Here is a 70716-nt window from a genome sequence, read left to right as displayed (position 1 = left end):
GTGATTTGTTGTTGTCTACAGATTCGTGTTTTATACATCTCTTCCAGGGTATGGAGCTCGAACCCGACCCTTGCTCTGTTTGTGTGTATGGGGAGTGTCCATGTTATCTTCAAATCGTGCGGGTTTCCTCCCCATCTCCAAAAACACACCATTGGGGAGCCCTTTGAACTGCAATAATTGAACTACTGAAATAGTGTGTGTGTGTGTGAGTGTGAAAGCCTGCCCTGTGATGGACTGCCATCCCATCTGGTATGTCCCCTGCCTTAAGCCTTCCTATCACTGGTTCCAGGCGTGCCTGGACAGGATAAATGGCAAGAAGCTGGATGGATGGAGCTCGCAATGAAAAAAAAAAAAAGACAATGATTTTAACAGTGTTGTAATTTCAACACAAATTGAAATTCAGATCTGGACTCAGATCTGTGGTGATTCAGGCTCCAAGCACTAACAGGGATCCAAGCTGTTAAGGTGATGTTCTCCTCAACGTTTAATGCAAACAAAGACCATCACTCAGTGCAGCAGGATGTTTAGCACATGCTGAAGGCTTTGCTCAATGCAGCTGCCAGAATTTTCCTCAGCACTGAGCTGGACCTAAAAAATTTGCCGAGACCCAAACTTTGGTTATAAGAGCAAGCGGGAGAATTGTTAGCTTGCTGCTGCAGAAGAGTGGAATTATAAAGCTGTAAATATTCACCAACAAATAAAAATAAAAAACAGGTGTCTCTGCATCAGGATCAGTGTGTCACGTGGTTCATTGTTTTTCATTCATCCCAGTTTTGAATGAACTGCTGATTTTCTGTTTGCAGTGTGAATGCAGTGAGATTACAGTCCTTTGCAAAAAGTCTTAGGCAGTCAAAGGAAATGTTTAAAGCCGTTTGTCTGGGTAATAAGTGTACATGTGCTAATTTAACATTAGAACATATGCAAATTAAGAATAGCAATAAAAACTAACAGGATTTTCTTCTGCACTCCAAAAAGTTGCTGATATCTTGTTAGACAGCTTGAAGAACATCACTTCAGGTCCCAAACCTCTCCTCGGGGCCACTCCAGCCGATCCATGCATGAGTCACATTTCACCACCAGCTTAGTCGATTAATTAGCTTCATTAGTTAAATGACTCAATGAGGTGTTGATTAGCCATACAGGTCAAAAACATGCATGGGTCTATTGGACGGATGCTGCACATACTATGGCTACTTTAGGAGTGTCTTTGAAATAGCTATGCTTACACACTTTGACAGACATAAGATCATAGTTTTACACCAACATGAAAGTCATTTAAACATTATTTTCTTGGAGCACCTAGAACATTTGCATGGTACTGTGCACGTTAAATGTCTCCTGACTCCCGGTTAGAGGGTCAGACGCCCACTCATTTTAGACATCAAAAGGTTTGTGGGAGGTATGCCTCCTAAAAACAGGAAGTCTTTAAATTACACCTCGCCGAGTGGGCGTGCGGGGAAGGAGAGCGGCCCAAAGGGACACAGTAGATTATGTTCCTTCATTTATGTCTCTGCTTTATGAGTAGGGGATTACGTTTAATGTGCTGTGAGCCCTTTTCGGCCGTAAGTCCCTCAATCCATCACGCGTTGATGGTGTTTCTCCTTTGTGATTTATACGCCAGCCTGATTGGTCTGGGCCGAGTTAGGGGCAGTAGTGCAGGATACGTCACTGTCGGCCCGCGGCAATAGGATCCCCAGCCAGTCCGCACCGTGAATTAAAATGCCACAGCAGCTCAGACATCTGCTCCCAATCTGCGAGGAGGGCTTTTCGTGAAAGGCAGCAGGCTCGCATAAAGTTCGGTGACAGATTTAGCATTTTACTGTACACACACGTACAGCACTGTGTGTACGACACTGTATACTGTTATACCAGCTATGTTGTAAGCAAACATGCTCCGTATGCAAAAGCCACCCATCAGCAACAACATCTGCTTCAGTTAGAATCAGAATTTCATACTTTGGATCTGTATAAGCACTTCAAAGGAGAAAACTGTAAGCCTATTTCCAAAGGGATTTATATATATATATATATATATATATATATATATATATGTATATACTTCTGTAAAAATATATGTATACTCACTCAGAACTCACAGAAATCAACATCATCTCTTAATGATATTATGTATGATGATTAGAACAATCGTTTGAACCGTGTGTACATTCAGCAAACTTGAGGAAACGTGACTTTTGTGAAATGTGACACTAATATAATACTATCAAAAAAATAAAGCAATTAGTTACCATGGCAATGTTAGATTTTCAGGTCCAGGACAGACAACTTAATATTAAAATAATCTGGGTAATTGATGCTATCACCGATTGTAAATTAAAGGGACGTCGGTAGTGCAGAACAGATGTTATTGGTTTTGGAGTAAATCCCATCTAATTTTCAATATTAATTTTACATTTCCCATTTCTTCAGATTTCAGAAGTATATCTCATCCCCCTAACATTTAATGCTGCGACGCTCATCCCTTTAAGTACAGCTTAGCATCATGTTTGATCTTCACAGCGATTATGTTGTTTTCATTAGCAGCAGAAGACGAAGTAGCAATTAAGAACGGCAGAACACACCAAACACAGCGTAAGTAGAAACACGTGTGCGGAAAAAAAAAGTTACGACCTCAGAATGGTTTTAATCGGTTTCATCTTGTCATCATTAAATTGTTTTTTTTTTCTTTTCTTTTGTTTTTATCGACACCGTTCACGGCCGGTCCTGAGCTTCAGACAGATCCGCTTGGTTAGCTGGCTGCACGCGTGCTTCAGTCTCTCCTGGTTTCTGTCATGTCGGCTTCCTCAGTTCAGCCTATACATACAGTATGTGTGTTCTCCTGACCTATCGTGTCAGCTTCATTGTCCTGTGGATGAAAGACTCTGTGATAATTCATAGTTACTTAGTTCATATTTAGTTCATATTTAGCAAGCATATGTTCTTGGGGAAAAAAAAAATGTGCTTTTCAAAAATCAGCACCTTTTCGGCATAAAGGAATCTGTTATTTTATGTGTATTTGTTAAGTAAGAGGATGGAAGATGGATTCACTAATTGTTAGGTACTGGCATCCAGTCCACGGTGGACCCCAGCCTTGCGCTCTGTTTTGTCTGGAAGGGGCTCCAGGCCACCAGCGACCATGACCAGCATAAGCAGTTGGAAGATGGATGGACTGAGGAATGGTTAGGTACTTCTAGCCAAAGGGTCGCAGGTTCAAGTCCAAGGAGGAGTCCTGATTCAGTATCCCTGAGAATGTAATTAATCTGATGTGCTTCATTTCCACATAGAGATTTGTCATTGTAAAAGATTCTTGTGTTGAATAAAAATGTCCGCTTGGCACATGAAGTAATTCCTTATTTGTGTGTCAGGTTGCAGGGTGGATGTCTGGGCTGGATCAAGGTGCTTGACACCAGGGTCATCAAAATTAATTGCTCAAAGGCTAAGAGACAAACTGTGAATGAGGCCCAAGCAGAGGAAGGCCGAAAAAAGCAAAAACCAGTTGCTATTTAGATCCACCCTTTCCACCAAAACTGACTCTCTATCTAGAAGGACGCAGTAATGTATGTGGGACGTCTGGCGCTCAGGAAGTCTAGCTCTGATCCTGCAGGTTTTCCTGCTAATGTTCAACCGAAGCACCCTGGTTGTTTAAGAACTTTCATTCCTCAGATGGGGCCAAAATCGGCGGTGCGTGTCGTGCACCTTGGCAAAACACTGCTCTGATGATTCCGCTCATTCAAAATCAGTCACTCGGGATGATGTCCGCAGATGAGTAACTCTAAACTGGAGATGAGGGAGAGCTTCAGCCCACTGGCCTCATTTCCTGATACCTGACACTATAATTAATGCCTCCACAATGGTCAATGTTTACATGCGGGAAATCTTGTTAATATGATAATAAGTCGCCAGAAAGCCCTGGATTGCTGAGGTGGATCAGAGCAGACAGATGGTTTATTTTATCTCATTTGAAGGCTAAAAGCAGGAAATCAAAATTACATTTAACATCAAATCCCATGAAACATGGTACAAGTTTTCATATTTTCTTGTTTTGATCTGCTTTTGAAGATCCAGAGCCAATGAAGATGATTTAAAATGAAAAAGTATGAAATTCCAGTAAAAACTTCACATATGTATTACTGACAATACGATCATTGTACTGTGACGTTGTTATTTGCTTACTTTCAGTCTGTATCCAGATATATAGTTCTAATTTAACACAAATTCAACTAAATCCAAAATGCAGCTACAATGGTGAGTCATACTGAGTTTAATGCCTGCTAGCTACATTTGTTAGCTATAAAAGACTTCTGACAATCAGCACTTTGCTATGCAAATTTTCAAAGCAACATAAGCAGAATAATAGAGTCACAAAGAGGCAATAGATTCTGTGCCAGAACTGCAGGTGCATCGATCACAAAAAAAGCAAAATTAGTGTCAAGGGCAACAGGCCCAAAATGACAGTATTCCAAGGACTGAAGCCATTCTAAAGGCAAATTGTGCTTTTACTCATTATTGCTCTGTTTTGCTATTCTTTTGTCCAGATTGGATCTTCCGGTTCCAGAGTGTGCTCTTACATCTGAATCCAGATTTCTTTCTGACCAGAGCTCGTGATTCTATCAGAACGGCAGTCACATACTGTATAGAACGATGCGGTTTTGACAAAGGGGACAGATTTGTTTTTCTGAGCAGTAAAGCATCCTTTGTAACCACAGTAAGGCGCAGAAGAGGCACGTGTGCTTCAGCAGAGCAGCTTCTCCAGTGAATGGGCCTGGGACTTAATTCAGCCCTGAACCTCCCTTGTGCAGGCATGCAGGAGGGCACCTTTGGGTCCCTGGAACCTCAGCCAACAGTCTAAGGTGCAAAAAAGGAACAAGAGGCCAGAAATGTTACCCTCAGCTACGTCACAATGCCCCTCAACAAGGGCTGAGGCTGTTTCAAACCACATCTGGGCTTTACAATGTTCCCCAAGGCAAATATATATTTTTTATTATTCTTAAAATTGTTTTAATCTAATTTCCTTCTTTCCTGAAACTGATTTTTTTCCCACTTGCTTTTATAATGCTCTCTTTTATGAATTTGGTATAAATCAAATTTTGTCAGTATTTTAATAAAAGAAAGAAAATAGCACATTCAAAATAACAAAAATAGGTTTTTGGGGACCAGGCAGTTCTCCAAAGCATACTGGGCTATGAATAAGGCTTGCAGCGTGCTCTTCATTCACATGCAGAGGCAGTTTTTTAGATGCCAATATCTTGCCTGTTTTTATTTTTCAAAATATCTTCTTTTTTAAATACAAGTTTCTCATCCCTGACTCATGACCAAGATATTCTTCTTCTTTATCATAAGATCTGTGGGTCTTTTGTTGCTGTAAAACTGAACTAATGTAAGATAAGTAAAATAATACCACAAAGTTACCACAGAATTACGAATGTGTTATGTATATTTTCATTCTTTAGGCAGTATTACCACCGAACAATGACTTAGTTGATCTTCCATCCTCCGTTCAGGCATGAGCAGAGTTTATGTCCCTGCTTTTCTGAAAATCAAAAGCATTTTCCTTGAGGTTGCAGTCTTCCTCTAAGCTTACCTTAAACTCCAGCAGAAATAATATAACTGACAATAATCCACACTGGTATATACTATATATAGTATACCTGCATCCCTATTTAACTTAACATATACCCCATGAAACAACAGGGATGCTGGCTAATTGCAAGGTGTTGGATCAGTCATTTAATCTTTCCTGGTCCCTTTTCCCAGAACTCATTCCGTTCCTGTGTTGGGTCGTCCCTAAGAGGGCAGCTGAGTTTACAGTACGTTCAAAGGTTTGGGTATCAGCCCCCAGATGAAGGCAACGCTTTGAAGCACAGGATGGAAAAGAGAAAAGTGGCATAATTAAAGTAATTAAAATCATCATATCAGCAATCTGCTGTAAGAAGTTGGGTAATATTGTTTACCTTGGACCACTTCTGCTGTGACACACAGCGATCCTTGATGCAGACAGTCTCCGGTGCAATTCTCGAATAGAGGATGGTGCCGGTTGGCCAATTTCAAGGAACGATGAGCAGTTGATGGTTCAAGGCTGCTTGGTTTGGCTGCTGGTTTCTGTTTCTGGTCACGTCTCTCTTTCCTTATCACCATATCCGTGATCATGCCCCAGAGCAGCTCCGGGGACATTTCTACTTGTCGACAATCTGGTTATCGGGTAAACTGGGTGTGTAGAGGAAAAACTGCTCCTTGGTGTGTTGATGGCCAGATTGGCATTCACACCTGAACAGTCGCAAGCTCAAGAAGTCCTACTGGTGTGCTTGTATGTTACACCAATAGCCAATGAGTTCAAATGGTTCCTTTTAAATGAAGATATTTTAAACGCATTTGCTCGGTTATTTTGTTCTCACCCATGTACCTATAATCATATCCACCCAATTATTTGGAAATCTTTGGTCATTGCAGAGAGGGTCAATTTGGAGTGAATCTTGTTCTTTTGTTTAGTGGATGCCATTTTCCCAAAGTGACCTCCGGTTATGCACAAAGAAAAATTCAGTTCAGGTTGATACTTTATTCAGTGGCGTTACAATAGAGCCCTCCTGGTACCTGGGGTGTTCAGTCACTGAGCACCTTGAAGTATAGGGAAGATTGAGTAGTAACAGAGATCAAATTCAATACTCCAGAAATAGAGTTTTCATTTTGTTGATGTGTCCATCAAAATGGGGTGAGTCTTTGTCTCCTGGGGCTCACATATCCCAGAATTCCTGCAGTGTATGTGACGCTCCTCCCCAAGCCCCAAAAGAAGGAAATCGCATAATTTCTGATCTCCTTATTACTGGTGTGGAAGCGAGCTCCCGTCTTCAGCATTGCTGTGCAGTGGTGCTTGAGGAATGTGAAATTGTACATAATTACACCATGGATGCAGAATCAGGACCGTCTGACTACTGTCAGCAGAGCCCAGACAGGCCAACGGCCTGCGTGCCTGGGCACCTCAGCTGCCGCTCTCCCTGTCAAAACCACAGGAAAACCCAGAGAGAGAAGCTAAGAAATGTGTTTCGGGATGGAAAAAAAAACAGGCAGTGATGCATCATTTTGCATTCCTTTTTTTTTTTTTTTTGGTAAATATGAGTTATTCTTCGAACTCACTGCTTTTAATAGACACAAATGGTTTATGGCTGGGACGCTTCTTTAGAAGTGAAAACCACCCTTCTCTGGCCTGCAACTTGGGGCTTATTTTGGGGATTATTTTATCCGGACATGTCAGCCGACAAAGCAGGAAATTTGTGAAGACGATGTTAAAAGAAGCTAATCCGCAGCCAGCATCAACTTGCCCGTATTTAATTAAAGCTGAGAATGTGCGTATCGGCTGACTGCTTAATTTAAAATAATCTTCTAATACGAATGAGAAATATGCAAATATATTGGTTTGCAGAAAATGTTACTAGAACATCCTAGTGACAAGCCCAGCCTCAATCAAATTCATGTTTAGGTTGAGCTGGAAAGCAGAAATGGGTTAAAGCCAAGATGATTCTCTCCAGTGGCGAAGTGGAGTCATGTGAAAAAGGATCTTTATAGCAGACATCATGAGCAAGTCTTCTGTGATGCACTTAAGCTGTTGAGCTCCTACAGCCAACAGCAATTCAATATGCTATTAATTTCCACTCCTAATGACCGATAATCCGCTCCTCTGTGAACGTAAACCACGCTCATTTGTACAGCACTTGTCTCATCAATAATCTCATAATTATTCTTTGTTTTGTTTACCTAAATGCTTACATAACCAGGTTATCTTCGATGGCAGCACATCAAATGGTTCCTGGGAACTGAAATCTTCCAGCCGCTCAAGGCGTCATGGATGACCTGCGGATTGTGTGAACAAAGATGGTCCGAAGCTCTCCGCCTTTATATCTGAAGCCTCACACTCTGGAATTTTGGGAATTTTCTTCTCCATTCTCCTCTCTTTTTTTTGTCGTTTTGTGAAGATGTTATGTCGTAAATGATGCCCAATCCATCTGAGCCACCGAAAACACAAGGGGGTAAATGTCTGAGGCTCCATATCTTCTGGCCCCTGGCATTGTGCATTTCTCCATGGCGAAGATGCAAAAAGGTTCAGAAATAAACAACACTGCCGAGTGTGGAAGATCACGCAACAGTTAAGAGTCTTGATTTCCCCATTTATAGCTCACAAAGAATTTATTCATAGCACTAGCTGCATGACCTACGTAAGAAACATCGAGAAGCTTGGGACATTTCTGAGTTGAGGAGTGCATAAATCACACGGCTGATTTAAAGAGGGTGGGGCTTCCTAGGTAATGATGTGGACGTTTTTTTTCAACCTTTGATGTGGAAATGTCTGGAATGTGATCTTGGTGGTGGAAGTGTCTGCATGGGCAGGTGGAAGTAGATAATGAATCAGTATCATCTATATTATAATTTACTATGTATCTTCCAGAAGAAAAGTGTTTCTGGTTCTCTTTATACCCTATGCTCCTTCAGGTTCTTCTCTACAGAGCCTTCTTTCGGAGCAGACTATGTTCCTAAGGCTTCATTGGACCAAAGGGACTCTCCCACATGGCAAATAGTGACACTGGAGCAATACATGCATCTAGAGGGTCAACATTTTTCCAGTAACTTTTTTCATGTTGGGCTTCTTTTGGTTACAAATGGGGACTGTCAAATGGCATGCATCTTATAAACCAGCTGAACTCCAGGGTCCCTTCAAGCACCCACGTGAAACCAATGTCCACTACTCACAAATGTATGACAATAGCAAGGGTCTGATTAACATACTGTACCTCCAAAATTTTGTTAATTCAATTGAAACTCCTGCCTGGGACATAGGCGTAATATCTGGGTTTAGATCTATTATCAAGCTCTATTATCTATTTCCAATGTGTAATATTGTACCTCCACTGTATTTCTGTCTTTGCATATACAATACCTCATCTCCATGTGCAATATGGACTACAGTACAACTCCTCGCAACTGACATAGTTGCAGCATAATGCACTGTAGATGTATATGTATATTTATTTATTTGTTTGTTTTATATTGTACTAGAAATTCAGTTTTCTTAAGGGACTGCCCCCAGTTTCGTTGTACTTGTGCCAGGAAGATTCTGGGATCTGAATCTGAAATCTGAAAGTGGTCGTACCAGGCAGCGCTGGCTTGCCGGAGCACATGAGACAGGGATTAGGGCTTCATTAGGGACTGAACAGCGATGGCTGCTCTTCTGATAATGGCTCTGAGAACAGTACTAAGCACTTTTCCTATCACACTGTTAATGTGGCCGGGCTGCGGCTTGGCTGGTTACCCCAGATGATGCCAGATGCGGCTCTCTAACCAACAAAGACACGACCGGCATGATGTCACCCTGTATTCAAACTCCATTCCCAGCAAAACTGAAAACAAATGCCGTGAATATCCCCATATGCTGATTTTCATGAGAGAACAATATTTTGACAACATACTCTCAAGTGACATAAATTCCAATATAAATGGTTGTGGTACCGCATGATGGACTGGTATCCCATGCTGAACCCAGTCTCATCACGGAGGGATAGATGGGGGGTACCTTCCTCATCATTCTTTTACAACTTATCTTTAAATTTTAATTTTTAGCAATGCTGCTTAGTTAACATCTAAAGAACCTCCACCTTTCAAATTCTGGCCAGGGATCTAACATCTAGCAGTAGTGATTTGATATTGATAAAAAATACATGAAATATTTTAGTCATACTTAAAACTATGATTGATATATATATATATAATTTATTTATATACCTGTCTCCAGGTTCTACAACCATGCTAGTGTGAAAGATATGTTACAGGAATTCAGAAACTTCTAAAGGGTCATTCTCTCTAATGTTTTTGGCAAAGTTACTGAAAGTGTAAAAGTTTAAAATCAGCAGCATATGTCTGTGCAAAGGCCTGAGATGAATATCAAACTCAAATGATGCTCATGACAGATTTAGTCAGATTTCTTGCCAGGTCACTAAGGCAACATTAATTAAATCTTCAGTTACACCCCTTTCTTCAAAATGAGTTTATATCTCTTTGCTTGTAGTCTTTCATTTTTAAGCTCAAACATCTTGTTAATTTTAGTGTATATACTACTCTGGAGTTAGTTGCCAGTTTGAAAGTGTATGAGAAATCTATATATTAAACATAATCATGAGGATTTTTTTTTACACGTGGTGCCTTGTTCCTTAATGTGTGATGCAGCTTTTCTTAATCGTTATCTTTTACTGCTAAGCTTTCATTCACACCTAAGCGCATATGTTGATACCAGCCAAACTACCTGAAATTTCCAGCCAGATAACAGGACAGGGTCACGGTGATCCTGGGGACCTAACTAGGATGCAATTTCAGTCACTTGTAGGAGAAACACATGCACACACATATTTTCTATCTTATTTGAAACGGCATAGCTTGTAAGAATCTTTTTATCTTCAGGGAAGCTTGATTAACTACCTTTAAAGAAAGTGAATTGATTCTTAAAATGGCCTTATAAATTATTCTCTTATACTCTTACGGAGCAGAAAAACCTAAATAATTGATGAATCTAGACTCGGGAATGATAATAGCAGGTCTTACAAACTGTATCCTGCAACACCTTTGTCTGCAACTTTATTAAATATGCACAAGCACATATGTTGTGACCTATTTATTTTGAAGCACGATATTGTTAGGAATCCATTGTCATGTGCTACATAAAGTCACAATGTTCATCCAGACACCTTCTACCCACTTATCCTGCCCAGGGTTCGGAGGAGGGGAGCAGACCCTGCAAGGGATGCCAGTGCAGGGGACATACACACGCAAATGTGGGACTCGAACCCCTATCCCAGGTGGTGTGAGAAGGTGCCACCTACTGCGCCTCCATGCTACTCAGCCACTACAATGCGACCAAATCAATAACACAACGACAGATTGACCATTAGCTGTCACAATGCACCGTTAGCATTCTGCTACAAACACTGGGAAGTCTGCACCGCAGCGATGAGGCTGCAGCAACAAGGAAAGATCGAATTAAAAAGGAAGACAGGTGTGATGACCCATCGAGGGAAGGTGGGAGGTGCTCATCCGGAGAAGAGAAGAGTTCTTCACGTGCAGGGAGTCCCGCATCTGCTCCCTGACGCGAGGACTTTATATTTATGTACGGATTGCTTTTTTTCCCCGTCTACACTCGCTTCCTCATTAGCGTGCGGATGAACCGCTCCTTTCTCCTCACGCCCCTGCGCCTCATGCCACCCCGACGACGGCTGACAGCTCAGAAGATGCGGGGAGGGCGGGGTAAAGCCTGGATGGCAGGGATCTGGGACGCCTTTGGCGGGGAGACGGCTGCCTTCCCGGAGGAGCCCGTGCTCAGTAATTGGGGCTTGTTTAATTGCTGCCAAATATTATGAGAGACGTATCTTTTTTTTTCAGGCTAAGAAATGTACTCCCGCATTCTGATGAGGTGCAATTAGCCAAGACTGCGCTCCTCAGTATGGCTTCACTAAAACCTCAGAGAACCTAAGACAGCTGTGGGTAATGAGACAGCAAAATAAAACCGGTATAAAGACCCCCCCCCCCCTCCCTCCGCCAATGCAAACTCTATCCAAATGCTAATGGATTGAGAAAACCGAAGTAAATATTGTAACCGAATCCCCAAAAGGAAACGGTAGATGTGTTCTAACTTTCTCCTCGAATGTCTTATGCAATGACAGTCCTCCCAAAGTCAGTAGAGCAGGTTGATCCTTCTGGTGTTGGAGCAGTATGAGTCACCTCATCCTCAGTGTAGACAAGATAATAAATACAGATACATGCTATAAAACCAAACATGCATCTTGTCTCAACAGAAAAACCACGGCAAGTCCTTCTACCTCACCTCATTCCGTTGTTCATAATGCTGCTGTGATAATCACCCACGTGATGCTCTCAGTGTAGTGATCTTCTGCATATCCTGCATTTATAATCCTGTGTGATAATCAACAGTGTCAGGGCCGCAGTGTCGTAATCCTCCCCGCCTCCATATTTTACAGTCCCATGTGACAATGCACTGTGTGTCCTGATCTTACGGCCCTGTGTGATATTCATGCATATGATGGCCTCAGTGTGGTGGTCCTGTGTGTCCTGATTTGCAGCTCGGTGTGAGGGCACAGCTGGCTTCTTCTCTGTGGGCAACCCCTCTAATAATATCTGCGAACACGTCTTTGGCTTTTGTGGGGGGAATGGTCCAATGTGCAGCCCCGCATGAAATAATGAGGCCGCTTGTTAACTTCAGCTTCATCCTCGGAAGGTTTGATATGGGTGTTGACAGTGTGTTTACATTTCTCATACTCTTTTTAAGAAAGCTCATAAAAGCAGGTTGAGGTCTACAGGAAGATGAGATCAGATGAGGTCTTTGTTTCTCAACCAAACAAATGACCAAACGAGCATTGTTTGTGTCTGAAAACAATAAGCAAGATAAACAAACTAAATGGGATAGGTAGTAAAAAAAACAAATTAATTTGTGCTCGATCTGGGTATTTATATTGCTTATAAAAGCCATTTCTGTTTAGGTAATCTCTTTTGCTCACATTACACAAACATAACAAGCAATAGAGGTGAGTCAGACCCAGAATGAAAATTGACCCCAGAATCCATTGTTTTCCCAAAGCTCAGGCTTTTCTGTAGACTCAACATCTGGTCTGAATCAGCCTCCTTAGAGTCACCAAGATATTATCAAAATAATGTGTGTTACACACCTTGTTATATAGCTCAATGTTTCCTGCATGTTCATGTGAAGAATGTATCTGATTCCCAGAACCACTGCATTGCGCCAAATCGATGAGCGTGCTCATGACATCAGCTGGTTTCATCTGTTTGTCATTTCACACAAGGTTGCCATTCAGGTTATTTCATAGCCCTAAACTGGTAATTCATGTAAGTTAAGGATCTAAAAACGATGATGCCAATGACCTGTGCAGAAGGGTCATCATCTTCATGCGGGATGATAGGTATGCAGTTAGTAATGGACATATCTCCAGACTGTCCCACCGATGGTCTATTTCAGGGGCTCCCAACCTCTAGATGACTGCAAAGCAGCATATGCTGTGCATACACTTTACAGACAGGAAGATTATGCACGATTAATAGAAAAATATTGTTAACATCATTGCTTGTAAAAAAAAAATAAAAAATGACACTTCTCTTTGGAAATGAACCAAGCCCTCCTGTGAACTCCAGCGTTCTGCGGCCCTCTGGCTGTAGACCGTCAGTTGGGAACCCCTGTTCTACATTGGCTCTAAATTACAAGGCGGTGGCTGTGAGGGCTACAAAGGCGGGTTACAGTATGTCGTCCTTGCACTCCCTACACTGCTTGCTGTTGAGATGTGCCCTGCAGGTGAGACTGTTGTCTACATCCTTTCCAGGGAGTCAATCTCTACCTCATAACAGGATGCATCAAACCTGGGAAAATTATCCCCATTATTTTCTCATCTTAGCACTTCTAGGGTGTTCTGTTATCTCTCACTATACAGTATGTACAGAACCATTGGTGGTAGACTTGTAAGCATAGCTGACTTCCAAACAGCTGACCTCGGTTTGATTCTTGGCTAATGCAGCCTGACTCATTTATGGGGGGGCAATGTGGCTCATATCCTTTACATTATAAGAGGGGTCACATCTCCATAAGGTCCTTAACCCCCCTGAAAAATGCTCCATGGGTATGGTATTAATAGGTGACCCAGGTATCAGACCCTAGACTGTGTGATCAGACTGTGTATTTGTGTACGTCTTAAAAAAATAGAGAGCAAGATGGCAAACGTGAAAACTTCCAATATACAATGTACATTATTCGTTGTTTGCCATTATGATAGATTATGCGATGGTCTAGTTGCGGAATGATCTATATGACTGATGAATCATATGATTGATGAATCATATTCCAAAAATCAAAGCCGAAAAGATGGGCAGTGGGTCAGAAAAAGCCCAGGTCACCCTAAAAGAGGAAATCACTCAGCAGGCAGAATAGCTCACAGTATCTTAAAATGAGGGGATTTAAACGATTTTGGGGGGGAAACAAGTTACAGATGGCTTCAATGAGCAGTGGAAGATGATTGGTGAAAGACATCTGGCTGTTTGGAAGATCCAGGCTAGCTGACGGATCCCGGGTTCGGACACACGGCAGCTGCTGGATCTGAACGATGTGCTGGAACAGGTCTTGTGAATGATATACTCGAGGAATCAGGTCATGGGGTCCAAGCCTCCTGATTGTCTTTGATGTTTCTGATTCATATTGCTCTTCTGTTCCATCTTACACTGCAGGCTTCTTTTCTGTTTAGTTTTGTACTAGAGACTAATGTTTTTTTCCCTTGGTTTCTTAATGCAGATTTATAACTGCAAACAAATCTTGTTAAATATAACTACCATACTTATTCTTGCGTCCCCTATGCTTTGTGACAGAACAATCACAACTGATAGTGAGGAATACACATCACAAAGAGGAAGACTACAAATGAGTAACTCAGCACTGTGATAACCTCAATAGATTCCCAGAAATGCACTGGAACCCGCTCCAGTTGGTTCTGTGTGTTCCCTCAGGAAGAATAGTGGGTTTGTGACATGGAAATAGCATGTTTCCCTCTCGGAAGGGGATCGGCTCTTTGATATGATGTTAAATAAAAGGCAGAGTCTAGTTACGGAGACAAAGGCGTCCAGCTGTTTCCCAGAGTGTTAATTGTCCTCTCGGGCTGGGTGTGTGATTATTTGCTACAATCGTCTTATCGTGCGGCTCAGATAGGAAATCGGCCGCGATGAAAAAATGAGCCCCCCCTTCAGCACTCCCACAGAACGGCAGCTGTCATGCCGCTCCTGAAGAACTACGACAGAAGTTCATATTACAACTTACGGTACACTGCTACACTTAGGAAAAAAAGCATTATTACCCTATAAATTTTGATCTGACCCATTATGAAGCAGCTATTGATACTAGTAGTAATGGAAAGTCTGTTTTCCAGAGGGACATTGTAAAACATTAACATTTTACAGCATTTAATATTACCAGTATAAAAAAAATGTTACATTCAGAATAAACAAATATGTATAACAGATTTTGCAGCAAAAACAAGAGAAGACAGGCTTTGCTGTTAAAACAACCAGAGTTCCACCAAGAGTAATATACTCAGATTTTCAGTTGACGGATTTCGATGGCAATCAGTGTTGCAAATACCTGTGGTTTTTTTCCCCTCCTCGGTCTGGAAAAAATCCAGAGAAGTTTCCGCTCCATCTCTGCCTGTCAGTCATTCTTCTGTTGGCCAACTCGCAGTGGCTGAAAGTAGAGTTCTCAGAAACCGGGCTGTATCTAGGCAGAAATGTGGACTGCTTACGTATGGGGGGGGGGGGCATTATCTCCAACATGGTGCGCTGCATAAATATGATGGCACTGAAGTACCTCGAGTATATGCCGGCATGGATGCCAGCCAAAATAGCAGATCTCTGCCAGATGACTCGTCGTTACACCAGCTACCTAGTTTTCAGATCGTTTGGCATGAGTGCAAATTGAACTTCTAGATTTCCTAAATTTTACAGAAACAGAAGGGGAACCCTGTTATATACCAGCGCAGTGACTAAATGTAAGCTGACCCCCCATCGTCGATCCAGTTGAGGGCCCCTGCTAGGGAGTCAACCCATCAGGCCTGGCACTAAACCATGGAAGAGGATCTCACAACATACGAGTCCCCACGAGGACAACATGATCCTGGGCATCCTGGAATATTCATTAAAAAGAGGCAGATTTGCACCCATCATTGCCAAGCGAGACCATTCATGTGGGATCCCACTCTTGCAGAGTAATAGCCTCAGTGTTTCATGGAACCGACCGGAACATGGCAGGATAGCAATTTTAATCTCCATGTAAAATATGTTCTTGTCAGAATCACAGATGCCTCTTCCTTCCATTGCAGTTCTGTTCAGTGATCGGGGTAAAAAAATATAGTGAATGCTTTATATACAGCATGTCTATCGCTTTACACCTTAAGCTGTTTTCTGTTTTTTTTTTTAAACTTTCATTTTAGCCTTAAAAGCATTTTAGCCTTAAAATAATCTACAAACAGGTTTCAAAAACTTTTAGCACCACTGAATTAAAACTTTACATGCTGAGTTTAGAAAGAATTTAACAGCTGAAGAACAATATGAATTAAGAATCATTGGCGAAAGGTTTGTAACATCATATTTACCTAGACAGAAAAGAGTTTTATAAAGGACTAGGTATGCTAAAGGAAAACGACACTGTGCAGTCCTGCAGTGCCCTCCAAAGAATAACTGCTCTGGAATAAATGCCCCCTCTTCTAGTAGGTTGGCACATCTAGGGTAGTCCTACATCTAGGGTAGTCCTACATCTAGGGTAGTCCTACATCTAGGGTAGTCCTACATCTAGGGTAGTCCTACATCTACTGTTACCTCTTTTGTTCAGGGCAGTTTAATTTTACCTAAATTATATGATTTCCTGTATAATTCACTGGGATATTTTCCAGGCTGAAAATCAGCTTTAATGCAAACCATATTTCTACAATATATCTTTTTAATTTGCAAAGGGAAACTTTTTTGTGTTTGAGGTCGGTGGGAGGTGGGGGGGGTCGGAAGGTTAGCTCACCACTTGGCTATTTGCTGTGTCCCAAATACGCAAATATATTATGAAAATAAACAAGTTGTAACAGTGCTTTGGGGTATAGTTAGTATGTATACATGTATTCAGGATATTGCTGAAATGTTTATGTCCTACAATGGTAAGTGCAATAGGTTAAGCTTTATATTTATCTACAGACATAAATCAGTCATGCTGCCTACGGCTATCTAAGTGCTCTGACTGCTTTTTCTTCTTGAAAGACCTGCTGAACTGGTCATAGTGAAGAGGAACAACCTTAAGATATCATGATGTGTTTATTTGTTTCTTGGAATCGATTTGCTTACTTACTTGATTTGACTGGGAAACACAGTCGAAATTAAACCCTTAGAATCTACTATTCAAAGCTTCCTTGATACCTTCAAGCAGTGTAGAGTCCAGCAGACCAGTAAACCAGTGGGCCAGTATCTGTAAATTCATTAGATGACCCAATGAGTGAACTCAAATGTACTGGATTGCCTGGAAAATGAGACAAAACCTTCATAAAAGTTCGTCATGAAGACATTTCCATACTAGTAAAATTCCAGGACTATGCTAGTGAGAGTTTTATATAGTAAGAAATCAGTAAGAAAGCAAGTTCTGAAGTATTCTACATAAGGTAACAGTGAACAGCCAATGGGACAGTAGGAGGGTACATTAACCTACATAAGGTAACAGTGAACAGCCACGGGTACAGTAGGGGGGTACATTAACCTACATAAGGTAACAGTGAACAGCCACGGGTACAGTAGGGGGGTACATTAACCTACATAAGGTAACAGTGAACAGCCACGGGTACAGTAGGGGGGTACATTAACCTACATAAGGTAACAGTGAACAGCCATTTTGAATCCCTCAGGTGTGCTCAAACACACAGGCACTAGCTGGACACAAACTGGAGAATACAATGATTCCTGCACATAACAGAGCACTTTGACAAAGAGGCTCCCTTTGCAGTTTGATATACTTCAGGTCTTTGTTCTTGCATGTGTTCACCTGACAGACATGGATCAATTGCTTACGCCCAGACAGAACAACACAGGCAAAACTTTGTTCTTTTTGCAAGCAGAAAACAGACTCTGACATCATCCCGACATCACCACAACGAGACCAACACACACACTCAAACCTTCATCCCCTTCTACTTAACAGGAATGCGTATGCACAAAATCTGTCTTTTCACTGTGACCAAACCCAACATATACACATATATGTAGACAGATCTCCCAAGCCGACGAGCACCACGTTGTCTTAATGTGAGCTTGCATACTGATTCGGAGGCTCCGAAGGTGTGGACAGGCCAACCAGTTAAATTTAATGACAAGAAGTGTTTTTCTTAAGGCAGAGATCTACAACTGGATCCTAGACGTGGGTGAGAATGTTTTTCTCTGGGGAACGTCTGGTGGAAGTGTGGAGGAAAGTGCATCTGAAGAAGGTGAAAAGACAGTGGGTGATGATTACGATCATTGATATTACTCATACTGTGTACCTTAGCATAGGTCAGAGGATGCTCTTCATAGCGTTTTTCAGAGTTGGATTTTGGCTTGGGGCATCTACTATCTACCCTATCTAAGTCAGCCTATTTTTGCCCTGGCAGATCTACTATGGTTCTCTTGGAGATTGGAAGACTAGTGAAAGAGAAGAAGAAGAAGAAGAAGAAGAAGAAGAAGAAACTGCAGATGGACAAGTTGGCGAGGAAGCTGGGGAGGAGGCAGAGGTTTAGATGGGCTTCTTGGGAAGGAAGAGGGCCTGCATGCATTTACAAAAGCCTGTAGATCTATACCAGAGGTTTAACATGCCAATGGATAGTGGCTGGAAAATGCTATGAATGTCAGCATCTGTGCATACCATGTCTGTCATGTTCCAGTTTGGCCAGCAGATGTCACTGGCCATCCCATTTCATTCCCTATTCCCAGTCCCAATCTGTGGGTAATTGGCTCAATTTTCTCACCTGTCCCACATGCAACCCTCATTGACAAAGTATATAAGTGCTTAGTTTCCAGTTGTGATGTATTTGTTTCCCCCATTAGTCTGTTTATATCAGCTGTGCTCCTTTGTGTTTCCCTTCCCTACTTACCCTTCTGTTTTGACTCCACGTGGTCCAATCCTTTCTCGTATTTCCTGTGTGAAACAAAGTTTCCCTCTTGTTGTGAAGCTGGTTGGAATCCCCTAGTCCCTTCATGCCATTCTTCCCACTTGCAATTGAAAGATTGCTGGTTGGAATCCCCGACCAGCAAGGCACCACTGAGGTACCCTGAGCAAGGTACCGCCCCCAAGCCCCTGGGCACAGAATTTTTTTTTTACTTACATTTCTATTTAGTAATTTAATAATTTATCATTCCATTCTGGGGAACTGAAATATAATTGCATTATTTAAGAGTGCTTCACTGATGATAATTCCACTTGTGCAATTAACTGATTAATGTTTAGAGAGACTCACTGTGCAGTTCAGGGGTCGGACCGTAGCCTCACACCCCCAGGGTTTTGGGCTAAAATCCCTGTTTAGTGCATTTCTTTCAGGTGCAACAGCTTCCTCCCGTAGCCCAAAGGCATGCACTTCGGCTGACTGGTGCCCATAGAGTATTTGCATGCTTGTGTGTATACAGTATGTGCTGTGATGGACTCGAACCCCATTCAGGTTGTATCCCAGCCATGTGTAATATCCAACCTCCCTGCCCCGTGAAGCAGGAAAAGTGGTTTGAAAATGGATTCATGGATTTTTCAGTTCAACTCCACCCCCAAAAAAGTCTAGATAATTTAGTCAATAGCTCAATTAGCCCATAATAACTAGGATGGCTGTAACCAAAGACAGTGGAATGGAAAGTGGATATGAATCCCATGGGAATGGCCATGCAGATGCAGCAGAGTCTCGTGGATCTGGCTGACTTTTCCTGTAATACCCTTTACGCTGTATTGTCTGCAGAATACATAATTTTTGCTGTGCCTGGATCAAGCTACAGAGCAAGAGTTTCTTAGTTCCTTTGACTGCTTGTCTCCCCCTCTTTAATTTCACAGTCAGGATGAAAGTATCATTACAGCTGGACTCACTTAGTTATGATCTTTTATCCCATTTTTAGGTGATACAATCCTTCGATATATTATTACTGGTTTATGCTGCTGGAAAAAGTATTTCTTGGGACAAAGGAAATGGCTGTTTCCTTTATTGAACTGCAGGTAGCACTAATGCGTCGTCATGGAGAGATCCCTCGCTAAAACCAATTGTTTCTGACCAATTGGTGCTGCTGCTTTTAGGAAGGTGTACAGCAGCACAGCTATATTACTGGTTGAGTTTCAGGATCAGATGTGTTTCGCTCTGCTCTCCCACAATCTAGCTTTCAGCACAAACCCCTTTTTAAAAAAAAAAACAAACAAAAAAAAAAAATGGACATTCACGTTCACGGGAAGTTTAACATCTTAATATCAGTGTTGATGGACTGGGAGAGGAAGGGGTTTGTTCTTAATGCACCCGGCTTATCTCAAGGTGAATGACAGCTGAAAAATGAGAGCAGATCTGGCTGGCGGGACTTAAATATCAAAAGCTGAGTGAATGCCGCTGCCATCAAACGTAACGACGGTGAAATAGCTTTCCGTCATCTGCGCTTGATGACAGCTGCTGAATCTCACCCGGCACAGATTTCCCTCATCAAAAGTAACCTTGCTGTTTAGCTGTATGTAAGAGATATCAAAATACCAGCCTCTCTTGCTTGTTTCCAGTATTTAATGACTTTTGTTAAGTATTTTATCTAATACTGACACAAATCAATATAAAGGTTGTGTCTCAGACCATACTAGGAAACACATTACAGATCCACAGTACCCATCATACAAAAAAATATCAGGTATAAACTGACCCCCAGCTGCTTCTCATATGGGGTCTAATCGTTACGGAGCTGAAAGTAGCCCTCAGTGTTATTCCTGTGGATTTTATTCATTGGATTATGTCCCCCTTACAGCTGAATTTTGCTTGAGGCTAAAACGATTTAGCGCTTCTAACTTGTTCTTGTTTGGCAGAGTCGGAATCTTTCCCTCTTGTGTAGTGACATTGTTTTTGAAGTTAGGCGTCTCAGCGATTGTTAACTGCACAGCAAATGGTCTCCTAGTGGTGTGGCCTTGTACCATTTGTTTTTCATTGCTCTTTATCTTTGGCTGCAATGGTTATTGTTTTTCAGTAATTAATTATTGTATTTGTTGTGTTGCATTTATCTGTCATGACGGTGTGCTGGAATATGGTAAGTAAACATTTCTTTGTACATTGTACACATGACAATAAGATACCTTGAGTCTTGTACCAGGTCTTACAAGCACTGATATGAATGTTATAACATTTGATAACATCTTCAAGAAAACATGATGAAGAACCTGAGGACATCTGGTCTCAGAAGAATCCCTGGTAATATATATTGCAGATCTTAGAGAATGTTGCAGCCAAAACACTCAGAATTGATTAATTGAATCTGTTTTGTTTGATATTTATTATTTAGTGACTGCTGTTCACTGTCTTCATTTTACTTTGGCAGAGTTCAAATAATCTTGCCAGAAGATGTTAGACCTTCGTATTTGTATGTGTATGTATTTTATTAACCAACTGGAGAGTGAATCACAGAATTGGTGACAGATGTGAATGCCAGGTCCGAGACCTTCACAGAAAGGCATGGGGGGAGTGCATCCAAACAGTAGTTTGGGGGGTGGGGGCACACTCAACAAAGCTTCAAAGTTAAATATTCATGATGTTTTTATTCATTTGAATTACGATTCAAAAAATAAATTTTAAATCAAATTAAAAACAGTGTCCTTTGGTGAGTGGCATCTGGGGGTTTGGGGGAGGGGGGCATGATGACTCATTTAGGGGGGTGTGAGGCACCCCCCCCCCCCATGATGACATCTTTGGTGAGTAATAAATCTTTTTTTTTTTTAAATCTACATGTTCTACGTTCAAGGACATGTAATGCATGCAAGTTATTTGTTATTTCTCGCACACCTCGGCTGTGACACTTACTGTATGAGGAACTGACAGATTAACGCGATACTTTTGTGGTTGCAGAAAAAACAAACATAATATGGCATAGTTGATTTATGCATAGAACTTCTCAAGAAAAACTCATTCCCCTTAAGAAAATACGTTAATCATGCAAATGCTGCCACCTGTGGGTCATAAACTGACAGTGCAGTGTTATTCATAATATATGTTCAATACATACTGGATTACAATTGCATACTGGATTACAACTGGATTATAATTTTACAATGCAGACATGTTTTAGCATTGCAGTTAAATTATAAGTGTGGATTGCTTAAATATTCAATGTCATGATCAAAGAAACCAAATGGAGCTAGAATTTAGTGATTAATTGTCATTGTTGACACACCACAACAACGAAATGTATCCTCTGTATCCGGGATTCGAACCAGCAATCTTTCAATTACACTTCCCTAACCATTAAGCCACACTGTCCACAAACACCGTGTCTATTATAAGTATCTATGACAACTGTGCCTGCAACAAGCCAGAAACTTGTCATTCAAAACTGCAAAGCCAACAGGTATGGAACTAAATAAGGAGCAAAAGCCGCTTAGATCATTAATAATATCTATAACCAAAGCAGGGTGGTGAGGTGGCTCAGTGCCATGCATGGGGGTTGACTCCTCCCATGTAATGGGCATGATATCCCACCCAGAGTGTTTCCCTGTCTCTTACTATGCTGGAGGGGCTCCAGCCCCCCTGAAACCATTGGCAGAATAAGTAGTTGGAAGATAGATAGATAGATAGATGGATGGATGGATATGGACGAGGCATGTGTGTTTATTCTGTTGCTTAAGATGCAACATGACATTTGGAATATCTTACAGGCAGCCCTAAAACCAGGACTGGATCAGAATGACTTGACCTGAACTGAGCGAGGAAGGGCCTGTGTAGAAACAACATCAGAATTAACTGGGCGTAGCGTAAAAATCAAACACCATGTGACCATCCATTCTCCACGGGGCAGTAACAGGACTGGCCACTAGGTGGGGTATTAGATCACAAACATGAATATTCATAGCATTTAATACAAAAAATCTGAAGGTATTTCAAGCACTAAAAGCATGTTTTGCCGTCATTAAAAAGGTAGGAAAATATCACTGCACTGCTGCAAAAACATTGCGGCAGATCCTAGGTGAATATTAGCTTTCAGTCACGAAATACAGCTTCTGACTGTTTCAGTTATTCATTATGGGCCATGTTTCATTACGCCTTATGCACACTTAACCATTGACTTGTGTTAGGGGTTAATGTGCATTTAGGCCAGATGCGCACTTCGGCCTAAGAAAGACCTTTATATGGGTGTGACTCATGTAAATGACCGTTATTTGCATTCTGCCACTGACATAAGTGCTTTTAATTGCATTTTCACTACATGATCTGGGGGGCTGAATTAAGTCAAGTGCTTCTATCCAAAACACTTATGAATAATTCATATAACTGTACAAATATATTATCCTTAGGCTTAATTCGACACGTGACATCTGCTTTGCTTACATACCTATTAATGTCAGTCACCCTCTGCACACTTTCATAAACAACCAGAGGAGTTTGTTCAGCGACAGGTTGCTTCTCCCTAAGTCTAGGACCAATAGACTTAAAAACTCCTTCGTCCCACATGCCACCAAACTGTACAACTCCTCGCTGGGTGGGAAGGGGAGTGGAAACAGGAGGACAAAGGAATACGGGGAGAAACAGGAATAATAAAAACTTTGAGAACACCGGACCAGTATTTTAACTCAAACTGCAATAATGATCTGTGCAATAGCCCTGTTATTTGTTATTTATTATCTTCTGAACAATAACCTTTATGCCAAATATGTATATACTGCTTTTATATTATATATGTGTATTTTTATTGATTTTTTTTCCCCCCACCCCCCAAATTTTAATTCTTGTAACTGTAATGTGTCGATGTACTGCTGCTGGAACTAAATTTCCTGGAGGAACCTTCCCGAGGGATTAGTAAAGTACTATCTAATCTAATCTAATCTAATTAGGTTAGTGAATTAAGCTAAAAGACTGACCGATTAAAAAAAACACTGTAACCTCTTGCAGACCGAAGAATCACAACGGCGAAAAACACTTCTTGTAACCCTTAAACCCTGCCTGCTGTAGCATTCTATTAAGGATGTGCTGCTTCAAGTGACTTAAAAAATAAAGACTATTCCGGGTCAGAGGACCCAAGTCAAAAAAAGATCTTTGATACTGTATATAGCACTGGACCCCTGTAAATCCTTATGCATAATTAATATAAATTAAAAATTCAAATTTCAATTACAAGACTTATAGCCTGATCTCACACAAAGACATGAGTCATGGGCCCCAGGTGGTCAGCGTCTGGGAGAGGAGCATCTTCTGGGAGATCCAGCTTCTGTTCCCATGGGGCTTTTCCAAAGCATCAAGAGTCTATCCATCCCTGTTCCAACCAAAACTCCAACATCCACCACCCTGAACCGATACTTTGCATCCATAACCACCAGAAATACAACGGAGTGTGTGATCCCTTGTAATTAAAATACTGGGAACCTGAATTATGTGGTGCTCGGATTACCTCATGCTTCCCATCTACAGAGCTGGGGAAGTTACATCTCTCCTTGAAGACTAGGGTGATCTGCCATTCAGCAGCCTTTGATACAGGCAGAAATTCATCCACCAGACTGTCCTAAATGGCCTTGGTCACATTTAGCACAATGTCTGCCACAGTGGAGATGCCCACCCCGTAACTGGAGTCAGTGGTGGTGTAGGAGTCACCAATTGGCAGGTATCTGAAATGATCGACATTGTACAGTATGTGCAACCGGTACCACTCTGCGACGCACCAGGTGAGGAGACCGATTAATAAAACAAGAATGTCTATACAGTTCTCTCTCTGCGTTGTGTTGAAGGTTTCACTGGGGGTGTGTGGGTGCAGGGAGAGAGAAAAGCTGCTTCACCACTGCTGTTGGACACTCCATGTAGACTGTTTATGGTCTAACAGGTCTTTTTCTGTCTGTGTTTTCTGATAGGGCAGCACTGAATAGCGGAGTACCTCAGGGATCTATCCTTGGGCCACTCCTATTTCCCTATACATGCCCCGCTCGTCCGATCCTCCCGTGTGCCACGACCCCTCATCTACCTCGTGTGAAATCCTCGTGTGATCAGCTGTTTCGAGTTGCTGTCATTAGTCCTGTGTATTTAAGTCCATGTTGAAGTATGTTTCCCAATGAGAAACTCATTGTGACTGAGTCTTATTCACAAGATACTGAGAGACCTCACCTGTCTTCCATCTACAGCTTTCGGGTCATCAACAGGCGTAAAGGCATGTTTGTGAGACGGGGAGTTTCCACTTCAACCGGTGAGGGAATGACACACAGTCTACATCACCTGAGTTACAATACTTCAGGCAGGTGTTTGATTTTGTACCACATACTGTAAATACTACCCCTCCCTACCTGACTACCAGGCGAACGGTGCTGATTAGAGAGCCGTTCAGACTGCTAAGCAGGTTCTTATGCCGCCTGACCCACATATGGCACTGATGAGTGACAGAGTGCCTAATGCTGCAACCTGTGTGACCCCTACATTGCTCATGGCTGGAAGACAAATTCAGTCTCCAGTGTTGGAGGCCACCTGAGAGAAACTCGGTTTGGCAGAAGGACACCCAGGGTCAACCACCCTACTGCTTCATCTATAACCACTGTCATTCAGCACAACCGTTTCCAGAGCTACGACCAGGACAGAAAGTGAAAGCAAAGCTGGATGGCTGGAAAAGCCCTGGCAGGATTGTTGTGACACAAGAGGAGGCCGCTACGGTACTCTGCTGGTATATTCCAAAGCAACGCTATTTTGGTATTTTGAAACAATGAACCCCTCCCCTTGAAGGTGAAACCCTCGCTTAGAGAATTTAATCACCATGACCACAAAGTATCATATGTCCAAAATACCTGACAACATTGTGACGTTGTCTAACAGGAAGATGGAGAATTCCGAACCCTTACCGCCAGCCGCTGCCATACCGGTCCAGCTGCTCTCCGAGGATGATGAGAATGTGCTCTGTATGGTCTCAGTAGCACTGGGAACATCCCCCATGGCTGACATTGATAAGATACTGCTATATTTCAATTTTGGGAAGTATGAATGGAGGAGGGACTACAAGAGAATAGTCGTATCATTTTAAGTCACACAAATCCTGATGCAGGAGCCTTAAAGAGCAATAGGAGACTCAGCTCATCTCCAGGGAACAATGAATATCTGCAGATACGCAGGTTGGTCATTTGTAGCCCCTACATTCTCTTGTCATCTCAGTATATTTTTTTTATTCATTTTTTAAAATGATGACCGTCATGTTATAGATCACAAGAAATCCTCAGTAGTTTTTATTGTTACTCTTAATTTGCATGTGTTCTACTGCTAAATTGTGTGTTTTTTTGTTCTGAATAAAAGTGCATTTACTACATAGTTAAATAGCTTTAAATATTTCTTGTGACTGGCCAAGAATTTTGCACAGTGCTGTATATAAATAGAATGTGTACAAATGGCGTGATTACTTTCATTTTCAGAGAGACAGAGCCCTAGTGAAGGTGATGTTTATGCATCATGGCACCACTTTGACTGCCCCCAAATTAGGATTGTCCTGCTGGGCAAAACAGGAGTGGGGAAAAGTGCAGTTGGCAACACCATCCTGGGCAGGACGGAATTTGAATCTGCCCTCAAGAATGTGTCTGTCACCCGCCGGTGTCAAAAGGAATATTGTGACATTTCCAATAGACATGTGGCTGTTATTGATACACCAGGCCTGTTTGACACTGACCAGCCTAGTGAACAAATCCAGAATGAGATAGTGAGATGTATCCAGGTCTCCTCCCCAGGGCCACATGCTTTCCTGGTGGTCATGCAACTGAACAGATTCACAAAGGAGGAGAAGATGTGTGTCGAAGCTCTGCAGGAGATCTTTGGTGAAGAAGCAAATAAATTTATGATCATCCTGTTCACTCGTGGAGATGACCTCCAAAAGCAAACCATTCATAACTTTGTCAGGGATGCTCACCCAGACCTGAAGGGGGTGATCAGGAAGTGTGGGGACAGGTACCACGTCTTCAACAACAATGACTCGTCCAATAGGGACCAGGTGAATCAGCTATTGGACATGATTGAGCGGATGATGGCTATGAATGAGGAAAATTTCTATACACAGGAAATGTACAAGGAAGCAGAGAGAGAGATTAGCAAGAAGGTGGAGATCATGATGAGGGAGCCTGCATATGAACTGAGTGCTGCTCAGCAGGCTGAAATTGACAAGAAGATGAATAGAACGATGGATGAAATTGAAAGGCAGATGAGAAAGATGTTAAGAGAGAATCGAAGAAAAGCAGAGGAGTCAGAGCATAATTTCAGTTTTGCAAAGAAACTGAAGCAGAAAGTTGCCCAGGCTTTCAGGATTAGCAAGCAGTAACGGGTCATTACAGTAATTACAGACTTACAGACACGATCAAAACTGTAACATTAAATCATTTGCAAAATTACAAAAACAAAAAAAGAAAAAAATATAAAGTGTTACGTGTTGTACAGAAGACATTTTTTGATAACAGTTGTTGATGACATTTTTATGAGTAAGGTTCATCATTTTATTTTACCAATAACAGAATGTAAGACATGGTTTACTCCGTGGTGTAAAAAGTAAATCAGTGGTATTGTTCATATTATATAAATATAAAATGTGCAGTTTAATTAAAGAGATTCATTTTATGTTTCAGTTGGGTTTTATTTAAAAAGTGTCAGAATTCTTTAAAAATATATATATGTTCGGTAAACACATTCTTTTTACCTTTGAAAACAATATGAAACTTTGAGCAGGTGACATGTAAATAAAACTCTTGAACTTAAATTTGTGTTTGGACCCGCCCACCTGCACATGTGCCCACACTTGATTGACAGTTAAGCTAAAAGGATTTTCCCAGTTGGCCAGTTACTTCTTTTTGAAGCAGAAAAACATATCTTGGTGTTTCTTTTAATACAAGTATTCAGTAACATCATTTGTGTCAAACGTGTCAGAATATCGCAGCTTGTGGTCCATCCATCCATTTTCGGAAACCCTTTGTCCTGTTTATGGTCGTGGGGGGTCTGGAGTCTATCCCAGAGGCAATCGGCACAAGGCAGGGAACAACCCAGGAGGGGCAAACAGTTTTACTTTAGAATTTGTGGATGAGCTTTGCTTTATTTGAAGTTCAGCATCTATAACTGCGGAGAAGGAAATTATAGTTTCACATTTAATGAAAAACAACCACACCACTGATGACAAACTCGTTACGTCTTTAGTAGATGAATTTTGAAAATCAAACCGTCTTCGCTCAGCACTTTGTGCTAGTGGCCGTCTTTCATCATCATTCAGGAGAAGACAATGTTTTTAAGAAAAATTTGAAGTTGTTGAGCCCATTGAATGTATCCTTGAGCCAAAAAAAAAAAACCGTTTCCAGTATGTCCCAATTCTTCAGGCTTTGCATCAGATTTTGGGAAATGCCAGTCTCAGAGAAAAGGCTTTACCAAAGTAGTGTACCCACAGGCACCCACAAAGTTCAAATCGTATTGTGTTGGCACAGTCTACAAAGGCACTTATTTTCATTTTCGAGGAGCAAAGAATTGCAATTGTATTACGTCGATGAACTCGAGGTTTGTCATACTCTAGGAACATAAAAAAATGATAAAACACAAGATTATGGCCATTTCCTGGGTTTCGGGAAACATGTCTTCCACCTGCCAATCCTTTAACTCAGTCTACCGGTCTCTTCTGCACAAAGCTGTTCATATCAGAAGATCTGGCTACGGTGAAGTGCTCGGGCCTATGTTAAAAGACTTTGTTACCTTCCAACAAGAAGGGATCTTCATTTAAAGTATTGGCACAAACGTGAAAGGTGCCGTGCATTGTTTAGTTGCTGATTATCTTGGAGAACATTTATCAGAATTCAGAGAAAAGGAGGTGAGATTAGGTGCATTTCCGCCTCACACCAAAGAAGATCCTACTGCTGACATTTCTGCGGTTAAAGAAACCCCATCTCTAACAAACTGTTATAGCGTAAACAGAACTTGCCCATTCACTGAGAATCTCAGCTACTTGCACAGTTACACACCAGACATACTACATAATATTTTTTGAAGGCACCATTTCGCTGAAACTGGCACTACGCTTAACTCATCACATTTTATATTTTATAAGGAATATAAACACAAAATATTTTTTATGATCAGATATATTTATTTTAAACACAACACAATTAATAATTGAACTTACTAATTATTGAACAATTACATTTTGTTTATTTTCTTATTAACTAGTAAAACTACACATTCTGAGAAATTCTAGTTTTAATCAGTGTATTGGTTAACATGCTACCTATCTGATCAACAATTATGGGTACTAGCTAATAAGTTCATGTCCTATACGCTATTGTATCGAGCAATCGCAACCAGCAACTTAACTGAAATATGATGGCTCCTCTCTCCAGGCAGACGTGCCGCTTTGCTGGCTGGCTGTTCCATGGTTTTCTTCAGATACTGTTAATGCTTATCATGAGACACTGTTCTCACTCACACTAGTTAGTGGTTATTCATAATAACAAACATAATAACCAGGCAGAAAGGCCGTGTGTTGTGAGCGTGTGAGAGAGAAAATCGTTTTTTTGTGTCATTTAGACAGAAAATGCATGCACATTAGCGTTTCAGTGGCTTATCAAAAGTTGATAAAAGTAGACCAAGGACCTACACGTGTCAAAGTGGGGCTTGGGATTAGAGATGCACCGACATTCGGATAGGTATCGGCACTGACCCATATGTTTTAGATGTTTTAGATGGATCAGGTATCGGCCGTATGTGACCAATCCACATCCGATACTTGCGTATTTGGTTTTCGGCAGTCTGTAAAAAGACAGCTCCTATTTCTTGTTAAATCGATTTGTACAATCAATCGCACGACAGCTCTTTCCCTTTACAGATGTGTTTTTGCGGAATTGAAGCTGAACGCTAACGCTGGCACTGAGCGCCGTGACTTGCGCCTGCTGTTACGTCATGGGCATATCCTTTGCACTAGGGGCATACGAACATTAGATAAGAGGGTGATGATCTGGAAATATTTTAGGCTTTTAACAACAAGTAATATTATGCAATTTGCAATCTTTGTAAAAACAAAATGTGGAAACAGGTTTTCTGACCAGGACAGGGAAACCCATTCAGCATCATCAGTTTTTTGGATCAATTGCTGGACGCTCTCATGCTACCTGAACAGGTGGCATTAGAGAAGTGCCAGGCCCACACTAAGCGGACTGATGAAACCAGTCAGGGGAATGACCTCGCAGACCAGTGGGCTAAGAGTTTGGCTAAGGATCCCACTGGGTTTGGGGATAGGGTTTAGCTGGCACAAAATGTTGATAACCCATGTGCGGAAAATGACCTTGTGTTGATTCAAACGGGTGCAACGAAGGGTGAGTTCCACGGATGGAAAAGGACCGGAGCATGGTGTGATGGGGAAGGCGTGTGGCGGCATTCTGGGACTAACCGACCTAGATAGATCCGCGTATCCAGGGACGGCCAAGGCCGTTCACAGCCTGGACCATGTGTCTCGTGACGGGATGGTGGCAGCTGTGACTCGGGTGTGACAATGACCCTGGGTTTGCCGTGGCTGCTGTACATTTCCCCCGTTTGCTGTTGTCCCCACGTGGTCCTTTTATTTAATAGTTTACCTACCCAGTGTGTTGTTTTCCCAATAAATCTCTTTGTGTTGGAGCTGTCTAGTGGATCGTTACCTTTTTTCCCCGCCTGCGTCATGACACAACAAGGTGATGTTATTTATCAGGAATTCAGAACACTCTTTACGTTAACGCTGGCACTCAGCTTTTTTGCCAATCAGTGGGTGTGAGCGCTGTGACCAGTAGCCACTGCCAAACTGGTCCAGCTACATTCCAAAAATAATGAGAATGTACTCTGTCTGATCTTAGTTGCTCTGGGTAAAGAAGAACTTTCCCCACTGCCATGTTTGAAAAGCAGCTACCATATCGGAATGGGGGAGGGACTACTGGAGAGTAGTATTATTTTAAGCCATAAAAATAAGACAGGAGCCTTAAAGAGCAATAGGAGACTCGATCAGCTCATCTCCAAGGAACAATGAATATCTGCAGATATGCAGGTTGGTCATTTGCAGCATCATACTTTAATTCTCATGTCGTTACAGTATATTTTCTTAATTCATTTTTGGTTTATGTGATAACCAGTGTTGGGGAAGCTATTTTTAAATGGTAGCTTTTCAAGCTACAAGTTACTTATGATTAAATATAGCTACTCTTTTCATATAGTAGTTAGCTGCACCGCAAGCTACAGAGAAAAAGTAGCTAACTATGTCGAAGCTGTTTCGTCGGGTAATAAGATTTGTGCTGTAGGAAATTCTTAAAGCAAATTAATTAAAAAAAAAATGTAAAGAACCAAAGAACCGAAATCTGTCTAAGAACTAAAGAGCTCCTATACATTTTAATGAACGTGTCTAAAATATTGTTTGGCGTGAATTATTTTTCATCCCTTCAACATCCATCCCCAGAGTATTCAAGCAAAAAACACCATTCAGAAGCACCTGGTACCTGAAAATACCCGTCTTTGTAAAGAGAGAAAAATAATACAGGTCGTTATTGAAATAAATAAATAAATGGTTACTGGGAAAAGCTACATCATTTTAAAATTAGCCATGCTACTAATAATCTACTGAAAAAAGTATTTAAGTTAGTAGTTGTAGTTAGACACTCCCCAACATTAGGTATAACTGCCTAGTATAGAAAAATGTCTGAGTTATAGCTGCGTTTGTGCGGAACCCCGGAAGGGATATACAGTAGAGGGGAAAAAATCGGTGGTTTAAAAAAAAAAGTTGTCGATACATGTATACGTCATCAATCGAGAATAAGAGGCTGGTGTACCCGAAAGTAGGTTCGGGTTTGAACCTTAACTCTGGCACCACGGTAAAATTAACTTTATTCAGTTTTTCCGGCTGCGATATCTTTCAACAAAAGCAAGCAACACCCATTTTTCAGATTTATTTTACGGTCAATTTTTAATTAATATTTCAATGGTGATGTGTGCACTTTATGATCAATAGTGAATGGACATAGTGCAATTATTAATAAATAAATGTGTATAAGAACACATAATATGACCGTTACATGGTGTGCACTGTTCCCCATTGGTTAATGCTTAAAGCTCGCCTTAAAGGACATGTTTGTATCGTTTACGTTTATACTTATTAGTCCATAAATAAACGATACCTTTTGTACTTTAAATGGGTACAGCGCAGTTAGTATTGCGAGATCTCGTAAAAATGCATGTTGTTTCGTTTCCAAGCACTGATTTTTTTTCCCTCCATGTCCCTTCTGGGACTCCGTAGTGTTTCAGCAATTTGTAGATGAAAATGAATATACCTCAGTTGAACAGGATGGTTTGCGGAATTATTTCTGATAATATATGGTGACACTATAGCCTTTAACAATGTTTTTTTTTTCCTCAAAAGTTCCTTGTGGATCCATGTACCTTTGTTAGTTAAACATTTAACGAGAACAACACAGTTATAAATAACATACAAATAAATACAATGTTGCTATATACAAACGCAGTGTCGTTACTTTCATTTTCAGAGAGACAGAGCCCTAGTGAAGGTGATGTTTATGCATCATCGCACCACTTTGACTGCCCCCAAATTAGGATTGTCCTGCTGGGCAAAACAGGAGTGGGGAAAAGTGCAGTTGGCAACACCATCCTGGGCAGGACGGAATTTGAATCTGCCCTCAAGAATGTGTCTGTCACCCACCGGTGTCAAAAGGAATATTGTGACATTTCCAATAGACACGTGGCTGTTATTGATACACCAGGCCTGTTTGACACTGACCAGCCCAGTGAACAAATCCAGAATGAGATAGTGAGATGTATCCAGGTCTCCTCCCCAGGGCCACATGCTTTCCTGGTGGTCATGCAACTGAACAGATTCACAAAGGAGGAGAAGATGTGTGTCGAAGCTCTGCAGGAGATCTTTGGTGAAGAAGCAAATAAATTTATGATCATCCTGTTCACTCGTGGAGATGACCTCCAAAAGCAAACCATTCATAACTTTGTCAGGGATGCTCACCCAGACCTGAAGGGGGTGATCAGGAAGTGTGGGGACAGGTACCACGTCTTCAACAACAATGACTCGTCCAATAGGGACCAGGTGAATCAGCTATTGGACATGATTGAGCGCATGATGGCCATGAATGAGGAAAATTTCTATACACAGGAGATGTACAAGGAAGCAGAGACAAAGATTAGCAAGAAGGTTGAGACCATGATCAGGGCGAGGAATAAGGAGATCAATAGAAAGAACAGAGAAGAGAGAAAAGGTTTCAGGGAACAGCGGGAGAAGAACAGGTTGAAAGACACACAGAAACCAGCACATGAGCTGGAGGCAGAGATTGACAAGAAGATCAATAAAATGAAGGAGGAAATTGAAAGGCAGATGAGAGAGATGTTAATAGAACCTCAAAGGTTGGAAAACATAAAAAAAATAGCATATGAGCTTGGTAGTGCAGTGGATGCAGAGATTGACAAGAAGATCAGTATAATGAAGGAGGAGATTGAAAGGGAGATGATAGAGGTGTTAAGAGAGACTCAAAGAAAAGCAGAGGAGTCAGAGCTTAATTTCAGTTTTGCAAAAAAACTGAAGCAGAAAGTCGCCCGGGCTTTCAGGATTAGTAAGCAGTGATGCCTCTAACATTTTTTTGAATAACTTTGTCATTATAGTCATTACAGACTTACAGGCATTATGATTTTTTGCAAAATTACCAAAACAAAAAGTGTCATGTGTTGTATTGGAGACCTTTGTTGATAACGTTTGTTGATAATTTAACACATTTTTACAAATAAGGTTCACCATGTTTTAAAGCTTTAAACATCATCCTAAAACAACCAGTTGTAGGTTTATATTGAATGCATTTATTTGGAGTGCAGGTGTGAGACACACCTGGGTTAAGAGAATCTGTCTTTTGGTTTTATTTTACATGAATACCAAAAAAGAATGGAAGAAATGGTTTACCCCACAATGTAAAAAGTGTTCATGTTATTTAAATTTCAAATGTACAGTTTAAATAAATTCATTTTCTGTTTATTTAAATGAAGTCTAATTTCAAAAGTGTCAGAATTCTTAAAAATATATATATATTATGTCTTTTAAAGAAAAAATGTAACCATATAGCAATAGTGAGTTGAATAGTGAGTATTTAGAGAACAGGTATGAAACACACCTGTGTTAAATGAATCTGTGTTTTGTTTTTGTTTTACATGAATGGCAGTAAAAGAATGAAACATGATTTACCCCAATAATTTGTTGTATTAATCAGGATGGCCAAAGTTAACGTATTACCATCAGTTTTAAAGTCATAAGTCACATCTCTTTCCTTGTGTTACCGCAGGCAGGTATTTTGATACCGAAATGGAAGAATAGTATGAGCAAAGATTTTTTTATTGAGAATTCACAGCTAAATCAAAACAGTCAATTAGCATCGTCTGGTTTTTCTGTTTTAAAATCAGAATGTGAAAAAGGAAAAACAGAAAAAGAAAAAAATCAGGTTTCATATTTTGTTTTTCTGTTTTAAAACCAAGCGGGGAAAACTGTAAATAACATTTTATTGTTAAATTTCTATGATATTTATGGTAAATCCAGAGGAGCCTGGACACCATAATATATATAAGGTTGTGTACCGAAATTCGGTACTTTTGTGGTACCGACCATCAAAAAGTGAATTTTCTGTTGGTGACAAAATGCAATACCCAAACCGTACATCTCAGTGTCTGTGAGCTAATAAGCACGCAAGCATACCTGTGTAAAGATCTAAAGTCGCTGGTGATTGGCTGTCTAACGTAACGTTACACAAGCACGTCATATAGGCCAGAGGAAAAATGTACGCCCAGAACAGCCTTGTGAAGTGGCTCGCGTGTGTGTTGTTGTTTTTGTTTGTTGTGTGGTGTAGATAATGCCTAAGAAATCAAAAGAGTGCCTCCTGGTGTTCCAGGCTGCATTTGGGGACGGTCCTTTATAACTATAGGCGCATATGCCCGAACATGCCCCCCATATAATGGCTGACCACATTGTTGTATATCATGTGAAAGAGAGCGAGACTTGGCGTGTATGTGTATGCATGTGTGTATGCATGTGTGTATGAGCAAGATCATCGAAACTCGGTCCGATTCAGTTCCTCCGAGGCACTACTGTGGGGGTGCTTACAGTGATAATCTTGCTGACTGCTTGACCACAAATCCCGATGCTAAAATGGGTCATGAAATGCTGTAATGTGCGCGAGGAAGGCGAGTTTGATCAGGAAACTCAGCAACTTTACTATCTTCTTTTAGAAGTAACAACTGTCGTAAAAACACACAGCAAATGAAGCTGATTCACCAGCTACACCAGCACCAAAGCTGCTCTAACCAGCACCAAACAGCATAGACCAGTGTGGAATCCTGCCGGCCACAACAATGAAATATGCAGGCAGTCCCCGGCTTAAGAACATACTAGTTACTCATGCTTATGAATGGACTGCCTTATGGCACTCTAAAGCCTGTTATATTAAAAATTCGGGTAAAATACAATGGTTAGTAGGAAGAAATGCACGCTCGCGAAAACAGTCAACTCTAGGTACAGTAAAGTACCGTATGCCCTTACTTTAAATTTATTATCATTATAATAAATACTGTTTTTTTTGTACTTTATTATAATTTTTCTGACTTACCAACAAATTTGATTTAATGACATACTTAGGAAACGGATCTCATTCGTAATCTAGGGACTGCCTGTACACATGTTGCGGGTTGCATGAATAAAATATAAATAAAAGGCTGTGTCCTGTTATGATTGCAATCGGTCCCCCAAATAACTAACAAAAACATGTGCATCCTCCATTGTTTTGGGATGGCAGTGTAGTTTCAAATCATGTGTGAAGTTTAACCTACGAGATGTTTGCGTGTCTCATGCTTATTAAGCGTAAAGGACCTAGTTCCTGTTGTACAGTATGAAAGCAACACTCAAAAGTGCACAGGGGGAGACTGGCCAAGAACTTGTAATCAGGCACCAGGTTCTGGATTCTGGAGCTTCAATGTTCCCGTTTTTATTCCGGTAATGTCCTGCCTTGTCCTGTGATGTTGTGTTTTGAGTGTTTCCAGTGGTGTCATGGTTGTTCGTTCCTGATTTTGTTTGTCTTTCTAGGTCCTTGGTCCTGGAGGTCTGCGCATCTGGTGTTCGACCTTATGCAGCGTCCCTGGTCCTGCCCCATGTGCCCGTCCTCTCGTATGGTCCCTTGGAACCCCTCCCCGGCCAGCTTGGCACGCCCGGAGTGCGCGCCTTTTGGGGTGGGGGGGCGGGGTGGGGTACTGTCACGTATAGACCCGCCCTGTTTGTCTTTCCCTCGGCCATGGCTCCAGCCATACTGAGTGTTGTTAGTCTCAGCTCTTGTTCCTGCCCTCTTGTTCACCAGCCACAGCTGACTTGCGTTTGCCCCTTTGTTTAGTCCTGTATATTAGCGTCTCTTAGTCCTGTGCTCCCTGTTTGGTCATTGTTCTCTGTCTACATGTGTAATCATGCCTGATCTCTGCAATAACCACCCCATTGAGGGGTTTACCTTCCCACAGCCTGCATTCGAGTCGTCCTTCTTGACCACTTGAGTACTAAGGGGTCTTTATGCTCAACTGATTGGTAGAAACAAAATTTTGGTCTGGATTTGTATCTTCTGGACTTTAAATGCCCAACACTGCCAGGAACATGCACGGGTAGGAACACGGCACATTTTGGGTCACAGTACCATATTTACAGCAACAAACACAGGGCTATGTACAGGATGGAAGCAGGGCATTCTGGGACATGCAAATCAGCTGTTTACTCGCACAGAAGCTTGGCAACAACTTGACACTGTTTAACAGGAAGACGGAGAATTCTGAACCCTTACCGTCAGCCACTGCCATACCGGTCCTGCTGCTCTCCGAGGATGATGAGAATGTGCTCTGTATGGTCTCAGTGGCACTGGGTAAAGAAGAACCTTCTCCTTTGAGAAAAGACTGATATAGTTGGGCAGCCGGGAAGCTCTCAAGCCCTCCTGTTTGTTTTTGTTCTACAATTACTACAGGCGTCTTGTTTTCCCTCCCCCTCTGTAAGTCTCTGGTGCTAATTATATTAAATGTTGGCCATTGGTTTTGGGATAACTTTGTTGAGGAAGGTTTTATACACAAATAAATAGAGTGGAATATTCTTCAACGGCAGCCCTACACCTTTTGATGGAGGCTTTAACATTTGTCCTGTGTTACCTGTCTGTTCCTGTCTCTTATGTTAAACGGGTCGGTGCCGACTCGTGTCTTAAATCAGCCATAAAATACCCTCAAAATAATTATTTATCATCCAATTTGTTTCTTACCTCTTGGTTACCTTGTTAGGCTTCCTTATCCATGAAATGATTGGTTTTAATATTTTTGGTGTGGCTTTCTGGACCTTTCTTTTGACAGCATACCTTTCATTTTCAATAAAAAATAATGGTAAAATAAACCTCAAGAGAATTATATAAATAAACCGAATTGGTCTTATCTTGCCTTACATGTACGGGCATGACTTGTCTTAATTTAGTTTTAATAATTTTTTTTTTAAATAGAGATTCATGACAAATTCAAAAAGCCTTGATGCAGTACACAAATCTATGTGGTGCTTTTATGCAATTTAAACTTACAAACGGGTCGGTGTCGACCCCAACACCATATGAAGGTTAAGGACAGCAGTGTTGAAAACTAAGAAAACTAAGAAATATCCATGAAACAGCACTAAGCTCATGTATGAGACCCGTCCTTTCCTCTGAGGATGATGTTCCCTCTGTGAGAAGCTGGTCAGCACTGTGAATGAGTCATTGGAACTGAAGCGGAGAATCAACCCTGACCCTCTCTCTTACGCTGTCAGAATCAACCCTGACCCTCTCTCTTACACTGTCAGAATCAACCCTGACCCTCTCTCTTACACTGTCAGAATCAACCCTGACCCTCTCTCTTACACTGTCAGAATCAACCCTGACCCTCTCTCTTACACTGTCAGAATCAACCCTGACCCTCTCTCTTACACTGTCAGAATCAACCCGACCCTCTCTCTTACACTGTCAGAATCAACCTGACCCTCTCTCTTACACTGTCAGAATCAGGGCCAGGGCCAGTAACAGGACTGGCCACTAGGTGGTGTATTAGATTAGAAATGTAAGACAACATTCCTTTATGTTCAAGGCACAGAGTACAATGAAATTGAGTAGCGGTCCTTACGGTGCCACACAACAAATAGCTACAAATTAAACCAACATGGAACATCTTCAGTCTTTACAAAATACAAACTCTCAAACGACTCAGTTTTCGAATTATATAAAACCTGATGGTGATTCCCCCGACTTTTCGAGTAGGGATTCGGATTTCAGGGGGCGTTCCAATTGAAATTCCCAATTAGGGTTGTGTAATTCCCGAGTTACAGGCTCAGATGGAACACAGCATTAAAACTTGACACGGTTTCATTATAAAAAACTGCTCACTGCGGCAGAATGTTAGCTGAAAAGATCATTTGTACATATTAAGTAGTAGTATTAAGTCTATTGATAAACATTATAACTATAAAATCAGTATTAACAATACTGTAGGTAATATTAGATGAAGGACAAAGTGGTCTACAAAAGAGCACAACACAACTAAGATTTGTTTTCATCTTCCTACCTTGATCCCCTGTATAGTATGTGTCCTATATCTACTTCCTTTAACAACTTGCTGACCTGGGTGCTATTTCTGGTGTCCTTGTTGATGGTACCTGTTCCCACATTTCTCCACTAGGGCTTTGAGTTCTGTCTGAGCATTCTTTAGAAAGTCCTCAATGGTGATGCCCTCCAGATCATCACCATAACTGAACAGAATTATCATGCACTGTGTAACGTCTTGGCCAAACATGCATTCAGTCTGTTCTACTCTCCCTCTGTGAAGCGACCCAACTGTAACACCAGAAGATAAACACAGGGACCTTCTGCTACCAAGGACCAACAGGTTTCAATGTGGGGCTTAGGATGAGGGAGAGAATCTATTCAATTTTATTTATATAGCGCTTTTAACAACAGTCATTGTCACAAAGCACTTTACATATAACCGGCCCAAACCCCCACCAAGTAAGCCTGAGGCGACAGTGGCAAGGAAAAACTATTTTCTAGCAGGAAGAAACCTTGCGAGGAACTTAGACTCGGAAGGGGACCCCATCCTCCTCTGGGTGACTGGGGAACATGAAATTGTATTGACATTGACATTAATTCCAGTCCATATCATTTTAAAAGTCCCAGTTGGATCCATGTAATTATCTCCAAAGAGTCCAGGTGAGGGTTCAGGTGGTGTAGTGTCAGCTCAGGATCAGTTCGGAAAAGAGACGATGGAGAAGCGTTATTGTCCTACACCTAACCTAACCTCCGGCAGTACTGAAGTAACTATGGCAGCCTGGCTAAAAGAGAATATGGAGAAGAGTTATTGCCCTACACCTAACCTAACCTCCGGCAGTACTGAAGTAACTATGGCAGCCTGACTAAAAGAGAAGATGGAGAAGAGTTATTGTCCTACACTTAACCTAACCTCCGGCAGTACTAAAGTAACTATGGCAGCCAGGCTAAAAGAGAAGATGGAGAAGAGTTATTGCCCTACACCTAACCTAACCTCCGGCAGTACTAAAGTAACTATAGCAGCCAGGCTAAAAGAGAAGATGGAGAAGAGTTATTTCCCTACACTTAACCTAACCTCTGGCAGTACTAAAGTAACTATGGCAGCCAGGCTAAAAGAGAAGATGGAGAAGAGTTATTGTCCTACACCTAACCTAACCTCCGGCAGTACTAAAGTAACTATGGCAGCCAGGCTAAAAGAGAAGATGGAGAAGAGTTATTGCCCTACACCTAACCTAACCTCCGGCAGTACTAAAGTAACTATGGCAGCCAGGCTAAAAGAGAAGATGGAGAAGAGTTATTGTCCTACACCTAACCTAACCTCCGGCAGTACTAAAGTAACTATGGCAGCCAGGCTAAAAGAGAAGATGGAGAAGAGTTATTGTCCTACACCTAACCTAACCTCCGGCAGTACTAAAGTAACTATGGCAGCCAGGCTAAAAGAGAAGATGTAGAAGAGTTATTGCCCTACACCTAACCTAACCTCCGGCAGTACTAAAGTAACTATGGCAGCCAGGCTAAAAGAGAAGATGGAGAAGAGTTATTTCCCTACACCTAACCTAACCTCCGGCAGTACTAAAGTAACTATGGCAGCCAGGCTAAAAGAGAAGATGGAGAAGAGTTATTGTCCTACACCTAACCTAACCTCCGGCAGTACTAAAGTAACTATGGCAGCCAGGCTAAAAGAGAAGATGGAGAAGAGTTATTGCCCTACACCTAACCTAACCTCCGGCAGTACTGAAGTAACTATGGCAGCCTGGCTAAAAGAGAAGATGGAGAAGAGTTATTGTCCTACACTTAACCTAACCTCCGGCAGTACTAAAGTAACTATGGCAGCCAGGCTAAAAGAGAAGATGGAGAAGAGTTATTTCCCTACACTTAACCTAACCTCCGGCAGTACTAAAGTAACTATGGCAGCCAGGCTAAAAGAGAAGATGGAGAAGAGTTATTGTCCTACACCTAACCTAACCTCCGGCAGTACTAAAGTAACTATGGCAGCCAGGCTAAAAGAGAAGATGGAGAAGAGTTATTGCCCTACACCTAACCTAACCTCCGGCAGTACTAAAGTAACTATGGCAGCCAGGCTAAAAGAGAAGATGGAGAAGAGTTATTTCCCTACACCTAACCTAACCTCCGGCAGTACTAAAGTAACTATGGCAGCCAGGCTAAAAGAGAAGATGTAGAAGAGTTATTGCCCTACACCTAACCTAACCTCCGGCAGTACTAAAGTAACTATGGCAGCCAGGCTAAAAGAGAAGATGGAGAAGAGTTATTGCCCTACACCTAACCCAACCTCCGGCAGTACTAAAGTAACTATGGCAGCCAGGCTAAAAGAGAAGATGGAGAAGAGTTATTGCCCTACACCTAACCTAACCTCCGGCAGTACTAAAGTAACTATGGCAGCCAGGCTAAAAGAGAAGATGGAGAAGAGTTATTGCCCTACACCTAACCTAACCTCCGGCAGTACTAAAGTAACTATGGCAGCCAGGCTAAAAGAGAAGATGGAGAAGAGTTATTGCCCTACACCTAACCTAACCTCCGGCAGTACTAACGTAACTATGGCAGCCTGGCTAAAATAGAGACCTGGAAGGAAGCAAGACATGAGGGTCTCCATGACTACCGTTAGCAGCTTAAGTGATCGGCGAGAGTGACAGGACGACAGCACCACTAAGGCTGAAAGACCAGAGAGGAGGACGACCAGCAACAGCCGCTGACCAAAGGGGGAGGAGCCACGAAGGGCAGGTGCAGATAGGAGTCGACTGTGATACTTTCATTATTTTGTTGTGAATAAACTTGTCAAATAAATTGTTGTAAAATTACTGTCATGGTTTTCTGTGTGCTATTTAATTAAATCTAAAGCTTACTAGTTCACTACTCACAGTTACATGTGGGAATTAAATTTTCCCACAGAAATGTCTACTGCCTCCTTGAGAACTTAGGAATAAATAATGAATACATAATAAATAATGTAACTAAATAAATAAATATTTTTTTCTTTGCTATAATTAAATTCTTAATGTTCAGTACATTTCTTCAAATATTTATTGAAAAAAAAGTATGACTGAAAACTGAAGCTGTTTCTTCATATTTAGCTTGACAGCAACTTGACATTGTTGTTTGACAGGAAGACAGAAAATTCTGAAGATTTACCATCAGCTACCAGCCAAACCGGTCCAGCTGCTCTCTGAGGATGATAGGAATGTGCTCTGATCTCAGTAGCACTGGGAATAGGAGAACATTTCCCCCTGCTGACAGTGACTGAGAAGAGATTGCCATATTTAATTTTTGGGAAGTATGAATGGAGGAGGGACTACTGGAGAATAGTCGTATCATTTTAAGTCACATAAATACTGATGGTGGAGCTTTAAAGAGCAATAGGAGACTCAGCTCATCTCCAGGGAACAATGAATATCTGCAGATACGCAGGTTGGTCATTTGTAGCCCCTTCTCTCTCTTGTCATCACAGTATATTTTCTTAATTCATTGTTGATTTGTGTAATGAGACTGTATAATTAGCTAGTATAGATCTGAGATGTTGCTGTGTTTACTGATACTTTGAGCAAGGTATAGATAAATCTGTTCAGGGGAAAAATAATGTATTCAGATATGTTTGTGGGGTGGCATGGTGTGGCAGTGGTTTTGGGTTTGGTCCCAGATCCATTCTGTGTGGGTTTCCACCAGGGGCTCCGGTTTCCTCCCATAGTCCAAAAGCGTGCAGGGCAGGTTGATTGGCAAGTGTAAACTGGCCCTGTAATCGTGTGAGTGTGGCTGTGTGTGTGTGCACCCTGAAGTGTGTTGGCAACTGCCCAGGGTTGGTTCCCCCTTGTTCCCAGGATAGGCTCATGACCCCAGTTGGAGATTAAGCAGTTACAGCAGGGGTGTCAAACTGCAGCCCTGGGGGGCCGGAGCCCTGTGTAGCTTAGTTCTTTCCCTGCTCCACCACAAATGATTCAGCTCAACAGCTATGTGGTAATTAGCACAAGAAGTTGATTCAGGTGTGCTAAACGAGGGGAAACCCAAAAATGTGCAGGGTACCGGCCCCCCAGGAACTGGAATCTGACACCTGTGAGTTACGGTGATGGATATGTTCATAATGGCACTATAGCTTCTAACAGTGTTTTTTCAAAAGTCTTTGTGGGTCCATGTGTGTGTGTTGGTGGGCATTTAAAAAGAGCTATTTTGTTTTAAGCAAACACAATGTGGCTATATACAAACACAGTGTGGTTACTTTCATTTTCAGATAAACAGAGCCCTAGCGAAGATCAGGTTTATGAACCGTCGCACCACCTTGACTGCCCCCAAATTAGGATTGTCCTGCTGGGCAAAACAGGAGTGGGGAAAAGTGCAGTTGGCAACACCATCCTGGGCAGGACGGAATTTGTATCTGCCCTCAAGAATGTGTCTGTCACCCACCGGTGTCAAAAGGAATATTGTGACATTTCCAATAGACATGTGGCTGTTATTGATACACCAGGCCTGTTTGACACTGACCAGCCCAGTGAACAAATCCAGAATGAGATAGTGAGATGTATCCAGGTCTCCTCCCCAGGGCCACATGCTTTCCTGGTGGTCATGCAACTGAACAGATTCACAAAGGAGGAGAAGATGTGTGTCGAAGCTCTGCAGGAGATCTTTGGTGAAGAAGCAAATAAATTTATGATCATCCTGTTCACTCGTGGAGATGACCTCCAAAAGCAAACCATTCATAACTTTGTCAGGGATGCTCACCCAGACCTGAAGGGGGTGATCAGGAAGTGTGGGGACAGGTACCACGTCTTCAACAACAATGACTCGTCCAATAGGGACCAGGTGAATCAGCTATTGCACATGATTGAGCGGATGATGGCTATGAATGGGGAAAATTTCTATACACAGCAGATGTACATGGAAGTAGAGACAAAGATTAGGGAGAAGGAGGAGGAGATCAAAGCGATGAAAGCAAAGGGGAAGGGTAAAATTAGCAAGGAAGAGCGTTTGAAGAGAAAGTTGGAAAATGACTGGATACTCGCACATAAGCTGGGTGCTGTGGTGGAAGCTGAAATTGACAAGAAAATCAATGAATTCAAGGAGGAGATTCGAGAGTCTCAAGGACAGAGTCAAAAAAAGACTCACAAAAAGACTCAAAAAAAGACTCGAAAAAAAGCAGAGGAGTCAGACCTTGATTTGAGTTTTGCACAAAAACTGAAGCAGAAAGTTGCCCGGGCTTTCAGGATTACTAAGCAGTAATGGCTCTAACAGTTTATTACAGACATCATCAAAACTGTAGCATTACAAAAAAATTACAAAAAAATCATGTGTTTGTGTTGGAGGGATCTGTTGACAATATTTGCTGATAATTTGACACAGTTTTACAAATAAAGTGCCCCATGTTTTAATGATTTCATTTAAATATGCTTTCTAAACCAAATGTGTAACCATATAGCAAGTTGTAAGTTTATGTTGAATACATTTATATAGAGTGCACCTGTGTTAAATGAATCTGTCTTTTGGTTTTATTTTACATGAATGCCAATAAAAGAATGAAAAAACGGTTTACCCCAATCATTTGTTATGTTACTCAAGATGACCAAAGATAACATGTCAGCATCAGTTTTAAATTCGTAACACATTATGATGTCGTTCATTCTGTTACCACATGCAGGGCTTGGGGGAGGCATGGACACTGTAGCAGATTCAGGGGACCCAGCACTTGACAGAGACCCTTCAATACATATAAATATACAGTTGGGTGGAGGGAGTGTGGGCAACATACAGTGACAGTGCTTTTGAGCACTGTCACCTCACACCTTCTCCAGGGGTCTAATGCTACCCCTCTTCCGTTTGTCTTGCAGTTTGCATCTTCACCTCACTTTCTAAGGGTTTCCTCTCCAGTATCCCCATACAATCCAATGACATGCAGTCAGGCTAACTGGTGTCCCCAAATTTCCCAAGGTGTATGATTGTGTTTGTCTGTCTCTTTCTCATGCAAAGTTTTAAACATTAAACATTATTATCTCTCTTTCCCACAATTATCTTATCCCTGTCTATACTTAAGCAGCCTAACAGCGACTGCACTTAATCTGGCTACTTGCAATCTGTATTTTTATTCGCCCCGTTTGTACGTTACTTTTTCCAAAACTGTCTGCCAAATAAATGTACTGTAATTGCAATGATTTGTTTTAGCTGCCTGAATAAACTCTTTGCAGTCACCCATGTCCTGAGTGCAATATGGGAGATAATAGCATCATTTTGATGGTCCTCAAACTTGGAAACATTTTCCTTGCAAACGATCTGTTTCATAAAAGATGGAAGTTTGATGGCCACACTATGCATCATTGTACTTGGTGAGGGCACATGTAGACTCTTACTATTGTACATATACATCAAAGCAGGACCTTTGGCAGTGGTGGGGGTCAAACCCACACCTCGGAGTAGCCTTAATATAGTACCTTAGATTGCTCAGTCACACTGCTCCACCTTCTCCTCCAATACCAGTCATGTGAGCAGCCATCCAATAGATATCTTAATGATGTTTCAAGATAATGGGGTATATGTTAGAAAAGCAGTTTAAACTTTACTGCCCATGCTGTCGGACTCACTCATAGACAGTGTGGAGTGTTTGTCAGATATTGAACTGAAATGAGCGAGGAGGAGAAAAGCAAACAAGAACTGGTCATCAAAGGGCATTTGTTTCTGCTTTGTGGAAATATCACAGAGGATGACTTTGTGCGAAAGATCTCACAGATAGTTGAGTTACTATTTCTGTAATTGGCAATGATAAGGAGATTGACAGGCTTGGCTTTCTATCAAAAATAGAAGCTGTGGGTCTTTTGCGTGCTACAACTGAATCTGCCTACAAGGAAGTATACAGAAAAATAACGATGAAAAATAAACACATCACTTCCTTCTCGTTAGACATCATTGTCATTATATTTCCTTATGCATTACACAATGTATTAGGACGAATTCCCGGACAACTACGGTGCCTAGAATTAATCATTGTCCTGTTACTGTCATACATATGAGGTGATTGAGGTGTGGATTGATTCTGATCGTGTGTGGACTGATCATCCTGAGATTTGGATACGTCATCCATGATTCACCTATAATATTATTGTATTAAGGGTAAAAAACTGCATAGCATGGTTCCCCCCCCCCCTTTTTCTTTTCTCTTTCTGGTCACTTATATAACTTGTTTTTCACAAATTACTGGTTTCAGAGTATCCTTATCTTATGCGAAAGAATCCTTGTTTTGGAATGCTTACTGCAGTGGTTATCAACCACTGTACCGCGGCACACTAGTGTGTCGTGAGAGATTGTAAGGTGCGCCATGGCAAATTATCCAATTTCACTTAATTGGTCTAAAAAACTTTTTCGAAAATGTATTATTATTTGCAAATAATATGCCATTGTCAAGTGTCTGGGCTGTAATAGTGATGTATTCTAAACAAACAAAGCTATATTTCAACATTACAGAGACCCCCTGCTATACAGTGGTTCAGCTATCGCGCCCCTGCTATATCGTGGATTTTTCCCTGACCCGTCACAGTTCTCTGCATATCGCGTATCTTGCTTGTGGTCCGATTGTTTCCGTTTTTTTTAGCCCTACGATGGCTCCCAAGCGTCCTGCATCTTTTAAACCTTCTGGTAGTAGTGAGCCTAAGCGCCAGAGGAAGACCTTGACCATTCAGGAGAAGGTAAAATTGAATATGCTTCAGGAAGGGAAGCGTTACGCAGACGTCACTCGCCATTATGGCTTGAGTGAATTGATGGTACGATACATCAAGAAGGATGAAAAGAATATAAGAGCCACTGCATCACTTTCCTTTAGTCAAACAGGAAAGAGGGTGGCATGACCTCAGAATAAAGCCATCGTTAAAATGGAATCACATACGTATACATTACATATTATTCTTATTATTATTATTAGTTTTATGTTACTCATATCCTTAGTCCGACATCCACATATCACATGTGTTTAAAGTGTGTGGGAGGGGTGTTTTAAGGCTTAAACTATAAAAAAAAATGTTTATATGGTCTTTCTATATCGCGGCTTTTCACCTATCTGATGGGTGTGGAACATAACTTCCACAATAAGCAGGGGATCACTGCATGTACTCCCATTTAACGTAACTTCCACAATAAGCGGGGGATCACTGCATGTACTCCCATTTAACGTAACTTCCACAATAAGCGGGGGATCACTGCATGTACTCCCATTTAGCGTAACTTCCACAATAAGCGGGGGATCACTGCATGTACTCCCATTTAACGTAACTTCCACAATAAGCGGGGGATCACTGCATTACTCCCATTTTCCACAACATATATGTGTGAGCTGAGTTTTTCAAGCCTGACTCATATAAAAACTAAAAACAAAGAGAGACTGAGAGCTGTTGAGGAAGAGCTTCATTTGTCTGTCTTCAATTCCTGCCCGGATATCAGCTTTGTGTTCAACCAAACAGGCTCAGGTTTCACACTGATTGAGTATAAATAAATTGAGTCATTACTAGGCTACAGAGTGTCATTTCGTAACATTTTTGGTTGGTGGTGTACCGTGGGATTTTTTTCAATGTAAAAAATGTGCCGTGGCTCAAAAAAGGTTGAAATACACTGGTTTACTGTATCCAAGGACGCTTACCAGGTGTCCCTGGGTTTTGGAAGGTTTCGCCGAGTATGTTTTGCACACCATTGGTCGGTATGAGACACCTGCCTTGTCCTCTCTTTTGAAAAGTCTTCAGAAGTGAAGAGAAAGCTCTGCTCATTCCTATTTTGATTGAAGGTGCCTAGCAGCAGGAAGAGGGGAAAGCATTCCCCACATTCCGTAATTTTAGCTTTCAGTTAACCCGTTCACTAGTCTGATACTTACTGTAAGATAAGGGAGATAAGGACATTCCCACGGCTTTGAGATGTCAGGCGGCTGGCCCGCTGCCTCAGCTCGGTTTGTTTCTCCCCGTTGGGATTAATAAGCCCATCCTGAACTCCTAACCCTAAACCTAACCCAGTAGGCCGTCGGGGGGGGGGGTGTCCCGGCCATATTCCCTACATCATACGGCATAGACTCCACCCGGGGATACGTGGTTAGAACATGGAAGTAAGCTTCATCAGCTGCTGCCATTAAGGGCTCCTCAAAATTGCATTTATGGTAATCACATTTCTTCCATTCCCCTTAAAGATCCCCTTCTCTTCTGCCAGAAATCCAGTGTCATTTTAAAGATGCAGGCCCAGCCCAGTGCACCCGCCTACAGAGTTACTTTGCAAAAAAACATCTAAAAAAGACAGCACATTCTTTGGACAGATGAAACCAAGATCAACCTGTATCAGAATGATGGAAAGAAAAAAGTATGCAGAAGGTCTGGAACAGCTTATGATCCAAAGAACACTGCATCATCTGTAAAACATGGTGGAGGCAGTGTGATGGCTTGGGCGTGCATGGCTGCCAGTGGCACTGGGTCTTTAGTGTTTCTTGATGATGTGACACAGGATGGAAGCAGCCGAATGAATGCTGAGGCGTTCAGAGACATCATGTCTGCTCAGATCCAGCCAAATGAAGCCAAATTGATTGGGCGGCATTTCATAATAGATGGACAATGACCCAAAACACACAGCAAAAGCAACCTGGGACCTTATTAAAGCAAAGAAGAGGAATATTCTCGATTGGCCAAGTCAGTCACCTGATCTCAACCCTACTGAGCATGCATTTCACTTGCTAAAGACTAAACTACAGACAGAAAGACCCTCAAACAAACAGAAACTGAAAGCTGCTGCAGTAAAGGCCTGGCAGAGCATTAAAAAGGAGAAAACCCAGCGTCTGGTCATGTCAGGGTTTTCAACTAAGTTTTAGAATTGAACGTTTTATTTGCAGTTACATTAATTTGTCCAATTACTTATGAGCCCCTGAAAGGAGGGGATTGTGTAGAAAAATTACTTTAGTTCCCCACATTTTTATGTAATGTTTTTGTTCTACCCACTGAATTAAAGCTGAACGTCTGCACTTCAACTGCATCTGACTTGTTTCTTTTAAAATGTATTGTGGTAATGTACAGAACTTAAAAACTGAAAAACTTTGTATTTATGGTCTGACTGTACATTGCTGTGAGAGATTTTTTTGATAGACTGCCTTGAACTTACATGAAGCCCAGACTTTAAACAATGAAACGCTGTTTACAGTCAGCTGATAAAGACAGAAGCCAACCAACTGGAATGTTCAAGTTTGCAAGGAATTCAAGGAATCCTACCTGGAAGAACTATTCCAACCAACATTTGGATAAAGCAAACAAGTCTGTCTGAGTTCCATTAGGTATATCAATGTTCTCTGAAGAATAATAGAGTTCATTATTTAATGGGAATTATCTAATATTGTTCTATTTTTGGTAAATGTCCATTAAACAGAAAAGATTAAATAAAAAAGACAAAACCATTGTTGTGTATTTTATTTGGACATCCTCCTTTCATTTCAAATTCAAAAATGAAAAAAAAAACATGACATTGCAATTGATTCTATTAAGCTCATTTGCATGGTATTAACTAACCACTTACAAGTACAGTAACTCAGTTTAAAGACAGAACTTGACCTGTCATTAACGCCACTTGAGTCTTAACTCAGGTGACTCACTTTCATCTTAGTGCAATAATATTAATAATAGCCAGTTTTTTAAAACACATGACAGTTAATAGTGTAATTAAGTATTTACATTTTATTTTGAATCATTCTTTTGGCATCTTTAGCCACTTAACACCTGGCATGTGCTTAACACATGGCTTAACACATGGCATGTAGCCTGCCAGACACTGTGTCTATCTGTACATATCCTTTCAGTGTGACAAAAGGGTCACATTTTTCTGAAAACCAGTGTTGAATCTAATTTATCAAATTTAACTATTTTATTTACAACAAAACACATTCGCACATAGTTGTACGTTCTTTGTCCTCATCTCTGTATTTGCCTCTTGTCACTGAGGTGCTTTTTGCTTTAGTTCTGTCTCTCCAGTCATGTTGAGATTTTGTTGCACCAGTGTGGCTCACCTGTGCTTCCAGGTCTCGTTCCCGTACCCCTGTATTGTATTCTCGTCTTGGCATACCTGTTTCATTGTCAGCTTTTGTCATTCCAGCATTCTTTTTGTCACCTCGGTCCAGCATACCATTCACCATGTTCAGAAGCTCTGTCACCTGCCTGCGATTGCTGGTGTCCCTGTTATTGAAGACATGGCACCTGTTCCCACATTTCTTCACCAGGGCTTTGAGTTCTGTCTGAGCATTCATCAGGAAGTCCTGAATGGTGATGCCCTCCAGATCGTCACCATAACTGAACAGAATTATCATGCGGCGTGTGACGGCTCGGCCAAACACGCCTTCAGTCTGCTCCACTATCTTCTTCTCTCCCTCTGTGAAGCGACCCAACTGTAACACCAGAAGATAAACACAGGGACCTTCTGCTACCAAGGACCTACAGGTGTCAATATGGTGCTTACGATGAGGGAGAGGATCATCGAAGAAATCTGGTGTGTCGATGACAGTGATCTGTCTCCCCTGAATAGACTCAGTCTGTTTTTTACACTCTGTGGTCACTGGTTTGGTGCTGAGGACGGACTGGAACCCTTTTCTGCCCAGTATGGTGTTTCCACAGCAGCTCTTCCCCGAGCCTCTCCTGCCCAGCAGCACCAGTGTGACAGCTAAAAGAAAAATAAAGTTTGTGAAGATAATTACAACACCATGCCTGATTTCCAGTAAAACTGTCTGCAAACAATGAGATTCTAAATAACCGGTTGTATATTCCCTTGGTTACAAAGATGTTGGTCAAAAATGTATCATTTCCATGTTGCCATTATTTAAGTATGAATGATAAAGTACTAAAACAATATAAACATTTTCCTGTGGTTTTTCTGTCTCGTTTGTTCCTTAGAGCTTAAAATGAGACTATCATCCAGCAACCTTGCATATATAACTTAACTTGAAAGAGCTCACATTCATAAATCATTCCCAATCAGACCAGGCCCATAGGCAGGGGGGTTGGGGGGTGGGGGTGGGGGGGGGGGGGGGAGACGGTCCGGCAACTCTACCAATAGTATCCCGCTTTTGAAGGCTGCCATCATCACCTTCTCTCATTCCCGCCTTCCTTTTGACACGATACGTAGAATCATTCCCTTCTATCTCCATTCTCCAAACGGCTGAGTCGTTGTTCCTATCCTGCGCCTCCTGCTTCTCCACATACCTGGTGTTCTTTACACTTAGCTGTGGTGTCTGGGTAACTGGGCCCCCTTTACCTCTGTCCAGCATAACATCCACCATGTTCAGAAGCTCTGTCACCTGCCTGCGATTGCTGGTGTCCCTGTTGTTGAAGACATGGTACCTGTTCCCACATTTCTCCACTAGGGCTTTGAGTTCTGTCTGAGCATTCTTCAGGAAGTCCTGAATGGTGATGCCCTCCAGATCATCACCATAACTGAACAGAATTATCATGCGCCGTGTGACGGCTCGGCCAAACACGCGTTCAGTCTGCTCCACTAAATTCTTCTCTCCCTCTGTGAAGCGACCCAGCTGTAACACCAGAAGATAAACACAGGGACCTTCTGATACCAAGGACCTACAGGTGTCAATATGGTGCTTACGATGAGGGAGAGAGTCATCGAAGAAATCTGGTGTGTCGATGACAGTGATCTGTCTCCCCTGAATGGACTCTGTCTGTTTTTCACACTTTGTGGTCACTGGTTTGGTGCTGAGGATGGACTGGAACCCTTTTCTGCCCAGTATGGTGTTTCCACAGCAGCTCTTCCCCGAGCCTCTCCTGCCCAGCAGCACCAGTGCGACAGCTGAAAGAAAAAGAAAAAAGTTTGTAAACATAATTTACAATTCCATGCCTGATTTCCAGTAAAAATGTGTAAAAAACAATGAGATCTTGAAATTAACAACTGTATATTCTCTTGTTTACACAGAGATATTTTACCAAATGTGTATCATTTACATAAGTGCATATATTTACGTATGAATGATACACTGCTAAAACAATATAATCATTTTTTTTTTTTCAACACAATATTTTGTTTGCTTTTTGGCGGGGGGCAGTGGATTCAAACCCAGAATTTAATTTCGTGGATACGAGTCTAACGGAGACAAATAGTTGTATGCAATTAGTTCTTTTTGATTTATTTAATAACAAACTCTTTGCATCTTTTATTGCTTGCTTAGTAAGTAATTAAATATATTAGTCAGTAAGGGATTTTCTCCCCAGCCATTTTAAATTAATTTCGCTGTGAGTAAAACCGGACTTAATTAATGTTTACCTATTATTAAAACTGGACTACCGCACCATCTCGTTTAGGCAGGTTAAACAGCCCTGTAAAATAAAATTCTGGTATTTAATCACTGACCACAGGTCCTGGCCTTCAGCCTAAAGCAGTGTTGATGATTAAGTCATTTGTCTCAATTTCTTTGCGTTTATAGTTTTCATTAAGTAACGTTAAATTAGAATTAAACAGTATAGGCTAATTGCGCATTAATTTACTACTGTAATTCGATCGCCACGATTCCGTTATACCTAATAATAATAGAAATATAGATACGGGTTTAAAATAATAAAAAAAAACATGACGAAATTTTTTAATGCGCCTACAGTATGTATCGTTTTATAGGATGTTCTGTCAACATAATTGTTCTATCCAAAAGTATGTTTTAAAAAGTACATAAAATTAATTCATTAATCGATGCATAGAAAATTGCAAAAAAAGAATACTTACTATTAACCATTTCTGTTTCTGCACCAGGGACAAAACTGCACTTTTCGCCACAGTCTCACAGAGTGATAATGACTTTACCAGGGGGCGGATGCCCTTAATGGGAGGTACAGTCTTACTCGGCACACAAATACCCTCAGCTAATCGCCATTTATCACGTAGGCGGGGTTTCCCTTTATGAACCGAAATGCGTTTCCCTGCCACAGCTCCACGCTCCACTAGAAGCCGCTCGCGGCCGGCGACTTGCCGCCAGACCAGTGATTGACAAACCTGATCTACAGGAAGCGATGAATGTCTGCAGGCACATAAATTGGTTTCATTTTCAAAATCTGTCAGATATATTGGGTATTATAGGGAAAGTCATAATGTTAGTAGTAGTTAAAGGAAGGTCAAACGTGTTATATAAATTAGAAAACCATATGCTTTCATAAATAGTGGAAAATCATACAGTAAAAAAATAAGCCATCAGCAGTAATTATAGGATACTGAAAACAGCATAAATATATCATTTTCAGAAACACTTTGGTCAAACATCAAATATGAGAACAACAACCTGTGTATATGGAAGTAACATATATAAATAATGCAAAAAGCAGTTTTCATGAGTGTTATGTCCGAATCATGATTACTGAGGATGCAGCCAAAACACCGAGCCGTGGACCGTCTGCAATCCTGACTGTTCATACTTCTTACACCAATGTGTCAGGCAAGCATGTACTTTGATACCAGGCCTGGGGTATCACAGGAGAGACAAGTTACTCTATTACGCTATGAGACGACCCGCATCTCAAAATCTCAACCCGCATCTCAAAAGCGTGTTCTCCTGTTATAAAGTCCTTTGTCTGAATCCACAGCTCCCTTGCCTGCTTCCGGGTGCTGTCCCTAACACCTGCAGGGTGTACCTGATAAAGGATCTGGATGCCATTATATGTTGCTCCAAAATTTGTAGATATCTTTGTGCTTTAATGGTGCCCTCACAGATGCCATGGGCACTGACACACCCCACACCGTGACAGATGCTGGCTTTGGACCTAATGCTGACAAACATGGTGGTCTGGCTTTTTGAAATGTTGACCACATAACACAGTTCCACTGTGCTACTATCATCTCGGATGAGACCAAGCCCATAAAGTCGGTGGCACTTCTGTATAGTATAGTTTCTGCTTTGTTTGGCAAAGTCTTAATGTATGTTAAAATTAGGGCTTCAATTGAGAATTTTTCAATAGAGAACCAATACTATTCCTTTCTGATTGTAAAGAACATGACAGCTTTGGTCGTGACGGTTTACAGACTCCCAGAATGCACAGCTAAAATCAAACCAATTCAGTTGGAGTCTCACAGAGAAGCGGAGGAAGGGGAAAGGCGAGGGGTCATTGTTCCTTGATTCATTTCATTTTAAAACATTGACAAACAGCTCATGGGTCAAAAATGTCACAATCTGCAAGATTTCTTTTATTTCGTTGATGAGTAATAACTTAACAGGTCTTTTCAGTCTATCGCACTTTCAATGATTGTCAGGCATCTATTTGTAGAGCCTTTTGCCAAATAGGCTTTAGATTTCCCTTTCTGTTTTAAGAGCAACGTCATAAACTGACTAAAAAATACTGTTTGTATGCAAAGTAGAATGAAAAGGTTTTATGTCGAGGCTGATTTGTGTGTGTGTGTGTGTGTGTGTGTGTGAGTGTGATGTACTACACTGTGGGGATGAAAAATAAATTTACTTTAAAGCACTTGCCCATGAATTGCCCATGTGTCTGAATGGTGCTATATAATTAAATTTGCTTTTGTCTTTTTGTTTTTAGGTTTACTTTAGGTTTTAAGCTGTTTGTTGTTTTTGTTGACAATCGCTTTCACAACCGTGGTTGCCGTGTTATTACGCATGGCAGTATGGTTTGTGTGTTCTGCTGAAGACACACAATGCTGGATTCCATGTTCATACCTCATACTAAGCTTGTAACCGTGTCTACAGGAATACCAGCTGGAGGAGGCGTGGTCATCGCTAACACGTCACGTAGGAGTGGGTGGGAGCACCGTAGGGGAGTCACATCCAGGTGGCATATAAATATCTTTATAAGACCTGACACACCTCTCCTGCAAGCTCTCTTCAGGGAAAAATGGCTCTGAAGATAAAGAAAGGTGCGTTGAAAAATTGTCTTCAACATGCATTTATTGAACTGGCTTAACTGTGTACCATGTATTTAGAGGTCCTTTTTATTAGACTCTATAATGTGAGATCTTTTTTTGGTTGGATTATTTCGCTGCATTATCTATAAACAGACTGATGATTAACATTGATGGATAAGGTATGTTTATATAGCTTTGCATCTTGTTGTACCTTCAATTGTTAAAGAAGTTTAACACATTAGCATGGTTACTTACAGCTGGAGGTAAAACTAGCAAACAAGAAGGACCTCAACACCCCTTTGACTGCCAACAAATGAGGATTGTCCTGCTGGGTAAAACAGGAGTGGGGAAAAGCGCAGTTGGCAACACCATCCTGGGCAGGAAACAGTTTGAATCTGCACTCAGAAGTGCTTCAGTCACCAGCCAATGTCTAAAGCAACATGCTATAGTATTTGACAGACCAATTGCTGTTATCGATACCCCAGGCCTGTTTGACACTGAGCAGCCCAACAACGAAATCCAGAAAGAGATAGTGAAATGTATCCAGGTCTCCTCCCCAGGGCCACATGCTTTCCTGTTGGTGATGCAGCTCAACAGATTCACTAATGAGGAGAAGATGTGTGTTGAAGCTCTGCAGGAGATCTTTGGTGAAGAAGCAAATAAATTCATGATTGTCCTGTTCACCCGTGGAGATGACCTCCAAAACCAGTCCATTCATGAATTTGTCAGGGATGCCAACTCACACCTGAAGGAGGTGATCAGGAAATGTGGGGGCAGATACTGTGTCTTTGACAACAAGACAATGTCTAATAGGGACCAAGTGAAGGAACTGCTGGACATGATTGACAAGATGATGGCCCTGAATGGAGACAACTTTTACACCCAGGAGATGTATGAGGAGGCAGAGGCAAAGATCAGAGAGAAGGAGGAGGAGATCAAGGAAGCAGCCATAGAGAAGAAAAGACTCCATCGAGAAAAACTAGAGAAAGAGCGATTAGAGAGAGCAGAAAAACTTGCAGTACAGCTGAGAAGTGCGGTGGACCACGAGATTGAAAAGAGGTTATCTGTAATCAGGATGGAATTTGAGCAGGAGCTGAAGGAAGCTAGAATTAAGGCTGAGGAGTCTGATCTCAAATTGAGTTTCTCACAAAAACTCAAGATGAAGGTTTCAAAAGCTTTCAGGATTGTAAAGAAATAAATGGTCATATTTCTGAATACTCCTGAATATTCAGTATTTCCGAGTAAAGCTGTATACATTTAAGATTTTAATTTCAATGTTGTGTAAGTTCTGCTGACACTTTGAATTGAACTGAATTTTTCATTGTAGTATATAAATATATAACATCAATCTTCAGATAATACTTGTAATTTGGTGTATTAAGTGCTTTTATATTATATATTTTTGCTTTATGCTTATGTCTACTCCTCTTTGAATATGTTGGGAAGTGGGTATTGCGTGAATATAGTTTATTTAAAATACAACATACTACATTTATTTTTACTAACAGTCAAATATTTCATATTAAGATAAAACATGCTCTTCTTTGAGATGCATTAAAAGCTTTACTGTGCTGTCCAGCTCCTGGATGTTTTTCTTGTCTTTCTTCTCATTCCCAGCTAATCTGGTTATTCTGGTTTCGTACCACACTTATCTCATGCTCCCTTTTCATATCATGTTCAAGTTTCAGTCTTCATCAGGATGCCCATGCGGGTACTTTTGCATGTCTTAAGCTGGTTATTGTCATGGTTCCGAGCGGCTCGGACATGAGAACGTGGCATAGTGTACACAGAAAAAAAGGTGGACGACCCACTGGCGGCTCGAAGAACACAAAAACGGGGTTTATTAAACAAAACAGAAAACACTACAAACACAACAAAACCAAAAAGACCACGAGGGTCAAAAACTAAAAGGGGATTAACAAAGACTAAATAACAAAGACTAAATAACAAAGACTAAATAACAAAGACTAAATAACAAAGACTAAATACACATCTAATACTGAGAATATCTGACATAACAACCATCAAACACAATCAATGAACCACTAGCAAACAGAACAGATACAGGGACTTAAATACTAAGGGGTAACGAGACTAACACAGGACAGGTGAGGCTAATTTACAAAGACCAGGGAAACGGGGCACAGGTTTAACTACTAAACTCAAGGGAACTAAAAAACAGGGAAACTAAGAACTAACCAAGGAATAAGGAACCAACACTGGGGAATTACAGACAGGTAAAGACAAGCAGGGCCACAAGGAACAAAACAAAAAACAACTACAAAATCAAACACCAGAACTAGAGAAACTCAAATGAAACGCTAGGGATCAAAAATACAAAAACAGAGGCAGTGGGATTCAAACACAGGACAGAAGGGAACACAGCCAATCACATGCTCAACAAATTGAGGCACATGACCAGACAGGTAACAGGGGAGAACAAAGACTAACATAAAGAACGGGATGACCAGCGACACCTGCTGGCCAAACGGGGAAGGGACACGGAAGGACCACAGCAGGGGCTGACCCTGACAGGTTAGTTCAGAATCAAACCTCTCAGTAAATGTATAAATATATTTTGTGTAAGTTTCTTGTGTAAGTTATTCGACCATCTACCTGAACGGAAGAATTTTGACCAGCTCAGCAGATGGTCGTGGCTGGACTTTCCCACTTTGTTTACCGTGTATCAGTGTCCCAACCCCAGAATCATTTTAATAGATCCAGTCAAGGCTACTTCATGCTGTATATGGTGTATAAACATCAACACAAGACTCTGAAGCCATTATGAGCAGATCTCTGTGCTGCTGTCACGATTATGTAGACCAGCTGGAGTCTTTTGCCAGCTGGATTTCTAGGGAATGTTTTATTTGATTGGTGGATATGGCAAGTTCAACAAAAATTGACCAAAAATGGCCTTGTTGATGGTTCACATTTTTAACTTTCTTAAACTTTTCCAACATGCAGGTAACTGCCATGTAACCCTTTTACAGCAAAATACCTTCTGCCCTGTTGTCCAGATTGTCCACCCTGCCTTCTGCCCTATTGTCCAGATTGTCCACCCTGCCTTCTGCCCTATTGTCCAGATTGTCCACCCTGCCTTCTGCCCTATTGTCCAGATTGTCCACCCTGCCTTCTGCCCTATTGTCCAGATTGTCCACCCTGCCTTCTGCCCTATTGTCCAGATTATCCACCCTGCCTTCTGCCCTATTGTCCAGATTGTCCACCCTGCCTTCTGCCCTATTGTCCAGATTGTCCACCCTGCCTTCTGCCCTATTGTCCAGATTGTCCACCCTGCCTTCTGCCCTATTGTCCAGATTGTCCACCCTGCCTTCTGCCCTATTGTCCACATTGTCCACCTATTGTCTTTGCCCTATTGTCCAGATTGTCCACCCTGCCTTCTGCCCTATTGTCCAGATTGTCCACCCTGCCTTTTGCCCTATTGTCCAGATTGTCCACCCTGCCTTCTGCCCTATTGTCCAGATTGTCCACCATGCCTTCTGCCCTATTGTCCAGATTATCCACCCTGCCTTCTGCCCTATTGTCCAGATTGTCCACCCTGCCTTCTGCCCTATTGTCCAGATTGTCCACCCTGCCTTCTGCCCTATTGTCCAGATTGTCCACCATGCCTTCTGCCCTCTTGTCCAGATTGTCCACCCTGCCTTCTGCCCTATTGTCCAGATTGTCCACCTATTGTATGACCTGCCCTATTGTCCATGTAGCATTTGCTGTCACTTTCCCACAACTAACTCAAGTATCCCATACAGTTTTGAATGTGTAATGCAGAAGGAAATATAATGACAATTATGTCTTACGAGAAGGAAGTGATGTGTTTATTTTTCATTGTTATTTTTCCGATCTTACCTACAATGCCTTCTTATATAGCAGCACTGCACCTTGCTTACCTCTGGTGGCGGGACGGAGGTTTTCAGTGATTACTCTCAATGCCATTTTACTGTGAAGGGTCAGCTCACAACCGCTGCACGCCTACCAAGGAGCAACTGCCCCACTCACTTATTTACTGAGAGCTTTACTGCATCTGGAGGAGTGGGCAGAGTCATTGTCACACACTGGTGTTCACTGTGCTATGGTGCCGTGTGCAAGGACAATCAGCCCAATCAGTGTCACCTGGGTGAATTGGATGAGTGAGAGCCTAATGTGTGATTAGGTTTTCACATTCATCTAGCAGTGTTTTTTAAGGGGGGCACTAGTTTCGAAATTTAAAGTGCAGAACATTCCAGATATTCTTGCAGGCCTGCATTTGTGTGGGTTTGGCTTTGCCACTCCTAAGTTTGTCAGGCTTTATGGACTGCTGCCATCATGGAATGAGGATGATCAGAGCACATCGGAATGCACTAGTAATCGTGTCTGTTTACTGATGCATACAGACCACAGCGGTGTCATTTTGTCAGTTTTAATCTCCTGTTAGCCCATGTGCGGGTGAAATTGCATTTATATAATCCCAGACCACCATTATATAATCCCAGACCACCATTATATAATCCTACATCTGGAATGTTATGATACGATTTACATGTTAATGTGATAAATCAATAAGGTGTGCAGAAGGCAAGCTGCACCAGCCCAGAAAGTACTAATCAGCCTTCCATCAAATCTGCACTAGAGTGTTACTCAAAGTGTGCAAGAGATTCCAGAGACTGAACAGAGTATATTTGTTTGGACCAAGTCCCATTATACACATATGAAAGACAGGCAGTTACACAGAAAGTATGACATGCCAGGTAGACATTACTGCATGTACAGAGAAATTCCAAAGCTTTACAGAGAGTCCTTTTAGAGAGTTAACTTTTTCATGCACAAAAAGGTCTTTGGACCAGCAGAGCTGCAGATGCATATATCCAAGATAGCTGGCATTATGACAGATAATGTGCCCAACAACAACTAATGATGACGTCCACTTCTGTCTATCTGTGAGTTCTTTGATGGCTAAATAGTCCTGTCCTGGACCTGCAAGTCCTATTGCAGGTGGAGCGTGTAAATATATAGATATGTCAGGGATAACAGTACAATACAGCCATCAGAAGGTTGTGTTACATTGTCAAAATAGAGCCCCTGGTATCATTCTTCACAAATGCCTGTGATATTATCACTTTAAATGATTCTTGTAGCCACAACTTGCTTGGTATCATGTTTCGTGTTTGAATCAGCTGCTCAGTTATAATTTTACTGTAAATGTTTATTGTTATTGCATCATTGAAATGGTTTATTGGAACAGAAACCAAATGGGCAGCTCACCTTCAAATAACATCTGCAATATTCTTCAGTAATAGGTTTCCCCCCAACTTCAGAGGTTAATATTTGATGATTTTTTATGTAGAGATCCCCCTTGAGTTATGACCATCTGGCTCGACGTAAGGAAGTTTCAACGTAAGGAAGGTGTGAGAACGATGAAAATTTGTACCCAATACACAGTTTTAAAAACGAAAGATGAATTATTCTTGTTATAATTGTTATAGTGACATTACTCTGGTTTGGATTTAGTTGAATAACATGAATCTAAAACAATGAATTTACTGCTATCAGTTAATCTCACAAATTCACAGTCAAAGAACGAAAGTAGCAATTATAAAATTATAAAATGTTTCTTAAAAATAATATATCATACAGATTAAATCATATGAATGAAAAGACAGATTTGATGTTGAATCCAAATGACATTCTTTAACCAACATAGACGAGTATTAGACCTTAGAATTTTCATATACAATTGTGTGGACCATTTAAGGGCACTGCCAGTCTCATCTGCTCAAATTGGGAGGTGCTTTCTTCGTACAGAAGATGTGTTTTGCAACTTTGTATGCATTCTTCATTTTATGCTTTAACTTCTCTTCAAAGGCACAGTTGAGGTCACTCCTTTCTGCCTTCTGTCTGTAATGAATCTCTTCCTTTTCCTTATCCAGCCAGAAATTCTTGGTTTGACCAAAAGACTCCTTCCTCCTAATCTCCTCCATCTTCTCCCTAATCTTGGCCTCTGCCTCCTCATACATCTCCTGCGTGTAGAAGCCTCCCCCATTCAGGGCCATCATGCGGTCAATAATCTCCAACAGCTCCTTCACTTGGGCTCTGTTGGACATGTCCCTGTTGTTGAAGACGTGATACCTGTCTCCACACTTTCTGATCACCTCCTTCAGAGTGGATTCGCCATTTTCAACAAACTCACGAATGGTTTGGTCTTCAAGATCATCTCCACGAGTGAACAGGATGACCATAAACTTGCTTGCTTCTTCACCAAAGATCTCCTGCAGAGCTTCGACACACATCTTCTCCTCCTTTGTGAATCTGGTCAGCTGCATCACCACCAGGAAAGCATGTGGCCCTGGGGAGGAGAACTGAATACATCTTATCATCTCCTTCTTTATCATCTCATTGGGCTTTTCTGTGTCAAACAGACCTGGAGTGTCCACCACAGCAATGTGTCTATTAGATATGACAGCATGTTCCTTTTGACATTGGCCGGTGACTGACACACTCCTGAGTGCAGAAGGAAACTGTTTCCTGCCCAGGATGGTGTTGCCAACTGCACTTTTCCCCACTCCTGTTTTGCCCAGCAGGACAATCCTAATTTGGGGGCAGTCAAAGTGGTGCGATGGCTCATAAACCTGATCTTCGCTAGGCCTCTGTTTATCTGAAAATGAAAGTAACCACACTGTGTTTGTAAATAACTACATTACAGTATATTTATTTATAACTATATTGTGCTTTTTAAATGCCTAAGCATTACACATAGGCCCTGTTTACACTTGGTCTTAAAATTCTTCTTGGCTGATTGGATCGGAAGTAGACAGAGCTAAATAAAAGTGAAAACGACCACCAAGACGCATTGTTATCCGGTCACTCAAACCACTTGCCGGGGTGGTCTGGGACGCATTTGACCGCATTTTTTTTGTAATGTAAACACAAATGCATCCAGGATGTGTCCCTCACAAGGACGTTACAATAACTGTTCTCAGTAGTATTGTAACTTGTAACATAAGTCATCAGCTGGACACCTTGGACATGCATGAGAGACACGGGTGCAAACGGCGACGTGTTTCAGCTGTCTACCTATGATCTGATCACCAAGTGTAAACAGGGCCATTAAAAACTCACACACAGACCCAAAAAGACCATTTGAAAAGCATAAACAAATTCTTTATTTCCCCCCAACTAACTCATATAACTGACAATTATTGAATTGTATCTGTACATTGCTCTAAAAGATAAACCTTCATCTATAGTGTTGTTATACAGTACGTGTCTAATTACACAAAACAAAAATGAATTAGCATAGAAATGTGATGAAAAGAGTAGATGCTACAAGTGACCAACCTGTGTCTTTGCTGAGATTCATTGTTCCCTGGAGAGGAGCGGAGTCTGTTACCGCTCTTTCAGGTTCTTTCAGGTTCTTTCAGGTTCTGTCAGTATTTTTGTGACCTAAAATGATTCCACTCCTCCCCAGTAGTCCCGCCTCCCTCCTACTTGGCAGTAAGTGAAATATATCAGTCTCTTCTCAATCCCAGCAGTGGAGAAGGTTCTTCTTTACCCAGTGCTACCGTGATCAGAGCACATTCTCATCATCCTCGGAGAGCAGCAGGACCGGTATGGCAGCAGCTGACGGTAAGGGTTCAGAATTCTCCGTCTTCCTGTTAGACAATGTCACTTTGTTGTTTGACTTTACACGAAAAGCACTTTCAGTTTTCATGTATTATTCCAACTGGTTATAGTGAATTTCAGCATAAAAATGCAATTATAGCACAGAAAAAATAAATATTTAATACATGCAGAAGTTTTCTAAGCTGCAATAGAGATTCCTGAGGGAAATTTCAACTACCACTGTGAGAAGTGAATCTAGTCAGCTTTAGATTTAACTGAAATACAAACAGAACACCATGATAGGCCATTAGAGTGTGAGTGTGTGTGTGTGCGTGTGTGTGTGTGTGTGAGAGAGTGTGTGTGCATGTGTGTGTCAAGATGCTTTTCATGATCCTGTACTGGATAAACAATGATGAAAGGTGGATATATGTGGTATTATGTGTTACGGGCATGTAGTCATGAACTTCAGGATTAATATCTCATGCTGCCACTTTACAGACATATCTGTCTTTCAGCAGCACATGTCACACTGGTGCTTCTGGGCAGGACAGGCTCAGGGAAGAGCTGCTGTGGAAACACCATACTGGGCAAAAATGTGTTCCAATCCTTGCTCAGCACCAAACCAGTGACCACAAAGTGTGAAAAACAGACAGAGTCCATTCAGGGGAGACAGGTCACTGTCATCGACACACCAGACTTCTTTGGTGACTCTCTCCCTGATCCGAAGCCCCACATTGACACCTGTAGGTCCTTGGTAGCAGAAGGTCCCTGTGTTTATCTTCTAGTGTTACAGTTGGGTCGCTTCACAGAGGGAGAGAAGAAGTTAGTGGAGCAGACTGAACGCATGTTTGGCCGAGACGTCACACGGCGCATGATAATTCTGTTCAGTTATGGTGATGATCTGGAGGGCATCACCATTCAGGACTTCCTAAAGAATGCTCAGACAGAACTCAAAGCCCTAGTGGAGAAATGTGGGAAGAGGTGCCATGTCTTCAACAACAGGGACACCAGCAATCGCAGACAGGTGACAGTGCTTCTGAAAAACGTGGATTTTATGCTGGACAGAGTTAAAGGGGCAATGAAAAAGAAAAATAAAGAGTCAGATTGTATTGTTTTGTAGACCACTTTGTCATTCAGGCAACCTTTGTAGACCACTTTGTCATTCAGGCAACCTTTGTAGACCACTTTGTCATTCAGGCAATCTTTGTAGACCACTTTGTCATTCAGGCAACCTTTGTAGACCACTTTGTCATTCAGGCAATCTTTGTAGACCACTTTGTCATTCAGGCAATCTTTGTAGACCACTTTGTCATTCAGGCAACCTTTGTAGACCACTTTGTCATTCAGGCAATCTTTGTAGAACACTTTGTCATTCAGGCAACCTTTGTAGACCACTTTGTCATTCAGGCAACCTTTGTAGACCACCTTGTCATTCAGGCAACCTTTGGAATTCTTAATATTGATTTTCTAGTTCATATAGTTCAGGTGTGTTTATAGTTCATATAAAAACAAGTGTAATACTATTAATGTAGAAATGAATCATCTGTATTTCAGGATTAAAAGCTAACATCATACCACAATGAGCTGAAGTTTTATGTGATGACACCACACGTCAAGAGTTTTAAATCTGTAATTATGAGGGATGCACCAATCGATCAGCTAGTGACCAGTGCTGACCAGCACTAGCCAATCAGTCTAAATATGGCTGATTTTATGAGCCGATGAAGTAGTTTGGAAACTAGTGTTACTTTTCGTAACAAGTACTGATGGCCCATATGACAATATTTTGTCATACCCGGTTGCAACTGTATCCACCTTACACATTTCTGAGGAATCGTATGAATCACAATATAGCACGTTTCCTTCTATTCACATTCCATTCACACCTATGGGCAATTTAGTAACTCCAATTAGCCTCAGCATGTTTTGAGAATGTGGGGGGAAACTGGAGTACCTGGAGGAAACCCCACAACGACATGGGGAGAACATGCAAACTCCACACACATGTAACCCAGGCAGAGACTCGAACCCGGGTCCCAGACAGTGCTAGCCACTGCACCACCATGTAAAATGCCAGGCTTATGTGAAAAGTGGGAAAAGCTTTGAAATGATTTATCATCACAAACACTTGCCATTTTATCAGGGGTGTTTACACTTTTTATATCCACTGTACTCTCCATATGCTGTTTTGGAAACAAATTCACCCCAATACTAAACGTTTTATAATTTAATTTTCACATTAATTAATACACTCCACCTGTTTCATTATGAATGACCATTTCTTACCCTGAATGACTTTTTTGACCACATAATGGCAGCAGAGTTCAAGCCTCAGGGCTGTAAATCTCCCTAGACACACAGAAAACAGATGAAAACCTTACTTAAAATATATATTTCTTTCATGTCAAATTGACCCAAACGGTGAGGTAAGGGCTAAGTTCCAAGCATGCCAAGAGGAACAATGGGGTCGGCATTCTCCTGCCTGGTGCGATCGAGCTGCTTGTCTGTTGGGCTGCTTTCGGTTTCTGTTGTGCTGTTTTAGGAGAGACCTGTTTTGAGAGTATACGATTGCCATGAGATTAACTCCTTTTTACAGTATTTGCTTCATAAGGTTGAGGGGTTAGATTAGACTGTGCACGCATCTACATGTCTTACCTAGGTTTGTTCCCTGTCTAAAGACACCAGTTTAGGGACGGACGCCAACCTCTGTACTTTTGTCAGGGTTTAGGTAGCTCAGCTAGCCTAATTATGGGAACTTAGGTTAGGGATGGCAGAGGATTAAGACGGTTTCCCCCTTCCTTAGGAGCAGTATGAGACGCACATTCTCACACTTAGCCACTTTATCCAGCATGTTTACACTGTCCTGTCAATGCCAGTGCTCCAGGGCTTTTTTCCATCGTTAGTTGTATGATTTGTTTGACCCCATGTGGTCTGCTTTTATTTGTCCTGTTCCCGTTCATTTAATAAACCCCGTATTTGTTTGCCCTCACACCTGTTCCTGCCTTCCTGTGCAGCAACGGTTCTTCAATCTGTGGGTAAAAGACTCGCTTGACTGATCCCAGACTTCGATCCTCAGGAGGTTATGACGATGTGGCATTAGTTAGGCGAGGTGAGGAGAGTGGTCGCGGGTTCCCCGAAGCTCACCTCTCATCCACCCGCTGGTCTCCCCGAGCTGTATACCAATCCACCCGCTGGTCTCCCCGAGCTGGATACCAATCCGCCCACTGGTCTCCCCGAGCTGGATACCAATCCACCCGCTGGCCTCCCCGAGCTGGATACCAATCCGCCCGCTGGCCTCCCTGAGCCAGCGGCCAATAATTCACTTGCCGGCTTCCCCGAGCCAATTTCCTGTCCCCACAGTAAGAAGCAGAGACGGAAGAAGAAGGTGGAACTCACATCAGATCCTGAACACACCTGAATGACCTGGATTGGGACCCCCTGGAACAGGCCTTGAGTCCCACACCATGGACCCTGGTTCCTGTCCCCTGTCCTGAGGTGGCCTCTGGTACCAACAGGGGCCCACATGAGAGGCCTGCTGTGTCTCGGTTTGGTCTTACCCCTTGCTTGCCTGGTCTCACCTGTTGTTACAGCCCTCGTGTGGATCACCCCAGGTGCCTCTCGTCTCGGCTGCTCCGCTGCCCTTTATAAAGCGTCCCTCAGTCCTCTGCTCCCCAGTCCGCTCTTTGATGTCGCCCTAGTGCGTGCTCCAGTGCTTTCTTTCTCCTATCGCTAGTTGTGCCTTTTGTTTGACCCCAAGTGGTCTGCTTTTGTTTGCCCTGCTCCCGTTCCTTTAATAAACTCCTTATTTGTTTGTCCTCATGCCGTCTCCTGGCTCCTTCATTATCGGAACGTGACAGGAAGGAAAAGCTCACAAATGAAGAGGTTATAATTCTTTTCATGAAACACAGAGAACACAAACTGACGTCAGTGTCTAAATTTAATTATTTAATGACAATGAAAAGGAATCAGCAGATATGGGAGGACACTGTGGCCGTAAATGCTAAGGGAGTGGAGCAGAGGGACAACAAGAGGTGAGGAAGACATGCAGTGACCTCCAGATGGATGCAGCAGAGCACTTCCCAAAAACAGTGCAAACCGGAGGGGGTCCAGAGCCACATGTAGGGCCAAACTCCTCCTTAATTAGGGATATTGTTGGGGAGGATAGGGGGACTATAGGAGGTGGGACTGAAACTGGCCTGGCAGCTGGTCTCATGGTGCAGGGGAATGTCTAAGCCCCCATCCACCTCCCATCCATCCTCCACCAGAGGTACCTTCCAAGCTCAGGCCATGTTGTGGAGATCAACACAGGCAGTTGCCACTATTGTAGCTCCGTCTGGCTCTGTTATTATACCTGTCAGTGACAAAATGGTTGCACCATAAATTACAGTATAGAGGTTATTCACAGCTTATTTACCTAGACATAATTTGTTTAGATTAGCATTTTTGTAGGCGTTAATTTAAACAGCCTCTGCAAACAGGCCCACTGCTTCTTCAACACCTACGGTATGCACCTCTCCACCACATTCCTTGTTCTGCTGTGTGCTGCTTTGTAGCGCTGCTGCTGATTCGATGGCCTAAGGTGAGGTATCATTAGCCACGTTATTATCCAGAGTCTACCGGCAACCTTCCTGTACTGTATATCTCAATCTATTTCAGTCTGGACAAAGTCTAGACTGTATGAGGATGTAACTGTCATGTTTTGAGAGAGGCCACTTGCACACAGTATGTAATGAGGTTGGCATCACAGACAGTTTGTGCATTTATAGAGCGGTAGCCCTTTCTGCCGATAGTCAGTTTCATGGTGCAACCCACTGCTGGGGCCTGTATCACGAAGCCGGATCTCTTGCTCAGCCGGATGTAAGGTACTCCAGTTTGAATGGACTTTATGCCTTCAGAGGTGGACATTTCAAGTCCAGAAAGTAAAAATCCAAACCAGGCTTTTGTTTCAACCAACAAGTTGAATAAAAAGAGTCACAGTCACATAGTACTCAAGTGGTTGGTTGAAATAAAATCTTGGTCTGGATTTTTACTTTCTGGACCTGAAATGTCCACCTCTGACTACCTTAAATCCAGCAGGCTATCAATTATAAATTGTGTGTAGGAATAGTTTTTCGCATAAACCATGCATATGCACATTTTTACGCATAAAAGGTTGTTTATCAATTTCTTCTTATGCACAGAAATGTGCATATATGTTAGGGGCTTTGAACACAATCATTTGTTCATTTGTTCTTGCAGGATTCATATGGGGTCTATTGTCCCCACCTAGTGGCCAAGTAATTAAATGCACAGTTAGTGAGTAACTTCTTCCTTTGCAGGATTTTATGTTAACAGACTAGCATGTAATAACCAGAGGTAAGGGTGCAACTCAGTGGGTGTTTCTCAATAACATATGGCTACATATGGCTTATTACAGATGAACCCGGCACTGCAGTAATACAGTAACGTTTGGCTTATTACGGATGAACCCAGCACTGCAGTAATACAGCAACGTTTGGCTTATTACAGATGAACCCGGCACTGCAGTAATACAGTAACGTTTGACTTATTACAAATGAACCCGGCACTGCAGTAATACAGTAACGTTTGGCTTATTACAGATGAACCCGGCACTGCAGTAATACAGTAACATTTGGCTTATTACAGATGCACCCGGCACTGCAGTAATACAGTAACGTTTGGCTTATTACGGATGAACCCGGCACTGCAGTAATACAGTAACGTTTGGCTTATTACAGATGAACCCGGCACTGCATAGTACACAGCTAAAGACACATACAGTACTGTAGTTAAAAGTCCTATTGCCATTGTTCACAGATGCCTGCTGATATTTTTGCCTTAAATGATTCTTGTAGCTCTAGCTTGATTTTCCAACATGCTTAATTGAATTAGCTGACAAATTCCTTTTACTGTAAATGTTTATGGTGTAGAGAATGTCAGTGTGTGGGAGGAGCTTCTGAGACTGAAACAATTCCAGCACCTGGGAGGGATTTCATGAGGAATGAAACATATGTAGGACACACAAAGACTTCCTGGTAGGCTGGCTCTAGCATGTTACAGATCAAGGAGAATGAGTCTTTCAGCAGAGGAAGGTTTGTTTTTATATTTCTTACTCTATTTTCAGTTTATAGTTTCAGTTATAATAAACCGAGTGTCTCATTTGTTCAATAATTAGTAAGTCATTTTGCCGTGAATGATCTCTCTCACTGTCAGACAGAGGTGGCTGATCTATAAAGTTAGAGGAGCCAGTACCACCAGTGTTTTTAAGATTAAATTATGAAACAAGTAACTTTAAAGTAACTCATTACTAAAATGTTATTGTCATTTAAAAACACATTTTGTCTCTTCTTTGGAAATATTATGTAACATTGTAACATGTATGATCTTCTCACCACTTAAATTTTTTTAGCCACCAGCCACAGGTGATAAGTTTCATTTGCTATGTGTCTTACTTAATGTTTCAATAGAAATTTCTAGTTCTAATAAGTTGCAATCGATCTGTGTATGTTTTTATTTCTGTTAGGATATGAATACAATGAAGAACTACGGATCGTCTTGTTGGGTAAAACTGGAGTAGGAAAGAGTGCTGTGGGAAACACCATACTGGGGAGGAAAGAGTTAATCTCTCATCCCAGCTCCACCTCTGTTACCACAGACACTGTAAAGAAATGGACAGTGGAAAACAACAAACTGGTGGCTGTGGTGGACACCCCAGGTCTGTTTGACACAGAAAAGCCCAATGAGCAGATAAAGGAGGAGATAGTGAAATGTATTAAGTTCTCCTGTCCAGGGCCACATGTTTTCCTGGTGGTGATGCAGCTGACCAGATTTACAGATGAGGAGCAAAGATGTGTTGAGGCTCTACAGGAGATCTTTGGTGAAGAAGCAAGCAAATTCATGGTCATCGTCTTTACTCGTGGAGATGATCTTGAAGACCAAACCATTCAGAACTTTGTCAGCAATGCCCACCCCACTCTGAAGGAGGTGATCAGAAAGTGTGGGGACAGGTACCACGTCTTCAACAACAGGGACATGTCCAACAGAACCCAAGTGAAGGAGCTGTTGGACACTATTGTCCACATGATGGCCCTGAATGGGGGAGGCTTCTACACGCAGGAGATGTATGAGGAGGCAGAGGCCAAGATCAGGGAGAAGATGGAGGAGATTAGGAGGAAGAAGTCTTTTAGTAAAACCAAGAATTTCTGGCGGGGTAAGGAAAAGGAAGAGAAACTTTGCAGAGAGATGGCAGAAAGGTGTGACCTCAACTGTAACTTTAAAGAAAAGCTAAAGCAGAAAGTTAATAATGCATACAAAGTTGCAAAAAAAATAAGTGTTTTTCCCAAATAAAGGTGTATCTTCCCATTTGTGCACATGAGACTAACAGTGTCTTTAAAGGGTCCTTATAATCTTGTATGATAAACCTAAGCCTTAATACTATTCTACGTTTGTAAAAGAATAATAATCAGTTTTACTTACCATGAAGGAATCATATGACCGTATCATTTAAGATACCCTACAATATACAGTTTAATTCTGGGACTACATATTCCATATATTCTCTATGTCAGAGTGTGATTGTTCCTCCTGGACAGGGTGGTGGGGGCCTGCAGTCTATCCCAGTCAGCTAAGGGCACAAAGCAGGGTAGCATGTGATTTGCATTTAATATTAAGGCTGTCATTTCATTCATGTGCTTTGATCTGTATGCTGTATTACTTTTAATAAACATTATAATGGTTACTTTCTTTGTTTTACTGTGAACAACATGTCAGATTAATTGTAATTCATAAATGTATTGTCATGTTCGTCTTTTTTTGGAATCATGTTACTCACCTAAATCTAAATCTCATTATTTTGACTCTAAGATATCATAATTTGACCCTTAAGAATACATTAGACACCATAACAAGTCCGAATAGCCTATCCTTCCTTCCTAAAACTGCTTATGAAATCATGGGAAAGATGAGTTAATATCTACAAGCAGTCCATTATATAGGTCAGTGGCTTGTGAAATAGTTTGAGGAAATGCAGAATACAGAATGTCATTTTAAAGTAAAGCTAGGAAATTTATTACGTTAATGCGGCACATTAATTTTGAAGTCATGGTCTTATCATGGAAGTTCTTCAACATCACATTAGAGTCAGCAGTTGCACCCAAGTCTGCAAGTTCCTCACACAAACCGTGTGGAAATTCATCAGAAACAGCTTGATCTTGGGGTCTGGCCAAGCTCAGCCTCATTCTCCTAGAAGGTGGTAGTCTACTGGATCTAAGCTGAATCTTCAGAGTAGCGACAACAAGTCTGTGGTAAAAATTCACAAACTGGACACTTCTGTAGACCCTGCAGTTCTGCTGGAGCCTCCAGCATCTGCCTACATGGATGTGATCGATCTCCTTTGCTACACCACCAGTACTGGAACACCAAGTCTAACAAACCAGGATCCAGCGACCTGCAGCCCATGACCTTTCGCAAAGTCAAGGAACATGGAGCCACTCTCACCCCGGTCACCAGACCCATGGACACTGATGCAATCCTCATAACCAGCTCTCTCAGTGCCAGTGGTCGCATTGAAGTCACCCATGACCAGAGGAGTGTCACCTTGTGGGCACCCTTCAACCACCGAGTGAAGTTGCGAGTAAAATGTCTCCCTCAAAGAGATATCACTCACTGTGGTCGGAGTATACACTGAGATGACAGACAAGAAACGCCCATTAGTCTGAGTCTCATGATACACTCATTGAAAGGAATGACATGAGATACCATCAGGAGAAGCCGATCCACTACAGCAACAGGGACTCCCTGAGTATGAAAGCCAACAGACCAACCAAACCAAAAGTAGGTATATCCACCTACAGAGATCTGGGAACTCCCCAGTCTGCGTACCTCAGAGAGTGCTGCCACCACAATTCGGAGTTTATGAAGCTCCCCAGACAGCAGGGGAAGAT

General features: G+C 41.7%; 7 protein-coding genes across 9 annotated transcripts; 5 read left to right on the top strand and 2 right to left on the bottom strand.

Annotated features, from left to right (window-relative positions):
- The first annotated feature begins 25796 nt into the window (after nucleotides 1–25796).
- On the top strand, nucleotides 25797–33869 carry LOC111844038 (GTPase IMAP family member 8-like). The gene is made up of 3 exons (XM_072715929.1): nucleotides 25797–25873; nucleotides 26168–27049; nucleotides 32267–33869. Exons 1-3 carry the CDS (start codon nucleotides 25852–25854, stop codon nucleotides 33364–33366), a joined length of 2004 nt encoding a protein of 667 aa, XP_072572030.1. The 5' UTR covers nucleotides 25797–25851; the 3' UTR covers nucleotides 33367–33869.
- A 7758-nt stretch (nucleotides 33870–41627) lies between these two features.
- Nucleotides 41628–44468, top strand: LOC111845329 (GTPase IMAP family member 9-like). Its single transcript, XM_023814668.2, has 2 exons — nucleotides 41628–41776; nucleotides 42591–44468. The coding sequence occupies exons 1-2, from the start codon at nucleotides 41755–41757 to the stop codon at nucleotides 43574–43576; spliced, it is 1008 nt and encodes a 335-aa protein (XP_023670436.1). The 5' UTR covers nucleotides 41628–41754; the 3' UTR covers nucleotides 43577–44468.
- A 4279-nt stretch (nucleotides 44469–48747) lies between these two features.
- Nucleotides 48748–52150, bottom strand: LOC111845392 (GTPase IMAP family member 8-like). 2 transcript variants are annotated; one of them, XM_023814786.2, is made up of 3 exons: nucleotides 52064–52150; nucleotides 50390–51139; nucleotides 48748–50002 (listed from the first exon to the last, which is right to left on the bottom strand). In XM_023814786.2, the coding sequence occupies exons 1-3, from the start codon at nucleotides 52071–52073 to the stop codon at nucleotides 49218–49220; spliced, it is 1545 nt and encodes a 514-aa protein (XP_023670554.2). In that variant the 5' UTR covers nucleotides 52074–52150; the 3' UTR covers nucleotides 48748–49217. The 2 variants fall into 2 exon arrangements, with proteins under 2 accessions (XP_023670554.2, XP_023670561.2); XM_023814793.2 differs by having other exon boundaries at nucleotides 50426–51139.
- Nucleotides 52151–54077: 1927 nt separating this feature from the next.
- Nucleotides 54078–55762, top strand: LOC111845383 (GTPase IMAP family member 7-like). Its single transcript, XM_023814775.2, has 2 exons — nucleotides 54078–54196; nucleotides 54442–55762. Exons 1-2 carry the CDS (start codon nucleotides 54175–54177, stop codon nucleotides 55380–55382), a joined length of 963 nt encoding a protein of 320 aa, XP_023670543.2. The 5' UTR covers nucleotides 54078–54174; the 3' UTR covers nucleotides 55383–55762.
- A 3068-nt stretch (nucleotides 55763–58830) lies between these two features.
- LOC111845334 (GTPase IMAP family member 9-like) lies at nucleotides 58831–61571 on the bottom strand. The gene is made up of 2 exons (XM_023814680.1): nucleotides 61511–61571; nucleotides 58831–60827 (listed from the first exon to the last, which is right to left on the bottom strand). The coding sequence occupies exons 1-2, from the start codon at nucleotides 61530–61532 to the stop codon at nucleotides 59941–59943; spliced, it is 909 nt and encodes a 302-aa protein (XP_023670448.1). The 5' UTR covers nucleotides 61533–61571; the 3' UTR covers nucleotides 58831–59940.
- A 111-nt stretch (nucleotides 61572–61682) lies between these two features.
- On the top strand, nucleotides 61683–64235 carry LOC111843943 (GTPase IMAP family member 7-like). Of its 2 annotated transcripts, none has more exons than XM_072716883.1 (2): nucleotides 61683–61798; nucleotides 62290–64235. In XM_072716883.1, the coding sequence occupies exons 1-2, from the start codon at nucleotides 61783–61785 to the stop codon at nucleotides 62892–62894; spliced, it is 621 nt and encodes a 206-aa protein (XP_072572984.1). In that variant the 5' UTR covers nucleotides 61683–61782; the 3' UTR covers nucleotides 62895–64235. The 2 variants fall into 2 exon arrangements, with proteins under 2 accessions (XP_072572984.1, XP_072572985.1); XM_072716884.1 differs by having other exon boundaries at nucleotides 61714–61798; nucleotides 62293–64235.
- Nucleotides 64236–65761: 1526 nt separating this feature from the next.
- LOC111843934 (GTPase IMAP family member 9-like) lies at nucleotides 65762–69512 on the top strand. The gene is made up of 3 exons (XM_072716882.1): nucleotides 65762–65805; nucleotides 67705–67866; nucleotides 68298–69512. Exons 2-3 carry the CDS (start codon nucleotides 67845–67847, stop codon nucleotides 69119–69121), a joined length of 846 nt encoding a protein of 281 aa, XP_072572983.1. The 5' UTR covers nucleotides 65762–65805; nucleotides 67705–67844; the 3' UTR covers nucleotides 69122–69512.
- Nucleotides 69513–70716: the final 1204 nt, after the last annotated feature.

This window comes from Paramormyrops kingsleyae, chromosome 9 (genome assembly GCF_048594095.1).
Source record: "Paramormyrops kingsleyae isolate MSU_618 chromosome 9, PKINGS_0.4, whole genome shotgun sequence".
Taxonomy (NCBI): domain Eukaryota; kingdom Metazoa; phylum Chordata; class Actinopteri; order Osteoglossiformes; family Mormyridae; genus Paramormyrops; species Paramormyrops kingsleyae.
The sequence above is the reverse complement of the archived record's forward strand: the minus strand, read 5'-3'. Positions and strand labels throughout refer to the sequence as shown.

What these genes read in the sequence shown, in the direction of transcription:
- LOC111845334 (XM_023814680.1), bottom strand. Translation starts at nt 61,532, where the DNA reads ATGAATCTCAGCAAAGACACAG. An exon ending in GAATCTCAGCAAAGACACAG is followed by an intron (nt 60,828 to 61,510) that starts GTTGGTCACTTG and finishes TTTCATTTTCAG; the next exon opens with ATAAACAGAGGCCTAGCGAA.
- LOC111845392 (XM_023814786.2), bottom strand. An exon ending in TCAAAAGCGGGATACTATTG is followed by an intron (nt 50,003 to 50,389) that starts GTAGAGTTGCCG and finishes TTTTTCTTTTAG; the next exon opens with CTGTCACACTGGTGCTGCTG.
- LOC111844038 (XM_072715929.1), top strand. Translation starts at nt 25,852, where the DNA reads ATGAATATCTGCAGATACGCAG. An exon ending in GAATATCTGCAGATACGCAG is followed by an intron (nt 25,874 to 26,167) that starts GTTGGTCATTTG and finishes TTTCATTTTCAG; the next exon opens with AGAGACAGAGCCCTAGTGAA. An exon ending in TGCCCAGGCTTTCAGGATTA is followed by an intron (nt 27,050 to 32,266) that starts GCAAGCAGTAAC and finishes TTTCATTTTCAG; the next exon opens with AGAGACAGAGCCCTAGTGAA.
- LOC111845329 (XM_023814668.2), top strand. Translation starts at nt 41,755, where the DNA reads ATGAATATCTGCAGATACGCAG. An exon ending in GAATATCTGCAGATACGCAG is followed by an intron (nt 41,777 to 42,590) that starts GTTGGTCATTTG and finishes TTTCATTTTCAG; the next exon opens with ATAAACAGAGCCCTAGCGAA.
- LOC111843934 (XM_072716882.1), top strand. Translation starts at nt 67,845, where the DNA reads ATGAGTCTTTCAGCAGAGGAAG. An exon ending in GAGTCTTTCAGCAGAGGAAG is followed by an intron (nt 67,867 to 68,297) that starts GTTTGTTTTTAT and finishes TATTTCTGTTAG; the next exon opens with GATATGAATACAATGAAGAA.
- LOC111845383 (XM_023814775.2), top strand. Translation starts at nt 54,175, where the DNA reads ATGGCTCTGAAGATAAAGAAAG. An exon ending in GGCTCTGAAGATAAAGAAAG is followed by an intron (nt 54,197 to 54,441) that starts GTGCGTTGAAAA and finishes GGTTACTTACAG; the next exon opens with CTGGAGGTAAAACTAGCAAA.